Source organism: Stenella coeruleoalba, assembly GCF_951394435.1.
Source record: "Stenella coeruleoalba genome assembly, chromosome: 15".
NCBI lineage: Eukaryota > Metazoa > Chordata > Mammalia > Artiodactyla > Delphinidae > Stenella > Stenella coeruleoalba.
The window spans coordinates 27,591,139-27,661,849 of NC_137161.1; the positions used below are offsets into that span (position 1 = coordinate 27,591,139).

Genomic DNA, 70,711 nt, shown 5'->3' on the forward strand with positions numbered 1-70,711 from the left:
TCCACTTTTTGGCTGTTATGAATAAACCTGCTTCGGATATTCATGTACAACTGTTTGTGTGCACGTATATTTTCATTTCTCTTGGGTAAATACCTGGGAGTGGAATTGCTGGGTCTAGTAGAAAGTGTATGTGTAACTTTATTAAAAGTGAGAATTGTGCTTTTAAATAGGGTGGTGAGGGCAAGCTTCACCAGGTGACATTTCAGCAGAGACCAGAGGAGGTGAGGGGAGCCTTGTGGTGTCTGCAGGGAAGAGTATTCTAGGCAGAGGGAACTGGTGGATGGTGTGTGTGAAGAACAGCGTGGAGGCCAATTTGTTGGGATCAGGGTGAGTGAGGCAGAGAGGCCTAGGAGGTGAGGTCAGTGTGTAACAGGGCTGGATGGTGTCTGGCCCTGTAGGTCATGGTGAGGACATTGGCTTTTACTCTGAGAACCCATGGGAGGGTTCTGAGCAGAGGTGGGACAGGATTGGGCTTGTATTTTAACAACCCCCTTCCCAGATCTCCAAGTGGAGAATGGGCTGTAGGACAGGGAGCAGGGAGGCCAGCAAGAAGGCTACTGCAATAGTCCTGGTGGGATATGCAAGAGCTGACTGGGGTTAAGGTGGCAGAGGGTGAGGACGTCAGATTCTGGGTCTACTCTGAAGGTGGAGCCGCAGTGGAAGCATTGGATATGGGAGGTGAGGGAAATAAGGACATGAAGGATGGCTTGGCCCCGAGGTGGCCTTTAGGAGCTGAGAGTTACTGCCGGCCAACAGCCAGCAAGGAAATTTGTAACTCAGGCCAGCAACCCCAAGGAACTGGACTCTGCAGGTCACCTGAATGAACTTGGAAGAAGACCCTGCGCCTCTGCAACGGAACACGGCCCAGCTGACAGCTTGATTCAGCCTGGTGGGACCCTGAGCAGAGAACCCAGCTGTGCCATGCCCGGACTCTGACCCACAGAAACTGTAAGATGTTGTTTTCAGTCACTAAGTTGGTGATAATGTTTTGCTCAGCAGTAGGTGACTAATACGGGCATCCTAGAATCCTACAGTGTCAGAGCTCAAGAGGTCCTTGGCAACCACTGAGTTCAACCTCCTCTTCTACAGATGGGGAAACCGGGACCCAGAGAGTAGCTGGGCCTCGAACCCTGGTCCCCGCAGGGAGGAAGTGTCAGGAAGAAGCTGCCCAAGCGCTAGAGGCCCTGCCAGGACCAGCCCCTCGTCTCCTAAGAGGCTGCGGTACCAGCTCCTCTGCCAACCCCTCCTAGAGAGCTGGCTTCTGCCCACCCACTGAATACCCTCAGCTCCCGGGCCAGCAAGCTCAGGCAGGTTCCCCGTCAGGCCAGGCCCAGTGACCGGGAGGGAGGAGCACCCTCGCCCGCAGCAGAGCAGGGCCCAAGGGCATAAGAGCCAGGCCTGAATCTGAGAGCCCCGGGGAGAGGGACAAAGCACAGGCAGGTCAGAGGAACCGTGGCTAGAATCCCAGCTCTGCCATTCACTGGCTGTAAGACTCTGGCCAAGGGAAACCCCTTTGTTGAGCTGCAGTGTCCGATCCACGAAATGGGAGCAGGAATGCCTTCCTCCAGATGGCCAGTGAGCTCAGGTACATGAAACTGTTAGTGGGAGCTCCGTAAATGCACAAATGCACGTCCCCAACCTCTTCCTTCCTATGGGCCTCAGTTTCCCCATCTGTTAATTGATCTCATGGCTTAGATGTGTTTTGGGGGCCCTTTTAGCTCTAACAGTTGACCATTTTAAGGTTCAAATTCTGGCTCTGCTTCTTATCAGTTGTGTGACCTTGGATACGTCACTTAAGCTCTCTCAGCCCCAGTTTTTTAACTTGTAAAATGGGCTATTAATAATACCTACCATTACCTGAGAGACGCAGGTCAGATACCTAGGCTAGTGTCTCAGAAAATGTCAGCTAGTTTTATTATTGTCATCATTATCATCGTCCCAAGCATGTAAGTAAGGTGGTGCCCGCTCACAGGGGCAATAGGGCAGAGCCTCCCGGGGTGGGGGAAGTTTGGTTTCCTTGGACACAAATGTTTGTGGGCTGGGCCTACAAACTGCTGGGAAAATAAAACTAGTTCTTTTCCCCCAGCCCTCTGGCCCTGCACCCATCTTGAACCAAGCCTCCAGTATCACAGTGCTTATAAACGGCAACCCCACAGGCAGGTTTTGGGAAACAAAAATATGCATTTATTTCTCTTCCCAGTTCTGAGAACCACCTCTTGCTTTTCTCTAGAGGAATACCAGTATCTTGTGCAAACACCTGGAGGAGGGAATGTGTATCATAGACACAAACTGGGGTGGGCATCGCCACGAGGTCCCCGCTGGCCATGTTTGAATTATGCGCGCTGTCCTCTGACCACAGCTAGTTCTCAGGTGCTTCCAGACACCTGACTGCAGGCTGGGCAGGCCAGAGTCTCTCCCAGAAATTTGAAACTTGAATAGAGGGCACATAGGCATAAATCCTCCCATAAATCCACAGCCAGGCCCTCGGTTAGTCGCTTTCTGGTGTTTGTCACCCAACTTCGCCTTGGCCAACATGGTGACTGGTGGGACAGAGCATTGTGGCGGGTTGAGGGCTGACTGTGGGATGGGGCAGTAACCTTCTGGTCCATGCAGGAAGCTGTCAGTTGTTTCTGCCCAGAAAGAGTTCTGGACTCGAAGTCTGGTTCTCCACAACTTTCTGGCTGTGTGACCTTAGGCAAATCACTCAGCCTCTCTGTGTGGTCCAGTGGGATGGGACCACAGGGGACCTCAATGAGCAGATGGGGAAACTGAGGACCAGGGAGAGGAAGGAGGGGTTTAACTTAAAGCCACACAGCAAGTTTAGGACAGACCCTGGAGAGCTCCTGGGTCCCCCAAGTGCCAGCCCTGGGGATGGGACAGTCCCTGGAGTAGGAAGCTTGTCTCTAATTAGTGGCAGGGCTGTTTCCCCCAGGTGAACCTCAGGCCCCAAGCGCTTCACAGATCACAAATTCCTTTCCCAACCAGTCGTCACATTTGGCCCAGCAATATTATCAATGTCACATTCAGGGGCCGAGCAAACTGAGCCCAGCGAGCCCCAAGACAGACTTGTCCAAAGTCGCACCACAAGTTCATGGCAGTTTGAGCCAGATCTGAAAAGCCTGTGCTTTTTGCTCTAAATCAGTGTTTCCCAAGCTGGTGTTTGGGGATGCACTGGGGGTAGTGGTTAACGAGCTCCCCATAAGACTTTTTAAGTTGCTTGCTTTCATTTTGACAGTAACCCTAAAAAAGTCACTCGAATATATCATGAACCATCTGCATGACCATAGGTGAGTCCTATCTGAGATTGTGTTTGGATTTGGGGTCACACTGGCATCAAAGAATAACATTTATTGAGAACTAACCATGGGCTGGGTACTGTGTTTTGTACTTTTCATGTAGTATTCATTTAACCCTCACAACAACCCTATAAGATAGGTACTATTATTATCCCCATTTCACAGAGGAAGTTGAGGCACAGAGGGGTTAAGTAATTTGCAACAAGGTCAACAGCGAGTATGGGGTGCAGCCAAGATTGGAACCCAGGCTGACTTCGGAGCCTGTGATCTTTCTTTTTAAGGTAATTTTGCTTACCTTTATTTATTTTTAAAAAATTTATTTTTGATTTATTTTATTTTTGGCTGCATTGAGTTTTTGTTGCTGTGCGCGGGCTTTCTCTAGTTGTGGCAATCGGGGGCTACTCTTCGTTGCGGTGTGCGCGGGCTTCTCATTGTGGTGGCTTTTCTTGTTGCAGAGCACGGGCTCTAGGCGCGTGGGCTTCAGTAGTTGTGGCACATGGGCTCAGTAGTCGTCACTCACGGGCTCTAGAGCACAGGCTCAGTAGTTGTGGCGCACGGGCTTAGTTGCTCGCCCCGGAGTCTGTGATCTTGACCACAATGCTTTACCACTGTAACCAGCTCGGAGTGGTGAGAAGAGGCAGGCGTGGCCTTGATATGTAAAATGAATTCCTGCTAAGTGAAGGCCATGTGATGCAGAGGTAGAGGGTGGGAAGGAAGTTTTGCCATGGGTAAATCAGAGACAAGCGGTGGGAGAATAAAGTCAGCAGCACACAGAGTTGGATGGAAATGTGTGACGAACCCAAAAGAAATGGCAGCACAATCGAGTGTCCCACATTCACACTGCTAGTGACAATTCAGGTTTAGCAAAGCAACGTTGTCCATATCACTAAATTAATATTGTTACATTGATGCTGTGACAGCATAACTTAGTGGTTAGGGCTTAAGAGACACGATTCCTGAGTTCAAATCCATCTTCCTCCTTGCCTAGTCCTCAGACTATGGGCAAGTCACTCAACCTCTCTGAGCCTCAGTTTTCTCATCTCTAAAATGGAACTATAATAGCACTCGAAAGACTGCTGGTTCCCTATGCAATTCCCTTCTCTTCCTTTTCTTTGTTGACCAAACCCTGATTTTATTCCTGGTAGCAACGTACCCAGCCAAAACACTACATTCCTAGTCTCTCTTGCAGCTAGCTAATGAGTGGAAGTTGTTAAGTGAGTTTTGTTGGAAATATCCTTAGAAGATGCTGATGCAGCTGAGAAGAAAAGCAATTTGCCCTTTTTTCTCTTCCTACATGGAACTCAGGCATTAAGGCTGGAGCCCCAGCAACTATCTTGGATCAAAAAGGACCTGGAGGATGAAACCATGTATGGTTAAGGATGAAACAACATGAAGCCGGAAGGAACCTGAGACATTGGTGACACCATGGAGGCTGCACCAGCCCTGGCCCAGAATGATCTTTCCAGATTTCTTTTTTAAAATAAACTTTTTTCTTTTTTGAAAGAACAGTTTTAGGTTTACAGGATTATTGCATAATACAGAGACTTCCTATATACCCCACACCCAGTTTCCCTTATTATTAACATCTTATATTAGTATGCTACATTTGTCACCATTAATGAACCAATATTGTTACATTATTATTAACTAAAAAGTCCATTCTTCATTCAGATTTCCTCAGTTTTCCCCAAATGTCCCTCTTCTATTCCAGGATCCCATCTAGGACACCACATTACATTTAGTCATCATGTCCCCTTAGGCTCCTCTTGGCTATCAAAATTTCTCAGACTTTTCTTGTTTTTGATGACCTTGACAGTTTTGAGGAATACTGGTCAGGTATTTTGAAAAATGTCCCTCAATTGGGATTTGTCTGATGATTTTCTTATAGTTGGACTGGGTGATGTGTTTGGGGAGGGAGGTCGCAGACCTGAAGTGGCCGCCTCCTCATGTTCTGTCAACATGACTTAGTGTGGCGGTGAACTTTGATCACTGTCAGGTTCTCTCTGTAAAGTTACTCCTTTTCCCCTCTTTCTATGCTGTGCTTTTCGGATTAAGGTCACTTTGCACAGCCCACACTCAAGAAGTGGGGAGTTAGTTTCCCTCCTTAAGGGTGGAGTATCTACGTAAATTATTCCGAATTCTTAGGAGAGTTATCTCTTCTATTTGTTTGTTTATTTACTTATTTATATCAGTATGGGCTCATAGATATTTATTTTATTCTTTGGGGTGTAATCCAGTAAAACTTTATTTTTTTTACTCAAATTGTTCCACCTTTGGACCTTGGGATCTCGTTCTGTTGGTTCCCCAGACTTCTCGACATGAGAGTAAAACAAACTGAGGTAGATTTTCAACAACAATGGTCTCAAATTCCTCCCATTCCTCCATGCTCATGCCTTTGCAATGTGACTTTATAGCTTCTGGCATCAAGACCTGACCCTCTCTCCATCCCTGGAGTCTGGGCTGGGCCAAGTGACTTGCTTTAGCCAATGGGAAGAGGCCAAAGCATGAAAGTGGCTTGTGCATTGGGACTGCTGCGCCCAGGACCCTAAGACCACCATGTGAGCAAGCAGCGCTAGCCTGTGGAGGAAAAGAGGCCGTGTGGCCTGGTCACCTCCGCTACCCTTGCCTACAGCCAGGCAGCAGGCACGTGCGGGAGACCTTCGACCATAGCTGACTTCAGATGGATGACAGACCCAGAGGCGAGCCATCCCCACTGAGCCCGGGCCACACTGCCCACCCACAGGGTAATGAGCACATCAGTGGTCAGTCTAAGCCACTAGCTTGTGGGGTAGTTTGTTATGAGGCAAAAACTAACTGCTACACAAGCCCCTTTCTTTTGCCAATCTGTTGAGTTTTCTGTTACATGAAGTCAAGCCTAATTCTAAAAGGACTCAGTATTTACTTCATAGGGAGGTTGTGGGACTTGAATGAGTGAGGCAGGGACAGTACATGTAATAGTACCCCAGTAGATTAAGAGTAATAATAATAATTATGTAATTATATTCTATTTCTATAAGATATATAAGATATACAATATAACCATTATGGTTATTATTATTAGTTTTGTAGTGTGTTAGTATTTAATTTGTAACTTTGTTTCAGATTATAGCTGTTTGAAGACTATAAGCTTCAAGACCTGAGACCTCATTTTGTGAGCGACACGAATCAGTAATGTTCTGTCCATGCCTCCAGCCCAGGACCACCAGGAGCACACCAGTGGTGGTTACACACGGGGGCTTTATCCCCCACTGCAGGGAGGGAATGCATGCCATGGGGAACCCAGGTGTCTCAGTAAGAGGGTGTCAGAGAAGGCTTATCATAGGATTTGGGCTCGTGTGAAGTGATTTTGAGGAGAGTTTAGGGAAGTGGGGTTTTTCTCTCGATTGGATGCTGTCAGGAAGTGGGAGTCATTACAGGCTTGGGACCTTGATAATCTTCTCTAAAGAGAAGGTGGGCTAGAGCCAGGCTAACTCTGGTAAGTGGTGAAGAAGCAGCAGTCACTGTGTCAGGTGGGGTAGGGGGACAGTGTCTCAGCAAAATGTTTCGTCATTCTGCCTGAGACGTGATTACAAGCGGTCTTGGTTTTGTCTTGAGTCATCAGCCACAGAGCACCTTGTCTGTTGCTGGTGGTCTGTGAAATTGTTTATGTTCGGTGAGACATCAGCTGTCACCTGTGAGTGTCAGGCCAGTTTGCAGCAACGTGATCACCATCCGTGCCAGCTCCCGGATGGCAGGGCTGCTTTTCTCCTTCTCAACTTAAGTCAACACTGGTGAATCTGGGAGGATTCTTCCCCCTTTTAAAGATCTCAAGTTGAAGCAAAAGTTCACTCCTGCTCAAACTGGACAGCTATTTTTAAGGCACTTTTCTTCTCCCAGAAGTTTTCCTCTCCCACTTACATATTATATTAACACTACCTTAACCATATAGTTATAGTATTAATTGCACATAAATGAATTATATAACTAATAAGATAATAGTAATAATAATATTTGTCATGCACTTGCTATGTGTCAGGTCCTGTTCCAAGCATTTTATATCTATTCGTTTAAGGATTCTTAACTGGGGTCTTACCACAGTCCATGGATGGAATTTATCTTCATTCATGTTTAATTAAATTCAGCACTTTCGGGCTTCCCTGGTGGCGCAGTGGTTGAGGATCTGCCTGCCAATGAAGGGGACATGGGTTCGAGCCCTGGTCTGGGGGGATCCCACATGCCGTGGAGCAACTGGGCCCGTGCGTCACAGCTACTGAGCCTGCGCGTCTGGAGCCTGTGCTCCTCAGCAAGGGAGGCCGCGACAGTGAGAGGCCCGTGCACCGCGATGAAGAGTGGCCCCCGCTCGCTGCAACTAGAGAAAGCCCTCGCACAGAAACGAAGACCCAACACAGCCAAAAATTAAAAAAAAAAAAAAAATTCAGCACTTTCTTCAGTTATGAACATGGAGACAAGCCACAGTGGTATTAGGGCCTGGAACTTTGTCACCATTAGAAACCATGGCTACTTTCATATCCTATCAGTGGTTTCAGATAGCTCAGAATGTTGTTCACAACCACCATTACTTTGAAATTGCAGTATTAATGACATCCACCACTAGATCGTGCAATAAGTGTTTTAATTAAAAAAATTTAAAATTTTGTATTGGAGTATAGTTGATTTACAATGTTGTGTTAACTTCAGGTGTACAGCAAAGTGATTCATTTATACAAATACATACATCCATTCTTTTTTAGATTCTTGTCCTATATAGGTTATTACAGAATACTGAGAAGAGTTCCCTGTGCTATACAGTAGGTCCTTGTTGATAACCTATTTTATATATAGTAGTGTATATATGTTAATCTCAAACTCCTAATTTATCACTCCCCCCATAAGTGTTAATAAAGAATCATATATAATACTATGTCACAATTGTGTTCTTTAAAAATATTTTGATAACCGCAATTTTAATAAATTTGTTTCCTTCAAAATCTGATGCATTTTATTTCAAGCATTTGAAAACATCGTTCTGAGAAGTGCTCCATGGCTAGATCCAAAGGTATCCATGACAAGACAGATGTGAGGAGCCCTGGGCATTGATTAAATCCTCCAGTGACCCCCACGAGCAGGTATTATTACCAGCATGTTACAGAGGGGGATGTGAGGCACAGAGAGGTTGTACAGTTTGCTTAAGGTCACGCAGGTATCAAGTTGTAGTGCCTTATCTAATCTGAGAGCTGTGTTGACAGCCTATGGTCTGCTGTGGGCTTGTTCTCTGTGTTGTGCTTATGCATGTGAATGTCCCTAGGCAGGTGTCATGCGTGTGGTTGTATGGATCTCCGTTTCTGTACGTGGGTGTGTGTAATGCATATAGAAAAGGGAACCACAAACACCTGTCCACTCGGGGGGTTCTGTCTGACTTCTGGGATCACTTGGATTAATTGCATCTCCACATCCCTTGGGCCCTGGAAACCGAAGGGCTGGGTTGGGGAAGGACAGTGCGGCCAGGCCCGGGGGAAGGGGCAGCAGGTGAAGGTGGGGTAGGAGGGCAAGCCTAACCCCAGGGCTCAGCCTCTGGCCTGGGTCTAGACATGTAACCTGGGCACAGCCTGGGGGGAGGGGAATTTGGAGGAAAGCAGAGGCAGTTCCCATAGTGAGCCCTTCTCTTGGGCACCTGTGACTGAAGGCTATCTGGGACCACAGTCCCTGTGCCAGGCTGCCTGTGGGGAGTGGCAGTGCTGTTGGGAACTGTAAAGGAAAACCACACTCTTGGAGGGCTTCTTGGCCCTCAATACCCCACTATAACACTACTTCACTGCTGACGCCAGACTGGGTTTTCCACACATCAAGCAGTTCTGTGACACCAGCTGGGTGTGTTCTACAATTTAACTCAGTTCTGACACTACCTGGAATTAGTGTCAGATCCTACAAGAGTGCCCTCCCTCCACTTCAGACACGAGTCTCAAGTTCAGGTTGTCACCTGTGCTTCTGACAGACCAGCTATCAATCGGAGTTTCCCAAGACCCCCTCCCCAGGTTTCATTAATTTGCCAGAGCAACTCACAGAACTCAGGGAACCAGTTTACCTACTAGATCACAAGTTTATTGTAAAAGGATAAAACTTAGGAACAGCCAGATGGAAGAGATGCGGAGGGCAAGGCATGTGGAAGGGGGGGCGGAGCTTCCATGCCCTGCCTGGGTCCCCACTCTCCCTGCACCTCCATGTGTTCTCCAGCCCAGAAGCTCTATGAACCCCATCCTTTTGGGGTTTTATGGCAGCTTCATTGCACAGGCACAGTTGATTAACTCATTGGTTGTTGGTGAAAACCTCCAGCCTGTGTTCACTCCAAGGATTTAGAAGTGAGTGCCAGAAACAGAATGAAGACCAAATCTATATATTTCTTATTATAAATCACAATATCACAGTAGTCTAGTAAAGCCTGCCCCCTACCCACACAGGGGTCCTGGGGTTCATAGCCTGAGGAGACTGAATCCCCAGAGGGGTCTTTGGATGTGAGCCATCTGAGCCACAGAGCTAAAGGCTCTTCCCACCCCATGGTCCATGGGATAGGAGTCCCCCAGAAGGGGCCCTTTAATATTCTCCCTGAATATCTCTCCCTGCTCCTCAGCTGTACCTCTCAATATATCTTTCCAAAAATGCCAAGTCTGGTTAATTGTTTTCATCCCCAATGTTAAATCATATCAATAACAATAATACATATATCGCATGGCTTATTTGTGGTCATCATTTGCTAATCCTCATCCTTGTGCCGCACCGGGTCAATGATTATAGCTCTGTGATGTGCTTTCTAAGGAGTCGGGGCAGAATGGAAAAAAAAATCACAGCAAGTCACCTCATCTCATTTTCTCATTTAAAGAACAGAGACAGTTACTTGAAGTATTTGTGAGGATTAAAAGAAATATCTGTATTTCCTCAGTTCTGTATGGTAGCCTCTATGTTTACCCAATGCCATGTCTGAGGAAATTTGGGCAGGAAGAGAAAATAACAACTTGTATCTTATCTAATAACAAAAAAAGAACAGCTTTACTGAAGTAAAACTGACATGATGAATTACACGTATTTAAAGCAAAGCATTTGGTAAGTTTTAACATACGTATACACCCGTGAAACCACCGTAGTCAAGATAATGCACCATATCATCACCTATAAACGTTTCCACATGTGTAATTTAGAGCAGGGGCTCTGGGAACTCCCATTTGTCTGTGATTTTCAGAAGGATCATTCTCTTGTTTCAATGCTCTGCTGTAGTCTTAACCTTCTTGACGATGGTATATTTGAACTTGTGTTTTGTAAGTGAAGTTTGATGGGATGGTGGCTCATGTGGCAGGAGATGTGTGCATTCATTCCTTGCTACCTTATTAGTATATGCGTTTGTGATGCCTGCTACGTGGCTTCTGTAACAAGCTTATTTTGTATGTAGGGCCACACGCTCAGAAGGGCTCCTCTCTTGTTTTAATGCTCTGCTGTCACATCTTAAAATTCTTAATAATTGTCATCTTGAAATTTTTCATTTTATCTTTGAACCTGTGTATTGGAAGTGAAGTCCAATGGGCAATGGATCTTGTGTGTGAGCAGAAGAGAAACATGCGATATGGGTGTTCACCATTCACATACAGTGTTCACAGTGCCCCATGAGCATAGAATTCTGGTGAACCCACAACGCATGGACATTCAGCGAGACTCAAAATGAGTACAAGGGAAGCGTGTTATATCTATGGTAAGGAGGGGCACCAAAGAGGCCACGCTTTCTGTTCAAACTAGAAGTTTCTTAGGTCCCAGAAAAAAGGTAATGGCCTTCCAAGAAACAAGGACAATCAAGGAAACTTAACATATCCTTTCTTAGTCATGATACTTCCCTGTTTTAGCCAATCACTTACACTGAAAATGATAACATAGAAGGAAGGGGAAACATAGGACACCTTATACTTCCCTTTCCTTTCAGCCTTCCTCATTCATTAGTAAGTAGGAAGTAGGGAGTGTCGGTAAAATGTGTGAATATCAAGAAGTGAAATAAAAGCAATTCAGTTGGTTTGGTGCAACATTTCCACTGTCCTGGTAAGAATGTATGAGCTATGCAATACCGACGGTGTAGTTTCAGTGATTCCACATATGAGTTAAATGCTCTTAGATTGCATTTAAAACTGTCATTGCACAATATAAACATGAATGGTAAAATTCATGCTAATAATTTAAAATTAATTTTTCTTAGAACAGCATTTAGTAGTAAATAAAAAACACCATGACAAGTTGAGAGAGACTAGAAGAGAGGAAACAGCTTTATACTTCAATACTCCTACTGGCACGTTTCTCCTACTGTTTGAACAAGGGGGCCCGCATTTTCATTTTGCATTGGGCCCTGCAAATTATGTTGTTGGCCCGGTTTGGAAAGCTTGCTGTCAGGACGCTTCCTCTCAGAATGCAGCTGCCGTGCTGGGAGCAAGCCCAAGCCATATGGAAAGGGCACGTGTAGGTGCTCCAGTCAACAGTCCTGCCCAAGCCCAGCCTTTGGGGCATCCCAGCACAGGTGACAGAAATACAGCCTTCAGATGATTCCACTCCTACCTCTCCTAGCCCTCCCCCAGCCCCACCTCAACTTCCAGACACCTCCATCCACCTGGGTCTTCCAGCTGAGACCCAGCCTTCATGGAGTAGAGACAAGCCATCCCTGCAGTACCCTGTCTGAGTTCCTGATCTACAGAATCCATGAACAAAATAAAACACATGGTTGTTATGTTTCACCAGAGATTAGGGTAGTTTGATATGCAGTAATAAATGTATCATAGTTTATTCACTCGCGTTGATTCCAATCTTTTGTTAATACAAATGAAGCTGCAATGAATAACTGTGCATAGTCTATGTACACTTAGGGCAGATTCCTAGAAACGAGGATTACTGTGTCAAAGGGTAAAATGCATACACAATTTTGTTAGCTCTTGCCAAATTCCTCTCTAAACAGCCTTCTTTGTGTTTACAGTATATTTGTACATGTATAATTCCCCTCCCCAACATACCTACAGAGAAACATACATAGAGAAAAATGCATAGAGGTACAGCTTGATGAATTCTTGATGAAACTAAACACATGTGTAACCCTCACCCAGGTCAAGAAACAAACATTCCTAGCAGCCTAAAAGCTGCCCTTGTCCCCCTTCCCAGTGAGTACACCCTTCCATGGTATGAATTTACCACTATTTATCCAATTTCCTTTTGGTATTTCCCGTTAGGGGCTAATACATTCTATGCTCCTTGGCTTTTATTATAGTCATCAGAACCTGTTGCACAGATGTCACGTTTGTTAGATCCTCCTCTATGGTTCTGCCGTTCTGTTGGGTTATTGTTCTCAAAGTAGGTTCCTGTGGAACCCTGGGGTTCTTTCTCAAATGACAGGAAAAAGAACAAATGCATGGATTGGCTCTTCTCAGTGCAAAAATTTTCCTAAAACCTTTGGGGTTCGTTCCCACTTGTCGGCTACCAAGTTTTAGCGATGACAGATGTGCAAGAAACAGGAAATAATAGGAAGACTCAGAAATACCATGGGCTGCTACTGAGATATAATAACAGTGGTCATCATCTACGGAGAAGTCTTTTGCATTGGGATAGGGTCTTTTACGTACAGTAGATAGATCTTCTCTAATCTTCAAAAGCCTTGGCGAAATAGGTATTGGGACCCCTCTTTCACTGGGAGTGAAAACCCAGGCTCTGAGAGGGGAAGTAACTTGCTCAAGGTTCATTGCTCACATTGGAGAATGGCAAAGCCTATAGGCTCTGGGCTCCCCAACGGCCCTGGCTTCCTTCGGTTTAGACCACATCTTTGTGTCCTCTTCTCAGTCTGGCACCCAAGGCTCTGCCTCCTCTGCCTCTTTCAGAGCACTGGCCTCTTCCTTCCCCTTCCTGAATATTCTCAAGCTTCTCCCTGAGCCAGCCCCTGGGCCTTTGCACATGCTGCTCCCTCTGCCTGGAACCCTCTTTTTCCTCTTTACCTAACTCCTCCTCGTCCTTCAAGGACGCATCCCCTAAGTTGATATCCTTGCTCCAATAGCACTGTATAGTTCCCCTGTCACTGTCACTGTGCTTTTCGTTGTTTGGTTATTGAATTTCTGTCTCCTCCCACCCACCCCAGACTGAAGGCACCTTAGAGCAGGTGTCTGTCTGTCTTGTTCATGGCTGTGTCCACAGAGCCTAGCACAGTTGCTGGCACATAGTAGGCACTCAATAACATTTGCTGAGGGAAGGGACCATCTTACTTGAGTCCCATGGCAACCCTGTGAAGCAAGCAGGGCTGGGCTGCTCACTCCCATTTTACAGATGAGGATAGTGAAGCCCAGAGAGGGAAGGGTCCAGTCCCCTGTGACTTGTGGACACAACCAGGCCTGGGTGACTGTGGTCCTGACACCTCTCCCAGACCGAGGGGTGGGGCCTCAGCCAGCCAGGGGGGCTTCCAGGGCTCCCGTAGCCCTCCCTTGTTTCCCAGATTGGAAGTGACAAGTGTGACCCTCTCCTGCCCAGGACCTGGTGGGCGGGGTGGGAGGGGTGCGTGGGTGCAGCCGGAGGTGGGATCAGAGCGGCGAGAAGGCCGAGGAGGTAGACAAGAAAGCTAAGTCCTACTTGCAGAAGAGTTGGGGGGTGGCGGAGCTGTGGTCACGTTCTGAAGCCAGGGCAGGGGAGTCAGGAAGTCAGAAGCAGGAAGGAAGCTCCCGTCCCTGCCCCAGGAGGATCCAGAGGGCTCAATGGCCTTTATCTTCCTGTGTGTTCCAAGCACTGGTCAGCTTGGACTCAGCAATTGCTTATGTATTTATTTTCCTTTAATCTTGGTCACAGGGAACATAAGACTCTGGAGCAGGTGATTTGGGTCCAAAACCACCTCTGAAACCCCTCACTGTGTGACTTTGGCCAAGTATCTTGGCTTCTCTGGACCTCCATTTCCCCATCTGTAAAAGGGGGAGATGATAATAGTACCTATCCCATACGGCCATTATAGGGCTTCCCCAGATATTCTAAGGGAAGTTCTTCGTGGGGTGCCTGGCATAGAGAAATAATTAGAGATAACATCACAGAGAACTTACTATGTACAGGCCCAGTACGAGGGCCCTTACAGTTTACTAAGCCTTCATGTGGAATTTGGAGGCTCCAGCATGATCCTCGAAAGGGGCAGAAGTGGGACTTGGACCTAGCTCTCTACAGAACCAGAGGGCTGAACCAAAGAACCATGTTACTTAGACAGAGCAGCTGCTGCATGCCGGGCCCTGCATTCTGTTCCATAGGGCAATAAAGGTCAAGTGGAAATGGACAGTTCTTCCAGGACAACTGATGGCCATCTGGGACCCTCTCTTCAGAAGGAATACTTCAGGCCCAAAGCTGCACTCCAGTTTAAGAACCCCTGCAGCAGGAGGGGAGCTGGAGAGGGGCTGAGCTAGGCGGTGAAGAGTCCTCCTTGTAGGCTGAGCTCAGGGTACTTGGGAGCCGCTGAAGGCTCTAGGCAGGGGAAGTGACATGACTGTAGGCCAGGAGGGAGCAAACCTGGAGATGGGGCTCTATTGGGAGGCTGCTGGGATCTTCCAGGCAAAACATGAGGCTGGGGTGAGAGGGTAGGCGCTGGAGGGGGAGCGGTGCCGGATGTCCTGTTTCCCTTCCTGCCAGCTGGGAAAAGTCACCTTTGGGTACAGCTTGCCCTGCTCCCAGAGAAGGAAGCTGAGGTGGAGGATGGCAGAGCCACCCACCAGACATAGACGGCTCAACTCCAGACATACACAAAAGAGAAATATTTAACTTACTGAGTTTTGGGGTCTTTCTGCTACAGCAGCTTGGCCTGTACCAGAACTCACTGTGTGACCTCAGGCAAAGGACTTTACTTCTCTGAGCCTCAGTTTCCACATTTGTAAAACAGGGGCAATAACAGAACCCACTAGGATTCCGAAGTGGTGTGTGTAGAGCTAACACGGAGGAGCCATGCAGTGGATGCCCCTTATCCCCACACAAGCCCCTGGCTGGCCCCTAACTCCCGTCTAGCCCAGTGGCAAGACTTTTATTTTCTCTTCCTCCTTCTGGCTCCCGTGGTGGCACAGGCTCAGGGTAGTGGACACAACAGACGTCAGACCCAGGGTCTGGATGACTTTCAGACAGAGGCGATCCCTCTCCTGAATTTTACAGATTAGGAAACTGAGGTCTAGAGAGGGGCAGGAATTTGCCCCAGCTCCACAGCAACTCGGGCAGAGTGGTGCTGGATCCAGTCCCTCGTGGGCACCGGGGTGGGGAGTTGATTTCCGAAATAGGTGTCGGGGGCACCTCTTCCCACCACTCTCCCTTGGCTCACTGGCTCAGTGGCATCACTCTCCCACACTAGCCTCCTTATGGTTCCTCACAACTACCTCAGGGCCTTTGCACGTGCTGTTCCCTCCAGTGGGCCTACTCTTCCCCCAGCTCCTCACCTGGCTGCCTCTTTCTCACCTTTAGTCCTCAATTTAAGTGTCCCTCTTCAGAGTCCTTCCCTGATCACCCTGCCTCTGAAATCTTTTATCTGTAACTCCTGTTTATTTTCTTCACTTACAATATATTAATTAGTTAATTTAGTTAAATAAAAAAAATTTTTTTTAGTTTTATTTTGGCGGGTCTCTCCCTCTAGCCTGTTAAGCTCTATGATTTCGGGACTGTGGCCATCTGTCTCTCTCGTTTGCTGCTCCCTCCCCATCACCGAGGCAGGCCTTGGCCCAGGCAGGTCCTCAGTATGTCCCTGCCATGTGAAAGAATGAATACGTGTATGAATGAATAAATACATGAGTGAACGTGCCAGGCCTGGATGTCCACCACTGCACTGAATTTGCACGACTTCCCCATGACTAGATCACAGTCTCTGCATTGTGCAGATGTGGAAAGTGAGGCTCAGAGAGGTCCCACAGGGGAGGGTGGGAATGTGTTGGATGTTAAAGGCCATTGGACTTCCCTGCCCTCAGGACACAGGCAACAGCAGCTCACAGGCCACATTACACGTTAATCTAACACAAGAAAGTAACACATTTTTGCTGGATGTGGCCTGGACCAGATTCCATTCTCAGAAGGGCTGCTCCATCAAAAGATGCTGATGCTGCTGTTGCCAAGGCAACACTGTTAGCTTTCCGAAGCATCTTCAGTGAGAGAGGTGAAGGCCCAGATGGACACTGGCCGGGGGGAAAGTCTGGAAAAAGGGATCAAATCACCCAGCCAGCAGGACAAACCATCCTGATGCTGACTTATCCCCTGCCCCCTGCAAAGGGCCACCTCCTACCCCACCCATGATTGTTGTCTCTAGGCTGTGCTCAGTGAACTCTCTCCCCCAGTGTGGCAACTGCCTTTGCTGCGAACGTGCAGAGATCGTGGGAAGAATGCATTCTGCCTGCCTGACTCCATCGGGACCTACCAGGTGCCAGTGGGAAAGACAGATTAGTCTTGGAAAACTTTCCAGAAAGTTCCTTCAGCCCTTGATATAGGTGGAGGGGACACCGCTCCAGCATTTTTGTGGTCGGTGCCAATGTGCCTCCAGAGAGCTCTGGACGAGGGAGGCAGCTGATAGGCGCAAGTGCACTGGAGGTGGCGACTGGCTGTGCCTCTCGGATGAAACTTGCCCTCTCTGAGCTCTAATTTCTTCATTACTAAAATGGGGGAACACTGGTCTGATTCAGGGAGAGGGGACAAGGATTCTACATAGGAACCTGCAGATGTAGGTATCTCAGAAGCCGGTTCCTGCAAGCGGTGGCCTCCAGGAGACCCACCCAAGGCCAAGACCTCACCAGCCAGGCCCCCTAGGGCCTTGTGCACCCAGAATCCTTTAGCCGTTCATGTCTGCAGCCACGGTGAGTCAGCGTTGCTCTCTTTTAGATGTTTGTAGGTGCTCCATCCTTATTGCACAGATGAGAACTGGAGGCTTAGAGAGGGCAGGGGCTCTGCTCCAGTGACAGAGCCTGGACTGGGCAGAGCCTTCTGGGCAGAACACAGCAGTGTCCTTGATAGTCTGGGGCAAACCAGGGATTAGCTGGAGCCTGAGGGGCAGGCCTTGGGGGCAGGGAGGCTAGGAGAAGAGGCAGAGATGGAGATAAGAGAGATGGGAGTCTGAGAGATGGAAAGAGAAAAAGTGAACCTCTGTTCTTGCCTGCCCAGCATCCCTGCTTCCTAAAGTGGCTCCTTAGTTTCCCCAAGGCCAGTCCACACGACTTGGAGGGAACTAACTCCACCCCCTGGTTCCAGGCATGATAGTGTGACCCAGGTCTCGTCAACCAGAATCACAGTGATAAGCACAGGGATGGACACAGAACCAGTCCTGGCTGGAAGGAATCCTGCCTTTGCTGGAATCCCTGGGACAGGGGAGCTTTCTGTCTGAAGGATGCTGAGCAGGCAGGCCACAACCCTGGGGCTGCTGGAGCCATCTTTCAGGAGAGAACGTGACTGAGAATGAGGTCAGCATGGTGGAGGGCAAGCCTGAGAGGTGGGGAGGGACATCACTTGAGCACCTGGATCTAACCACATCTGAATCCATCCCTAGACTCCCTGTATGTGAGTCAATCCATTCCTCAGGATAAGGTTTCTATCCCTTGCACTTGAGAGTCCTGGCACAGAGAAGGAAGGAAAGTAAGAAGGAAGGACGAATATTTTAAAGAACAGGTGTGTGAGCGTTACCCAAATCGGCTTCTTGGTCTTCTCAGACAACTGGAGTGCAGACAGGGATTTGGGACTTCACCCCACCCAGAGGAGCTCTGTTCCCGGGGCACACAGCATTGCCTACACACTTGTAGCACAAAAATAAATGCTGTAGATACAAAAATAAAATGCTTACCTTCCCTGGGTCAGAAGAAGGGGTGGCATGCGCTAGGGGGCCGATTTCTCCACCCCATGCACCTCTTTGGGAACTAACATTTATTAGGCACCTGTTTCATGCCAGGCTCTGTTAAGAAGTTGCAATACAAGGTCTCATTTCCTCCTGCCCCATCACAGCAAGGAGGGAATATCACCATCTCCATTTCACAGACCAGAGGATTGAGGCCTTGAGAGGCTGAGCCACTGGCTTCAAGTTCAAGAGCTGCAGCAGGGCTGTCTGACTCCTAAGTCCTGCCGACAGCACCACACTGTACACCGTAGACACTAAATAAAGGCTGGCCGAGCAAATGCTGGGTAGGGCGGTGTCAGCCTCCTGGGCAGCCACCTGCCCCTAAGTACTTTTCCCTCCTGCCTGAAGTCACCATTAGCAACCACGTCCTTTGGATTCCCTGAAGGAGATCAGCATTAATCTGTGCTGGGTTTAATCAGTGGATTGGCCGAGGTGGGACCCAGGGGCGGGGGCAGAGCCCAGTGGGATGAAGGTGCCCCATTTCCACCGTGCAGCCCCATCTAGGAGAAAACCTTCTGAAGACAGAGGTGCAACCTGGCGGTAGGGCAGGTCGGCCGTGGGCTGAGTCCGGGTGTTGGCTGAGGACGACAGGACTTTGGTGGCCTCATCAGGTCTGAGGAGGGTGACACAGTAATGGGACTGGGTGGCAGAGTGGCTGTGGCCCCTCTCTGAAAAAAGTTCATGAGAAGCCCGTGGTCTCCCAGACTCAGCAAAGGCCCAGTCTCCATGGAGCCCTAGCTGCAGCATCGCTGTTGGACAAGGCAAGAGGAGGCTAGGGGCTCTGCCTTGGAGGCGGGAGGGATCTGGACCCAGCTCTTGGTGTCCTGTTCGAGGCAGAGTGGGCCCCAAGAGCCCCTGAACTTGAGCTGGTATGAGCTGGGGTCACACGGAGTGCTGAGGGCAGCCCCCGGACAGAGATCTGGCTTCCTACGGACAGAGAAGCCTTGGAGCACAGACAGGAAACTTAGTTCTAGACCCTTCTTCAGCGACGGTGTATCTGTTTTAACCCAAAGGTTCCTTCCAGTTGTTTTTAGAGGCTGAGAATGTCACTGTGGCCCTCGTAGCTAGAAATGGTGAAAGCAGCTGGGGCTGGGGATAGTGACCTGGGGTTTCAGCTCATGACATATGAGGACCAGCTTTTTCCAAGGGTATCCACAGCCCTGAGAGATGCTCTGGGATAATCAGGGCCCATTTTCAAATAAATAAATTTGGGGAAAGCTGCCTACTCTAGCCCTTTCATGGGCAGTCACTAAGCACATGACCACACTAATGGCCCTGACAAGGCCTGCAGCTAAGAATGCCGGTTCACGTTGATTTAACCTGGTGTTTCCCTCCCTCACTTGACCACAGGTACTTTTAGAGGGGAGTCCTAGTTATTCTCTCTGGAATATATTCTAGGACATTCAAGGGGTAAAGGAATCCCTCTTAGATCTCCTGGAGCCCCTGAGAAACCACATCTGAGCTTTAGATGCTGGGGCCTAGGAGTGGTGGACAAAGTGGGCGGAAATAACTCCCATTATAGGGTGGATGCAGCTCCTTCAGTCCTGAACAGAAAGTTCAAGGACATCTCAAGGCTGAGAAAGCTTGGAACAAGAGATGGCCTTCCCAACAACCCAGGGACAGACTCTGGGCCTCCATCTGGGCAGTTTCCCGCCTGTAAATACCTTTCCGCCTGCCTCACATCCCACCACTAGTCGTGTATTCCTTTGAGGGGCCCAGTTAAATCTGTTCTCAGCTCATCCAGGGTACTGCGACCCTCAAGCTGGCCGGAGGGCCCTGCAGGAGGCAGGAGAGAAGAGGAAATAGGGACAATGAAGAGGCAGGAACCCCCAAACACCCACCATTTCACAACTTGAGGGAAAAAGGGAGGGAGGTGACTCTTCTGGACTCCTGGGGTAAGGAGGGCTGGCTCAGGGGACCCAGGGTGTCCAGGACGAGGTCCTGGCGTTGTGTCCTGTGTTTGGGTCCAGCTTGTTCAGAGGATACCACATCCAGGTCCTCCTGCGGGACCAGCCTCCAGGCGGGCTGCTCCTTAGATGTCTGTGGGACGCACCATCATGCGAGTAGAACGCAGCGAGTAGCTGGGGCCTTGGAAGTAGTGCCAGCGGATGCCGTTGAGCTTGCGCACGTGGTGGCGGGCCGGGTAGTAGATGCCATTGAGGTTTGAGAGGCCGCAGGCATCAAACCACCATCCTGGTGGAGGGGGAGTTAGAGGCTCTGGGGATGTGGGAGCCCAGCCACTGGGGGAGGGCAGCCCCCTACCCCGAAGATGAATCAGGGCTGGTGGCTCCTCTGGGAAGCCAGCTTGCTGGAGACGGGGCTGGGTGGGAACGGGCATTGGCTGGTGGGGGAGGGAGGCTCCCAGACCCGCCGCTCAGTATGGGGCCTCCAGAGGCAGTGCACTCATGTCTGTCTCTCTGTGTCTCTCTCTGATCTCTCTGTCTCTCTTTGCTCTCCCTTACCCTACCTTTCTGGGTCTCTCTGTCTTTCACACACTTTGTCCATCTGTCTTTCTGTGGTCTGCGTTTCTCTCTCCATCTCTCCCTCTGTACTTCCCTCTGTCCCCGTGTAGCTCTGTGCCCAGCACTCTGTCTGTCCATCCTGATGTCTCTCTCGTCTCCATCTGTCCCTGTCTCTGTGTCTCTGGAGGTCTCCTCTGATCTCTGTCCTTCCCATTCTGTCTCTCACTCCTCATCTCCCACTCTCTGATGTCTCTCCCCACAGAAAACACTGCCTAAGCCAGAGTTGGTGGGCAGCTGCCCCTCTGCCCTCCACCCAGGTCTCCCGCCTCCGGATCCTGCTTGGCCCGGGAGGAGGGTTGGGGAGGAAGTCTCAGGCCTGGGGTTGGGGCAGATTAGGCATTGTACCCCCCTAGGGTGCACCCTGGGCCCCGCTCTCAGTGCTTCTCAGAGGTCTCAGAGGAGAACTGGTGATGCCAGCTTTAGGAGGAGGTGAGACCTTGGAGGGGACCTCAAGGAGCCTGTCGGGGGGAAGGTATGGATGAGGGACGGCCAGCTCAGCCCGTGGGTGAGCGAGACCCTGACCTGCACCCACTTCTTGACGGCACCTGGCTGCACAAGGACCCGAGTGGGGAGGGGATGGGCGTATTCAGCCAGGCATGCCTGTGGGGAGGTGGGGCTTCACCCCGCCCTGCACCCACCTCCGGACAGCATCTGGGCGCACTTGCAGAGGCAGTTGTCGTTGTCTGCGTCGCGGGTGCTGAAGTTGGTGCCCTGCAGGACCAGGCTGCTCTGGCGCCCCGCCGAGCCGCTGTACCCACTCAGGGAAAGCCTGGAGGCCACCCGGAGGTGGTGATGGGAGAGGGGCCCAGAGTCAGGTTGGGGGTGGTTGCGGAAGGGGTTCCCCTCCAGTTGTGCTGAGGCATCTTCCCTCCCTGTCTGCTGCCTGCAGGGACAGAGTGCCCACCCCGTGCCAGGCCTCCCTCAGCTGGCTGAACCTGAGTCTTGGCCAGTTGTGAGAATGATCGTGACAATAATAATGAGGACCACGGCTAACATTTTTTTGAACATCTACTATGTGCCAGGCATTGTTTAAAGCACTTTACATGGGTTAATTCATTCTCATTTAATCCTCAAAATACCTTAGTATCCCCATTTTACAGACGAGGAAACAGAGCTCCCAAGAGCCCCAGGAGCCTGCCTGAGATCTCAGAACAAATGAGGGTGAGAGACAGATCCCAGCCCCATTTGGCCTGACTTCCCAGCTGACCATCCGGCAACCCCAGCCCTATCACACCTCACGCCCACCCACGCCCTCCGGGAAGCCTTCCTTGACCACAGCAGCCCACATGGATCAGGGCCCTGAGGCACCCCCAGCCCTGTGACCTCCACCCCTGCAGCCAGCTGGGGAGGGTTTCTATTTCTCGGTCAGGCTATGAGGCCCTGGCGGGCACATCCAGGCCTTTGTGGTGATTACGACCACAAGTTCTGGGGGTAAAACGCCTGGATTCAAATCCCAGCTGTGCCGCTCGTCAGCTGTGTGGCCTTGGGCAGATTGCTTCGCCTCTCGGCTTCAGTTTCTTCATCTGTTAAAACGGTAACGATAGTATATTAACCGTCATGGTGATGGGGTGACCTCGGCGTGTGACAGATGCAGGGCAGCACTGGCACACAGTAAGTGCCTGGCACGTTCGGTGCTTGTGGACTCGTCCCATCCTGTCCCCGTGTTCCCAGCCCGTGTGCATGGCTGGCACAGGCTTCCACTGAGCCTGGCAGGAGAGAGTGTTGGGGGCTTGTAGCAGGGCAGGGGCTGCACTGGCAGCTGAGGCGGGAGCCAGTTTGGGAGCAACAGAAGGTCCTACGGGTGGAGGCAAGTGGACACCAGATGCAGCCGGGGCAGCTCGGGGAAGCCCTGGCTCCCCAGGGCAGGGCCTGCGAGATGCCCCCATTGGGATCCAGAGGAAATGTGGGGCCTGGGCATGAGGCCACCTCAGTCCCTGCATCTACCCCCTGTGTTCTCTGTCTGTGGTGAGGGCAGGGCTGGCTCAGCGTGGCCAGCCGTGAAGCCTTAACTGTGCCCCTAAATATGCCACCCTGGGCTTGCATGAGTGGCATTGCAAATCCCCCGCCAAGAGGCCCACCTGGCCAGGGGCTCCCTGGGGTGGGGACAGGCTGGCCGGCCCACCTGCTCATAGGGTCCCAGCTTCTCCTTGTGGCCATTGAGGGCTCCATTTGAGGGCTCAGTCATGTCAGTTCAAGGCCAGGCTCGGGACTCAGGCTAAAGTTTGAGGTCACCTTTAGTCTGGGGCTGTGTGGAATCAGTGCTGGACAAAGCCGAATGATCTCATGGGGTCACTGCGGCAGCACTGGCCCCAAGTCCTCAGCCTCCCTTCCCCTCCTCTCTGGGAGCCAGAAGGGGGATCTGCGATCTCTAAGGGACCCTCAAGTCATGAGCCGGGAAGCCCCAGTTGACCCATTGCTCAGATGCACTTTGGACATAATCATGGCTCAGGTCTGGGGAACACAAACATACACACGAGTCCTTGGACACCCCCAATTGAGACACACGAGGTGCGTGAGTCTGTGCCTGAGGCCGTGAGCATCCGGATGCAAGTCTCTGTGCCTGCATGTTCATGTGTGCGTTTATGTTTGTGCGGCAATCTCTATGGTGGGTCTGAGTGTGCGCTCTGGAATATGTCTTTGTGCCCGAGATTGTGTGCGTGTTTACCTGAGAGGGCTTCTCTGAGGCACGTTTGCACACGTCCCTGGGTGTGTGTCTGTGCTTGTTTGTGTGGCTATGGCACTTGTGTGAGTCTGTGCCCTGAAGGTTCAAGTGTGTACCCCAGGGGTGTGGTGAGCCCCTCCACATGTGCATGTGCGTCTGTGCGTGTCCCTGTATATCTCTGTGTGTATCTGGTGCTTGTTGCCGGGTCTGGGTGTGTGGGCACCTCTGGAAGGCCTGTGCCTGGTGTCAGTGTGTGCCTGTGTCTTGTCTGTGCCTCCCCCATCCCGCTCCGTGGGCCGCTTCTCTGCAGTCTTATGCATGCACCCCAGCTGGGCTCCAGAGGGTTCCCATTATTGTGTCTGACAAATAAGGGTGCCCCTCCCACCCCGATGCCCACGCTCCAGCTTCTGCCTGCCCAGGTTTCGCCACCTCTAGGCTTCCCTATGGGGATCCACCCCACCTCACCAGGCAGCTGACTCTGTACGGTGGGGACCCAGGGACGGCACCTGTTTCTGTCACTCTCCCCTTAGCCCTTCTCTGGCAGTTTCTATGTGTTTTCCAGGATCTTCCAGGCTTTTTCTGAATGAGCAGGGCCTATTCCTTACGATCCCCGGAGCCCTTGAAAGAGCCTTGCTCAGGTTTGGGGTTTCTGTGGCCAGCTGCATGTCAACTCTTCTTTCTGCCTTCTTTTCAGAATCTCCCTGCTGCTTGGGGAGCCCTTTCTATCCTCTCTCTGTCTGGAGAATGCCTACTCTTCAGAGGCACCACCTCCTCCAGGGAGCCCTCCCCGATAGCGCAAGCATCTCTATGCCCTTGTGCTTTCCCCTTAGGCAGCTCCTGTCTTCTTGGGGGTGTGGGTTTGCTTGTGGACACACTCACCCTCAGACACACACGACACACTGGACTGTGAACAACTTTGAGGGGTAGGGCGCAGGTCTGATTCTTCCACAAATGATCAGAACCAGCCCATGCCTGGCACAGAGCAAGTGTTCAATATATCATTATTATTATTTAGGGCTCTGCAAAGGGTCACATAGATGTGGGCCCTTTGAAACCTGAGCATAACAGTCTGGAACCATGGGCAGGGAGCTCTCCATGACTCAGATAAAAAGCCAGAGGGAGCTCATCAAATTCACAGAGGGGAGCACAGCAAGGGGTTCCAAATGTAACATACATGTATATGCTTGTATAAATGGACATAAATAATTGAGATATACATAGATGCAGAAATATTATATTTCTGTCTTTGAATATATCGTTTGTATATCTCTAACGTTTATGTAACACTTACCACATGCTGTGCGTTTTCTGCAGATTATCTCAATTATGACACAGATACTATATTTTACAGATGAGGAGACTGAGGCACAGAGAGGTAAGTAACTTGTCTAAGGCCATGAATCCAACAAGTGATAGAGTCAGGGTTCACACCCAGGCAAGCCGGCTCCAGGGCCACGTTCTTTAGCACAATGAGATACTTTTCCCGATGTTTCTTGCGCAAGAAAAATGGCAGATCCTGGACTTAGGGCCACAGAAGCTGCTGCCCAAGAATTGGGTCATGGAGTTGAGGTTTAACTGTTACTTGTGTAGGAAAGGGAGGCTCCCCCAGCTTCCTGTTATGCACTTACCATGTCCCAGGCACTGGAGATGGGAACAGCAGTGAGCTTGCCCAGAGCAGTCCAGCCAAGTGTGTGAAGGGCTGGCTTGGGGACAGTAATTATAACGTTATAATATAATTTGCTGAACATATACTAAGTGCCAGCACTAATGCTGTACGTGTGGTATCTCATTCAAGCTTCACAACACTTCAGATGAGGTAGGCACACCTATGGCTCCCATTTTGCAGATGAGAAGGTGAAGGGACTTGCTCAGGGTCGCTCAGGGAGAGAGGGATAAAGTCAGGATTTAAGCCTTGGCTTTGGTGGTCAGCGGCTTAAAGAGGAGTCAGCAGGACGTTGTGGCTACTCACTGTTCCGCTTAAGGAGTCAGAGGCATCCAGCTGGGCCCCGCCTAGCCCAGAGCTGGGGATGTTTCATTCAGCTCTAGACATTGCACTTGAAGGAGGAACATTATCAGACTGGGTTGGGTCCCACAGAGGGGATGTCAGAACCAGCTAGCTGGAGGAACCAGGGGCATTTAATAGAGGGGTTGGGGACCCATCACCGGGAAGCCCTCAGAGGTGGAATTAGGCATACAATGCAGGCGGACAGAGAGTCATCAGAGATTCTTTGGGAGGAAGTGACCTCCCATCAGTGAAGGCATTCCAGCATGGCTGGATGATGAATGTGGCTGTGGAGGAGATTCTAGCATCATGTGAAGAACCAGATGACATGTGAGGTCCTTTGTGGCCCTAGAGCATGAGTCTATGAATTCAATTCTGTCCTGGTTCCAAGCTAGCTTATCTTTAAGATCCTTGAGTTTCTGAGAGACGTAACATCATGTAGGAGAAACACCATGAGTTTTGGCAGCAAAACTGAATTCAAAACCAGGCCCTACCTGTTTTGTAACTTTGGGCAGGGGACTTAAGCTCTGTGTCTCAGTTCCCACATCGCTAAAGCAGGTACAGCAATGCTTACCTCAGAAGGTTGTGGGGAGGATTAAATGGAGTCATTTGCCTGGAACATAATAGGTGCTCAAGAAATGTGCATTCCTTTTCCTGAACAGAGCCAAGAACCAGGCTGAGGGAGGGGTGAGAGACCTTGATGATTTTCTAATGGGCTCATATTTAAGCCCATCCTGTGGTTAAGAAGCAGAGGTACAGAGAAGCCCACTTGACTTGCCTGAGTTCACACACTGAGCTGGAGCAGAGCCAGAATGAGCCCAGTTCCCCTGATTCCCAGCCTGAAATTTCCACCTCACCCCACAGCATAGGACAGGCTGGGAAAGTCACCTCCCCACTTCTGGGCCTCTGTAAAATGATTGCCTCGGGGTGACTGACCTTGGAAGGCCCCTTCCTGTTCCTGGCATGGCAGTGTCAGCGACATTCTCTCCACCCCACCCAGTGGCCAGGATGTGCTGAGTGCTAACCAGCCGTCTCCAGATCCCATGACGTGCGCCCAAACGGGGGACAGATGGCAGGAACTGGAGACGCCCAGGGACTGACCGCTGGTGCATACTCTGTGGCCACTAGCCCAGGGCTCCCAGCCCACCCATGAGCCTGGGCCCCAAGCCCACCTGTACAGCTGCCCCTCGCTGCCCAGCTGGAAATGCTCATACTGGGCGTAGGCCTCGTTGCCTTCCCAATCTTGCAGCTCCACGCGCAGAGAGTACGCTGCCCTGCTGGTGAGCTGGTGCACCACCTCGTTACCTAACCAGTGCTCCCCGGCTGGGTTGCCAAAGCCCTGGGGAAGAGGAGAATGGGGGTAGGCTGCATGCCGAGGAGGAAGGCTACACCTCTGGTTAAGGAGCTGGGCTGGGCCGGGCTCTGGGGACACTTACCCAAAACCACTTTGCTAGGAGCTCCCCAACTCCTAGAGCAAAAAGACTAAGACTTTTGTGAATGTAAAAGCCTGTTAAAAATAATTGAAATCACATGAATCATAATTGAAATCTATGAAGTTCAAGAACAGGCAAAAAAACAGAAGTCTGTGGTGGTAGGAGTCAGAATAGCTACTACCTTTAGGGGAGTCTTGACTTGGAGGGGACACAAGGAGGGTTTCTGGGGTGCTGGAAGTGTTGTATATCTAGCTTTGAATGGTGGTCATATGGGTGAATACATATGTGAAAATTCACTGAGTCTTACACTTCAGATTTGTGCACTTAGCTACATGAATATTACATCTCAATTAAAAAATTAAATCAGCTGCATAAGTGGTAGAGCAAACATTGTTCAGTGACATGGCAGCCACTGAAAAATTTCAGTGACATAGGAATGTAAAGCTAAGAGCATTGGGAGTCACCAGTGTCCCAGAGTGACACGTGACCAATGCCCTTGGGCAGAACAATAATTCAGCACCGAGGACAGGGCACGCCAAAGCCCCACTCCCCATTTTAGTCATGCTGTACCCCTCATTAGCCTAATGGTTAATGTTCAGCAGTCTTTTGCGTATTTCTGCTTCTGAGCACCCTATTTCTCTTTGCCATTTGAGTGATACTTTAAAACCCAATTGGTTCAAGAACAGTCATAGATTAATTTGGTACTTTTAAAAAAGTATTTATCAAATGAACAGCAAGCAGACACACAAAAAATAGTATTGTATTTCTGAGTATCTTTTTCTATTTCTTTTGCTCTTAAAAACTTTAAGAGCTTTTAAGTTAGCTTGCCAAAAATCCTTTATCCAAAATTTAATTAAAAAATTGAAAGACGATCAGGCACTATTCCTCGTCTTGTAAAATGCATGGGGTCTTTAAGCCAGCAATTCTGAATTTAAAACATCTCTCCTGCAGATGTAGTCATGTATGTGTGCTAAGACAAAGACATTCATTTAAGCGATGCAGCCAGGGGTGAGGAAGCCAGCAATTCTGAATTAAAAAAATCTCTCCTGCAGATGTAGTCATGTATGTGTGCTAAGGCAAAGACATTCATTTAAGCGATGCAGCCAGGGGTGAGCAGCGGAGATCACTTTTTTCTCTTCCCTTTTTTGTATTCTTTAAAAATTTTAGCAAGGTATATGTATTATCTTTTCCAAAAATTAAAACAAAATAAAACTTACACTTTCATTCTTAGGATATATGTCAGGACTTGCAAAAAGAGGGTTCAATTTCGGGTGATGGAGTCCCCGATAGCATACTTGCACTGGCCAAATCTCTTTGAAGGCAGTTGGTTTAGGTGGGCTGAGTTATTTTCTGAGAAGGGTTGGGGGCAAACCAGACCCCTGCCCACAACCCACTTCCTGCCCCAGGTTTCAGGGCTGACAAGCTCCTCCCCAGGGCAGAAATGTTACCTGTTTGTAATCCTTCCAGTTCCGTTGGAAATTCATGCTGCCATTCTCACGGCGCTGGATGAGGGTCCACCCACCTCCACTGGCCTCCATGTCACAGAATACCTGGAGGAAATTGGGGAGGTGGGAAGTTGGAAGCCCCAGGAGGCAGCCAGAAGGCAGGTCTGGGCCAGCCCGAGGGTGATTTGGCTGACAGAACCTCACAGAGCAACAGGTGAGCTTGGTGGTCCAGGGCCTCCCAAGGATCCAGGTCCGAATCCCCCACCCGTTGTCTTCATTTGTCTGAAACGGTGGGCAAGTGATGTCCTCCCGGAGCCTTCTTTTCCTCAGTTGTAAAATGGGGATGTTAATACCTTAACCTTTTTGTGCCTCAGTGTCTCATCTGCACACTGGGATTGTTGTGAAAATTAAATGAGATGAGTCATCCACCAAAAGAACAGAGCCTTTCACTCGCTATTATTGCAGGGTTGCTGTAAGAATTAAATGCCAAGAGATGTAAAGTGCTTGGCACATGGTGTAGACTCAGGAAATGTTATTACAGGGGTTCCCTGGTGGCCTAATGGTTAGGATTCTGTGCTTTCATTGTGGAAGCCCAGGTTTGATCCCTGGTTGGGAAACCATCCTGCATGCCGGGCGGCATAGCCAAAATACAAAAAAAAAAAAAAGGAAATGTTATCACATTCAGCAGATAAATGTTTTCTGAGCATTTATTAGGTGCCAGGTTCCATTCAAGGCATGGGGAATGCCCATATGGATAAGACAGAATGATTCTTTCTTTCAAACAGCTTACCATCCACCACAATCACATCTTTCAGTTTAACTTTTGTTCACATATTATTTTTTCCAGCCAGCTCAGTACATTTCAATGTTTGATGAGGAAACACTTGGTGCCTGCCCCTGTACTAGGTGAATCAGAGACAAATCAGAGATAAATTAACCCCCAGGGCTGGCTTGGTCTGGAGGAGGCTAGCAGACTGATAGGGCTAGGTCTGATAGGGCTAGCAGACTATTGAATAGGAACATTTGGGCAGCTACAAAGAGAGTTCCCAAGAAGGAGTCATGGGGCAATCCTGGAAAGCTTCCCAGGGGAGGTGGCATTGGAACAAGGCTTTGGATGATGATATGCCTGCCAGACAGAGATTAGTGGGAATAGTGTTTCCAGTGGAGGGAGCAGGAGTAAAGGCTCTGAGATGGTGAAGGTCTGCTCAGGGAGAGAAGACAGTGGCATCTGTTGTGAGGGTAGCAGAAGTTGCAGGAAGGGAAACTGAGGCCCAGAGAAGGGAAGGGACTTGCTCAAGGCAAATGAGTCAAAAGTAAAGCTGAGGTTTGAGCCCAGATCTCTTGCCTCCCAGGCCAGCTCTTCCCTCTCTATCAGTGTTCCCAAATTTTAGTTATTCACGCCTTCCCAAATTCCACCATAGCTGAACTAATTTCATATAAAATATTTACTTTAAAACTGGTATCTTTCGGGCTTCTCTGGTGGCGCAGTGGTTGAGAGTCTGCCTGCTGATGCAGGGGACATGGGTTCGTGCCCCGATCCGGGAAGATCCCACATGCCGCGGAGCGGCTGGGCCCGTGAACCATGGCCGCTGAGCCTGCACGTCCGGAGCCTGTGCTCCACAATGGGAGAGGCCACAACAGTGAGAGGCCCGCGTACCGCAAAACAAAAACAAAAACAAAAACAAAAACAAAAAACAACAAAAAAAACCTGGTATCTTTCATAGAGAATGGACTTGAGGATACGGGGAGTGGGAAGGGTAAGCTGGGACGAAGTGAGAGAGTGGCATGGACATATATACACTACCAAATGTAAAATAGATAGCTAGTGGGAAGCAGCTGCATAGCACAGGGAGATCAGCTCGGTGCTTTGTGACCACCTAGAGGGGTGAGATAGGGAGGGTGGGAGGGAGACGCAAGAGGGAGGAGATATGGGGATGTATGTATATGTATAGCTGATTCACTGTGTTATACAGCAGAAACTAACACACCATTGTAAAGCAATTATACTCCAATAAAGATGTTAAAAAAAATGGTGTCTTTTTTTTTTTTACTTAAATAAATACTCAGACTAAATGCATCTTAAAAGGAAATCTTATTAGTACCATAGAGGGAAAATTAGTAACACTTGCTTTTATTCAGATAATTGTAAAAATATATATAATGAAAACAAAATAGTGCTAGAAAATTCTAGCTAGAGATTGAGGGCCTGATCTCTCTTTGTTAAAAGGGGGATTTAGCAGGTGTGTGAGAACTGTTGAAGATAATCTGAGCCATCCTCCTTGATATATTCAGCTGGGTTGAAAGAAAACTGAAAAGGGAATATGAAGTGGGAAGACTGGCTAGTTGTTCTCCAAACTCTTCCACTTCTGGGCCTGGCCCCCAAACCCTCCCTCCTGACATCCACATTTTCCCTTGACTGCCCTCCCCCCACACATCTGATAACTGGGCCTCAAAGTTCTGGGTAAGCTTGGGAGCCACTCAGTGAAGACGGTGGAGCTTCCATCGGCCCCAGTCTCTAATTTCCCACATAAAGCAAGCTCCCACACCTACCTTCAGCTGGACTGTAGGTAGATTAGAAATAAACTTCTTTGTGTTAAGCCCCTGGAACTGAAATGCTTGCAGGTTTGTTTGCTGTACCAGCCAGCATTATCTGAACCAACACAGAACCATTTATTGCTATTCCAACTTAAAAGCATCCCAGGAAAACACGCTGGAGAAGGATGCATTGCCAGCTTTGGGAACTTCTGCTTTAACCGCATGATCTGACCCCTGAACGAGTGGGGGCTCCAGAGGGTAGGGTCACCCCCACCTTCTCTGGAATCTCAGCTGTTGGACAAGGCCTGGAGGTGACGTTGGTGGGGGCAGGGCGGGGTGGGGTGGAGGGTTGTCTGCGAGTCTTCTGGCTCAGCACCCTCTGATAGCCTCAGCCCTCCGGGAGCCCCCTAACCTTTCTGGGCTCTGTCACATTGGCCACATGGATGGTGTAGATGCCACTGGCATTGGCTCCGGAGCGCTGGATCTCTGCACAGTCCTGGAACACCTGCTCGGCTGCCCTCATGGAGGCTGCAATGCGACAAGGCAAAAACAATTGGAAGTGAGCTCAGGAGAGAGGGAAGGGGTCAGGTGGGCACTCCCGTCTGCTCTGTGCCAGGTTCTGGGCTGGGAGGCGTTGGGGATAGGGAGAGGTAGTGGACCCTGGAAGGTCTCGTAGAGGAGCTGACAGTGAGCTGGGGCCTGGAGGAGGAGCAGAGGCCACCCAGGTGGAGAAGGGGCGAGTGTCTCAGGCAGAGGGAACAGCATATGCACGGGCTCCAAGGCGGGAAGAGTCCTGTGTGTGCAGGGATCGGGGTGAGGTGAGGGGAATCTGGCTGAGGCCACAAAGAGGAGATGACTCCCACCCAAATCCAGAGCTAAGGCCAGAGGGAGCTCTGGCTGTTTGATGGACCAGAGAGCAACATTAAGGAAGGAGAGACGAGGCTGAGATTTCAGCCTTGAATGCCAGGCTGAGGAGCCCAGACTGTGCAGAAGAAGAGCCCTCTGGCCAGAGGATAGAACAGAGATTGGAGGGGATGAGACTCAAAGCAGGAAGGGCAGAGATGAGGCTGCTAGAGTCTTCCAGGACAGGTAATTGGGGCTTGAACTCCACTGAGGTACTTCCGCATTTCACAGACTAGGAAACTGAGGCCCAAAAGTGAGGTAACTGGCTCAAGGCCACACAGCTGGGTCGGGTGGGAGGGGTTGGGCAGGGCTTTCCCTCTCTCCAGGTCTTAGGGGGGATTTGTCCTTGGAGCTGTCTCGGGTAGGAGACCCAGGGTCCCCTCCACAGCCCACTCTACCAGCTGGATATCCCTGCAGCTCTTAGGTGGGTCCCCCTCACCTAAGGGGGACGTGCTGCCCCCCGGTTGCAGCACGGGCTTAGTTGCCGCACGGCATGTGGGATCTTCCTGGAGGACCAGGGATCGAACCCATGTCCCCTGCATTGGCAGGCAGATTCTTAACCACTGGAAACTTCAGGAACACTGCTAGCAGGGCATCGCACATAGTAGGCACTTAACAAATATGTATTTCCTCCTCCTTCCCTCAGAGACCCACAGACGGGGGTTGGGCATCTTTTGCAAGAGACAGTTGTGGAGCTCTGCTGTTCACAGCTGTATCCGCAGCACCAGCACCGGGTCTGGCGCAGGAAGTGCTGTTGACTGAGTGATTGACTGAAGTCGGTCCCATTAGAAGTGAGGGCTGGGGAGCGGGGCCGGCCATTGTCCTCCTTTCTCAGAAGCCTGGGCCACAGGTGCCTCCCCACTTCTGTTTGGCCCTCTAGGGCTTAGGGGCAGGGCCAGCTGGGACCCAAGTGGGCTTGAGACCAAGGGTGAGCACCAGAGCCAGCCAGGGTTGGGCTCGGGCCGGGGCCGAGGTCGGAAGTTGGACCTCGGGGTCCAACTTCTCTCACCCTAATGCCTAGGGGCATTAGGGTGAGAGAAGTCCTTGGGAGGCATTGAGTCCAACCTCTCCATTCTGCAGATAGGGAAACTGAGGCCTGGGGAGGGTGGCAAGCCCAAGCAAGTGAGGAGGGAGGGTGGATCCTGGACCCCGGACTCCTCAGTCTGGGCTGGTGGTATCCTTCTTATTATCATCACCTCCGTTAAACGCATGGGGAAACGAACGCCGGTCAAGGTCACACGTGGAGTCGGGACAAGAGTCTGGATTGGTTCCTCTTAGGACTGTTGTCACCATTATTACTGCTGTTTGGTGTTATTCCTGTTTCATAGGTGGGGGCGGGGGGTGGTCTTTCCCGAAGTAGCTTCCAGGACCGGCGTGAACCGGGAGGGTAAGCGGGGTCTCCCACCCCTCTCCTCCCCTCCTCCCGCACCTGGCGGGCCCCCTTTGCTCACCCGGGCCCTGGGCCACGACGCGCACCAGGCGCTGCACCGACTCCAGCAGCTGGCTCTGCTGGCGCTGCAGGAGGCTGGAGTTGCTGCTGGCGGCGCGCAGGCTGCGCTCAAGGCCGGCGAGGGCGCCGCTCTGGCGGCCCAGCAGGCGCCGCAGCCGCTCCTTCTCGCCGCGGAGGCTGGCCAGCTCCGCCTGCTGCTGCGTCTCCAGGGCCTGCACCCGCGTTTCCAGCGCGCTGCGGGGCGGGGGCGCACAGGCGTGAACCCGCCGTCCCCACCTTGCAGTCACACTCGCGGGCTTTCCCCTGGGCCCGGGGGTGAGACTCAGACCCGCACTGAGGCTCAGAGCGGTAGCGTCCCGCCCAGGGTTACACAGCCCGGAGGTCCGTGCCCACAGATAGCACAGAGTGAGGAGGGGAGGAAAGAGAGACCTGGCATTGGAGTAAAATGGATTGGAGTCCAGTAGAGGAAAGAGGTGGGGTGGGAGGGACACAGCAGCAACCTGCTAGCCATTATCAAATCCCAAATATGCGTGCCCTTTGACCTAGCAGTCCACTTACCAGAGATAACCTCCAGGGAGCATGGGCATGAATGCCCTTTGGAGGATGGGTTGTAATAGGGAAAAACAAAACAGCCAAAATGCCAACGGCCAGGACTGGCTGAGTCTGTTCTGTTCTGGTGTCCCTGGAAATGTTCTGGAGTGGTGAAGGGGAAGGAGGCTGAGAGCATTTGCGCAGAATTGGAAAGATGCCGGGGACTTGGAGTGGGCGCCCTGGCGCATCAGTACCTCTAGTCTAACCCCACGTGTGGGAAATTAAAAGAGAAAGAAAAAGGTATTAATGTAAATGTAGAGGGATACTGGGGAGCTTATAGGAAAAGGCGTGGATGGACACGTGGAAGGACATAGTGGCGCCTGTGTTTCTAGCGAATGTGAAAGAAAATCCACTAAGTGCTGTTACTTCTGCAGAGCAGGTTTGAGCAGATGGGGGTGGAGAGGAGGGGGGGGTGGAGGGGACTGACCTTCCCTTTCATTCTGCACAGGTCTCTATTGTCTGATAAGTAAGACTGTCTAATGAGCATGAGGCATTTTTGTAATGAGTTTAAAAAAAAAAGAGTCTTAAAAAAGAAAGAAGCTTTTGACTCAGCTCTTGCACTTTTGGCATTTTATCCTACAGTTTTGCTCACATGTGTGTGCAATAAGATATGGGAATGTTATTCATAGCATCACTGGTTGGAATCGTAAAAGACTGGAACAACCTCAATACCCATTCATTGGGGACTGGGAAATAAATGCGGGGACAGCCATACAGCGAAGCATTATGCAGCTGGAGGAAAGAACGGGCAAGTGTGTCATGCAGTTACAGAACCATCTCTAGGATAACTGAAAAAACGAGACAAAAAACCAATGTGCCGAGGAGTAGTCTGCTTCACTTGGGTTTAAAAAGGGACTGTGCATACATATTTGCCTCTGCTGTGGGTGGGTGGGTGGCTGAGGGATAGGGGTAGGAGGGAGATGTTTTCCTATACGTGAGTCTATGCCAACCCATTCTCCAGACTAAGAAAATGAGTCCAGCCAGGGCAGGAGGAATTTTCCCTGGACCCCAAATTATGCCGCAGGAAAAGAGAGAATTTGGGCACACTGGATTCTAGAATTTTAGCTGTCTCCATGGGCCAAGAGCTTATGGATCATATCCTCCATCTTCACTGGTCTCTAGGCACTTGGTAATTCAATTCAGAGTGATTGATAGTGTCCCAGTCCTTCCCCCCTCAGGGTGGAGAGTAAGAATAAGAAATTACACAAACTATCATTAACGGTCCTCAGGTCACAGGGAGCTGGAAGACCTTTATGCCTTTTCTTTTCTTTTTTTTTTTTTTTTGCGGTACGAGGGCCTCTCACTGTTGTGGTCTCTCCCGTTGTGGAGCACGGGCTCCGGACGCGCAGGCTCAGCGGCCATGGCTCACGGGCCCAGCCGCTCTGCGGCATGTGGGATCTTCCCGGACCGGGGAACGAACCCGTGTCCCCTGCATCGGCAGGCGGACCCTCAACCACTGCGCCACCAGGGAAGCCCCTTATGCCTTATCTTGACCCAGCATGTGAGCAACAGTAACATCTCGCCCTGTACACAGGCTTGTGGCTGCTTCAGTGCCTCTTCCAGCAGCCAGACCTTGGCAGTGTTTTCTCTACTCAGCTCGAAACCAAGACGAAATCAGCTTCAGAGGTCCATGTCTCTCTGCCTTATCTGTACCCCAGGACTCTTTCTTTCTTTGTAATTTAAAGGGTGTTCCCCTTGTGTGTCTTTGCTTATAAATGCAGAGACTGTCTGCTAATGCAGAAAAGAAACTGGTCACTGTGGTTGCTTCTGGGAAGGAGAGTTGGTAGATGAGATCAGATTTATTTGTTTGCAAATAAGTAAATCAAATTAAAATGTACAGGGTGAATTGTATGGTATGTAAATGGTAGTTCAATAAAGCTGTTAAAAATTTATGAAATAAATAAAGGAAGAAAGAAAAGAAGGGAAGAAAGAGAGAGGGAGAGAGAGAGGGAAAGATAGAAAGAACAGAGAAAGAATCAGCGTGTCCTGAGCCCCAGGAAAATACCTGTCCCCTGTCCCACCCAGGACGGGATAGCCAGGCCCCATGCCTGCCTGGCCGCCAGCCCCAGGGTCCACATTCACTCTCGGCTTCAGTCTGATCCCCAGCCCTGGTTTCAGTCTTTCCCCCAGCCCTGGTCACTAGGGCTCCAGGCCTAGTCCCCCAAGTGTCCCCTCACTCCAGTCTTAATCCGGGCCCCTAGCTCTGGCCCCACCCCCCAGCCCAGGCACTAGCCCAAGTCCAACTTCCGACCTCGGCCCCGGCCCGAGCCCAACCCTGGCTGGCTCTGGTGCTCACCCTTGGTCTCAAGCCCACTTGGGTCCCAGCTGGCCCTGGCCCTCAGCCCTGCTCCCAGCCCTTGTCCCTGTCCAGAGCCAGGGTGCCAGTGCCCACCTGTTGTGGCCCTGCAGCCGGTGGAGCTCGTGGCCCTGCAGCAGCAGCTGCCTCTCCAGCTTGTTGGTGGACAGCGACGTCTCCAGAAGCTGGATCTCCATTCTCGACGTCTGGTTCAGGACCTGCCCCGGTGAGTGGGGGGTGGGGGGAGGGGGGGGCCCATGTGAGGCCTGCAGGAGCCCTGCCAGCAGCCAAACACCTGACCTTGGGCCCTGCCATTCCAGAAACTTGCTGACCCATTTCCACCTTCGCAGTATTTTCTCATCGCTCACAGACCCTAACTGAGCTTATGATCTGGTTCTTAAATTTACTCTTTCCCGTCACTGCATGGCAGTTCCATTCCTCCTGCTGCTCGGACCCCAGCAGGGGTCAGCTTTGACCCACCCCCCCATATCTAATCCATCAGCAGGTCCCATCAGCTCCGCCTTCCAAATGGGTACCTGACCACTTCCCTGCGCTTCCCCGCCCCAACTCAGGCCCCGGCCTCCATCTCCCGCCCGTACCCGGGCCAGCCTACTCACAGGGCTCTCCGCTCCTGCCCTTGCTTCCTGCAGCCCTTGGCTGCTTGGTAGTCTGAGGTAGACTTAAAAAGCAGCCCCTATGCTCTCCCTGCGGCTCCCACCTCACACGGCAGTGGCCTGCGATGCCATCTGCCCCCATCACCTGTCTGAGCCCACTAGTCTCCCTGGGTCACTCCAGCCATACCGGCCTCCCTGATGCTCCTGGAGCTTGCCAGCACCGTTCCACCCCTGGGCCTTTGCAGATACCATTCTCCCGGTCGGGAAGGTTCTCCCAGTAAGCCTGGCTCCAATCCTACCCTCCCAGTGGTGCCTTCCTGGCCGTACTGTCTAAACTTGCAACTCACCCCTCCCGCCACTCCTGGCACACACTCCCCACTGATCTCGTCCATGCTACTTTCTCCCTAGTGCTACCACCGTCTCACACACGTATGTTATTTATCCTGTTTGTTTTCTTGGTGCTCATTAGAAAGGAAGCTTCATGGGGGTAAGGATCCACGCCTGTTTTGTTTACTGCTGTAAACTAGAACCAGGCCCATCCAACAGTGCCTGGTACATAGTAGGGTTTAACAAACATGTGCCCATTTGTCAGTGTCTTTTCAGCCATTCACTTACCCTCTCATTTATACTCCTGTCCTCTCCTTCCCTCTCCGCTGCTCCCTGTGGCCTCCTCTTTCAGAGTCACTGGCCCCCTGAGTTCTAATGAACTGTTTATTATCCACCTTCCCCTGGAGCACTGTGAGTCCTCTGGGGGGTGTGTGCTGCGGCATCCCCTCATCCCAGTGCCCAGCACGGACCCGGACACTGGAGTCACAGAGGCAGAAGAGCCCAACCCAGTGTCTACCCTCCCCACTCTCCCTACCCTGGGCTCATGGCCTGGTGGGAGAACATTTTGTAACGGGGTCATCAGGGAGGAGCCCAGGAGGCTACAGGGTCAGAGGAGGCCCTGACCTCACCCAGGGACAGGGGTCAGGGCAATATGACTGGGGCTGTGAGCCAGCCTGGCCTGCCACAGGCCCCCCAGTGCTGCCCCCTCACCCTCCGGTACCTGAGCCTCCACGTCGGTCAGCTTGCGGGTCTGGGCGGTGGTCTGGTTCAGGAGGCTGGTGCCCAGCTCCAGCATGGTGGCTGTCTGGTTCTGGACCATGTGCTGCTGGGCCTGCGCCAGCTCCAGCCTCAGGTTCATCTGGATGTACCTTTCTAGCTGTGGGGAGACAGACGGTGGGCTGGGGTCATGGGTAGGGCCTGGGGGAAGGCTCCTGTCCCTTCCATATATCCCCATGGAAGGACATAGAGCAACCAGGGGCATCCTCCACTCAGCAGCCAGAGGGAGCCTGTTAAACCTGAGTCAAATCACGTTTCTCCTCCGCTCAAAACCCTCCCAGGCTTCCTGTCTCACTCAGAGGGAAAGCCAAAATCCTCTCTGACTGCAGGTTCTTTCATGACCTGGCCTCCTGCTACCACTCTGATTTCCTCTCCTTGCCTTCTCTCCCTCACTCAGCTCCAGACACACTGGCCTCTGTAACACCCTTCCAACAGAGCAAGCACACAACCACCTCAGGGCCTTTGCACATGCTGTTCCCTCTGTGTGGATCCTCCCCACTCACACACCATCTACAAGGCTCACTCCCTCATGTCATTTCAGGTCTCTTCCTACCACTTATCACTCCCTGACTTCGTATTACATATTTATCTGTTTATTGCCTTTTAAAATTTACCCTTGGAATGTCAGTGCCATGAAGCAAGGGGCTTTGACTTGCTTTATCTCCATATCTAGCACAATGCTTAGCTTACAGTGGATGCTCAAAAAAAATGTGTTCAATGAGTCGATGAAAAGGGGAAGCAGCAAGGGTCAGAGCATAGCGCCCAGTGTCATGCCCGTTACCCAGCTTCCTAGGGCTGAGTCAGTAGCAGGAAGTGGGGATGCATCTTTCCCCGTACAAGAGTTTGCAGGTCCATCAACCAAGCCGGACTTTCTATTTTCTGGCCCCCTCCATCTGTGAAATGGAGCTGAACTGGCCAGTCTCCAAGGGTTCTCCCAGCTCAGATGTTTTGGGATCTGACAAGCTAATGTTCATTTCTTTGACAGGGCAGCTCTCTTTCCCAAGAGCAGGAGAAAACTGGTGTGGTGTGAGACCAGGATCAAATTGCAAAGGTGAACAGCATGTTCTCAGGGCTCAGTGCCTGAAGGCAGAGTGCCCCTCCTCCACTCCCTCTCCATTTGGCACACTGGCTGGCCTCTTGCCACAGTCTCTATCCCTCAGCCCTGGCTCCTTCCCTTCTCCTGTCAGTCTTCCAGGAGGTCCAAAAGGGCAGCTCCCAGGGTCCCTGGGAAGACTGGTGCTTCCAAGAGAGAGGCAGTGACCTTGGCTGGGGGTCAGGTTCCAGCTGCTTCTTCCTTAGTCTCTTCCATCTCAAGTGTCTGCTCCCACACCTTCCTCCCTTGAGTGCTTTAGAAGGGGCATGGTCCATTGTAGTGCAATGTTAAATCCTGAAGGGGGCGCAAGTGGTGTTGATTAGAGCAGTGGTTCTAAACTTGTAGTCCTTGTGGCAGCGTCGCCAGTGAGCTTGTGAGAAATGCAAGTTTCTAGGCCCCTAGACCTAGACCTACTGAACCAGACCTACTGAATCAGAAACTCTGTGGAGAGGTCCAGCCAGCTGATGCTCGCTTAAGTGTGAGAACCCGTGGTGCAGAGGTCACCGAGGGGACTTGAGGACCAGGGAGACAAGTACATCCGAGCTTCTCAAGCCTTTGTCCCTTTGGCCCCTTCTTTCCTCCTCTGCACCATGAGCGCCCCACCTCCCCCAGCACACACATGTGCTCCAAGGGCTCCCAGCTAAAAATTAAAGAAAAAAAAATCCTTGCCTCCACAGCCCCCTCTATCTGTGTCTCCAGTTTCTCTGCTCCCCCAAACAACAACACTTCTTGAACAACTTGTCTCCATTTTCACCTCCATTCCCACGCTCACCTTTTCATTTTTTTATTTTTAATAAATAAATAACTAAATTAATTTGGGGGCTGTGGCATGCGGGATCTTTGTTCCCCAACCAGGGATCACCCTTGCCCCCTGCAGTGGAAGCATGGAGTCTTAACCACTGGACCACCAGGAAGTCCCCACCTTTAAAAAAAATTAATAATATTATTATGGTGTACTTCACGCACACACACAAAAGCGTAAAGAATAGTACATTAAAATGTGTGTATTTACCACACTCAAGAAAAAAATACAATCCGTATTGTTGAATCCTGCGCACCCGCCGACCTATCCCCAGCCCCAGGAGCCCCTTCACTCTTTAACGCACCTTGTTATAACCCTCCTTGACAAGCGAGGGTCAGGGGACACTTCTGTGCCCTCAGCTTACTCTCCACCTCAGCAGCAGTCAACCCATATGGCCGCTCCCTTTTTCTGGAAGTATTTCCCAGATGTACGCTCCTTGAGTTTTCCTTCTCCCCTCCTCCGTCCTTTGCCCTCCCCTCCCATCACCCCCTCTCTGAGTCCTCCTTTTTCAGGCTTCTTAGGGAGCTCTCATGAGCCCCATCCTGGGCCCTCGTCAAGGGTGTTTACGTTCTCTCCCTACGTCAAGGGTGCTTAATGGGGGACCACAGGGCCTGTGAAGAGAATTTAGGGGGTCCATGAACTTGGATGAGAGAAAAATTACATTTCTGTTCACTAACCTGTAATTAAAATTTGGTATTTCCTTCAATTATGAGCATAGGCCCCAAATCATAGCACTGTTAGTTGATTGTACAACTTCATTACCGATAGAAATCACAAATATTTTCACATCACGGCACCGATGTTACATTATCTTAAAATATGATATTGATCATCACTTCAGAAGGACAGACATTCTCAAACCCACCACTGGATAATGTGACAACTATGGCACAGATTTAATTTTTAATGTTTTGATTATAATCGCATTATCACTGGGTGTTCTTAGGCTTTTATTTTATGCGTTTAAAAGTAATATTCTGGGGCTTCCCTGGTGGCGCAGTGGTTGAGAGTCCGCCTGCCGATGCAGGGGACGTGGGTTCGTGCCCCGGTCCGGGAAGATCCCACATGCTGCGGAGCGGCTGGGCCCGTGAGCCATGGCCGCTGAGCCTGCGCGTCCGGAGCCTGTGCTCCACGGTGAGAGAGGCCCCAGCGGTGAGAGGCCCGCGTAATGCAAAAAAAACAAAAAAACAAAAAAGTAGTAGTCTGAAAAAGAATCCATAAACTCCCCGCAGGACCAGATGGCAAAGTGCCCAAGGCCCCAGAGGCATCAGGGTCCCGCCACTCCAGTGGGTCCTAGGATTTCCACATCCCCCTACGTGCTGACTGCGCGGTCTCCATCCCACCCGGATTTCTCCCCTGAATGTCCCACCAGCTTGCCATCACCACCCGGGCTTCCAAAGGCATCTCAGGCAGAAGCATCCAACATATAGCCCTTGATTCCCCAGCTCCCACAGCACCCCGTCCCTGCCTGTCCACCCCATTCTCCTCCCTCTTTCCCATCACAGTAAATGGCCTCACTCAGTACTTAAGCCCCAAACCCAGACTCCATCCTTGACTCTTTCTGTCACCCACCGCACTCAATCCACTAGCAAGTTCTGGTCACTATGATCCTAATGTGAGTTGCCAATCTGTTCGCTTCCCTGCACCTTGGGCCAGGCTGCCAGCATACCCACAGGTCAGCCTCTCCGCCGTGCCTCTATCAATACTCTGGGGATTCTAACCTGTGGCCCAGCGTGCATTCATGTGCACAAGGGTAAGCAGAGCTATACTGAGGCTGCTCTCAGACTATCCCATGTGTCACAAGCCTGGTTTAAAATATAGACTCCCAGGCCCTGAGCTCCTGCTCCACACAAACAGCAAGTTTATTCCTTCCATGAGACCTTCTCAAGCCTCTCCCCCAAGAGTCTCATTTGCAGATGGTCAAACTGAGACCCAGAAGAATTGCCGAAGGTCACCAGCTGGTGGGCTGTGTTCCAAGACTCCTCAGGTCTGCAGAGCAGGGTAGCTTGGGATCCTCTCAAGCGATGGGATCTCCTTAAGCACTCTTATTAGTCCCCCACTTGTCCTGTGGCTGCCAATGGCTGGGTGGGGCGAAGGCCACCCACAGCTGGGGCCCATCACCCAATTTGCCACGCATGCTCATGGGCCCTAGGATGGGTGATCTGGGCACCGTTCAGCCAGCCCGCAGCTCTGGTGACTGATGTCAGCTTGTGTGGTGGGCGCTGGGCCCAGCCTGGGCTCAGGCACCAGCTGGAAGGGTGGAGGAAGGACCCCCATGGAGAAACAGGCCCTGGTGGGATCTGCCACGCCGCCGCCCCCCCCCCACGCAGGACTGGACCTCCCCATTCTCTGCCACCCTCATGCTGGTAAACTCTCAGGGCTGAGATGGGGGAATGGGGCTCTGAACTCCCACCACCCCTCTGGCCTGCAGAGAGGCTGATCTTTGGCCCTTGAGCTACTCCCTCTCCCCTTGGCCCTGGGTTTGACTTCTGGCTCTGCTACGCTCTAGCTGTGGGCCTCTAGCAGGTGAGGGCTACCTTTCTCTGAGCCTCACTTTACCAACCTCTGACACGGGGACAGTAAACCCTGCTCCTCGTTGGGGAGGGGGCATTTGAAAAGGGCCTTGAAGGAAAGGAGAGGAGTTTTGACAGGCAGGGGCTGGGGGAGGAAGGAGGCTACCTCGGACACACTAGGGACGAGCATGTAGGCACGAGCAGCCTCAGTGGCCAAGGGGATCTGCTCAAGCCAGCTTTGCTCCTGCATTATCTAAATGAACAAGACTTCAGCTGGTCAATGCGTAAACAGCTGTGCTCCATTCATGCAATGAACTCTGCTCAGCAATAAAAAGGAATGAATTACTGACGCATGCGACAGCACGGAGGCATCTCCAATTATGCTGCACGAGAAAAGCCAGACTCAAAAGGCTACATGCTGTAGGATTCTAGTTATATGACTTTCTGGAAAAGTCAGAATTAGTTGTTGTCAGGGGCTGGGGCCCGGGGGTAGGGATTCACAGCAAAGGGACACAGGGGAAATTTTTGGGGTGCTGGCAATATTCTATAGCATGTGATGGTGGTTACACGACTGTATACATGTGTCAAAATTCATAGAACTGTACATTGAAAGAGTGAATTTCACCGTATCCACATATGAGACTATATCTCAATATAAAACACACCTAGCCACACAAGGTTCTATAAAATGTCCCACATAAAAATGTGTTATAATAATAAATGTTTCCTCAGGCTGATCCCTCGCCCTCTGAGTTTCATTCATGTATTCACTCGGAAATTATTTCTTGAGCATCCCATCTTGGGATGGGAATTAGGGTGAAGCAGGACAGGCTGAACCTTGGCCCCAGGGGAGGAAGGGCAGAGATTAGAACCTAAGGAAGGAGAAAGGGCTTCAGCAGGGGTCCCTCAGGCACTGGGCCCCAGGCAGGGAGGGATACAGGAGCAGAGACCTGGCGAGCCTGGAGGACATGCAGGGCCCAGTCAGCCCAGCCCCATTTCACATACAGGGAAACTGAGGCCCCAATCAGGAAAGTAACTTGCAGGAAGTTACACACAGGAGCTACTGCCCTGTCTAGCCAGACATATGGACATCTGGAAGGTCAGAGCTTTGACGGTTTTGTGTATGTGTTTCAATTTAAACGCAAATTTTTGTAATTTTAATTTAAAATTTTCTAATGGGTAATATAAGCCCTGCCCTGTTTCCCCTACTCACAGGCCACTGAAGGGGCTTCCAGGTTTCCTCTCAGAGAAACTCTAAGCATGTACCAGCAGTAAGTATGCTTATATCCCCCTGCTTTTAGTCTATAAAAATGTCAGCTCACCATGCTGCACCCTGCGTCTTTTTTCTTAATATAATTTGGAGATTGTTCTAGATTCATCCAGGGAGACTCGCCTTGCTGTTTTAACAGCCTCCCACTGTTTGCTCACAGCTGGGCTGTAGGTTATTTCCAGGCTTTTGCCATCACACCAGGGCTGCTGGGAACATCCTGTCCACTTGTCATTAACTCTCTTGCAAGGCTGCTTGGGGATAAATCCCTTAAACCAGAACTGCCGAGTTTAAGGGTGTGTACACTAGTGATGTGGACAAACTGCCCTGGGCAGAGGCTGTGTCTGTGGTTCCCACACTGCGTCTGGAGGAGGGGCCCTGAGCCAGGGTGTTACCTACTCCAATCCTCCAACACACATCCACACGCCCCTATCTCAGGAGCTCCCAGAGCTTCTCCTGTCAGCTCCCTTCTGACTTTCAGGTCTGCCCATAAGTGTCACCTCCTCTGAGCAGCGTTCCCTGGCCACCCCATCAAAGGTAACTGCACCCCAGCCCTACTCCACCTGCCATGACTGTGGTTTCTTCACAGCATGTCACGCATCTGAAATCACTGCAGTCATCTCCTATTTGTCTCTTCCCCCCACAGGAATATCGGCCCCAGGAGCGCAGGGTTGCCCTGTTCATGGCCACGCCCTCTGTGCCTCTAACAGTGCCAGGCACATAAGAGGTGCTCAGAAACTATTTGCTAAAAAGAACAAATAGGTCCATTCTATGTAAGGAGCACCGGATTTCCACTGAATCATCGTTTGGCTGCTAGAAATAAGTTTGGACGTCCTAACCCAGCCCCAGCTGCCCATGGAGCCCCGTGAGAGGTATGGCCAGAGGGCCAGAGTGTGGGGAGACCACTGGTTCAAGGACAGGAAGAAAAGGGGAAGAAATGCCGCACAGAGACTGGAGGGCAGGGGGGCAGGAGCTGAGGGAGGCCCATGGCAAGGGAGGGAGCCAGCTTGTGGTATCTGCAGGGGAAATGTTCCAGAATCCTGACACAGTCTCGGGGCCCATTCGTCTGTTCAACACACTCATTCAGAAGTGCCAGGACTCTTGCGGGGCACTGGGGAGAGAGCGGTAACCAGGGCAGGCTGGTTCCTGCTTGAGGAGGGGTTCCAGGTGTGGCCCCAAGGGCTTTACTTAGCCCGTTTAGTCCTTGGTCTCATCGCTCCCATTTCACAGATGAGGAAAAGAAGCACAGAGAAGATGAGCCCGTCCCCCAAGTCTCACAGCTTGGGAGTGGCAGAGGCTGGCTTGGGACCCAGGCCTTCGGGCTCCTGAGACCACAGCCTTCACCACTCCAGTGGGCTGCTTGTAGCAGCCAGACTTCATGGCAGCCCCAATCACCCTCCCAGTACTCATGCCCCAGTGTAGTCAGACTGGCCAGTGTGACCAACAGGACCCTGGAGAGATGTTGATGGTGAGCCCGTGGTGACATCGTCACATTGTGGCTTCTGCTTTGCCCCCTCTTGAATCTCTTGCTCGGGGGGAAGCTGGCCCCCATGTCCTGAGGACCCTCAAGCGGCCCTGAGGAGGGACCCATCTGGAGAGGAACAGAGGGCTCCCACCAGCAGCTAGTACCACCCTCCCGGCCCTGTGCTGGGGCCACCTTAGGGGCTGATCCTCCAGCCTTAGTCAAGCCTTTAGATGACCACAGCCCCGGCTGACATCCGAGTGTAACTACATGGAAAAAAACCCGCGTCGGAACTACCTTGGTAAGGGGCTCCCGATTCCTGACTCTCAGAAACTGTGAGAGATAATAAGTGTTTGTGGTTACTCTAACTTGCTGAACATCTTAGGGTGATGCATTATGCCACAATAGATGACCGGAACTACTGCACTGCTTTCGCAGAGGTCACAGATGTTAGCCCCTCTTTCTCGCCGGCCCTGCCCCCTTTGCCTGGCCCATCACATCCTGCCCTGCCATCCCCAGGCTTCAGTTTCCTCATTTTCCCAATGGAAGTAACTTTGTGGCTGTGAGCCTGACGGCCAAGGTTGGCCACTCCTCCTCTGCCTGGCTCCAGCCCCTCCCGTCCCCTCGGGGCCCACACAGGCCCTGACCCCTTGGCTCAAGGCAGAGGGGGTTGTCTTGTTTTTCCTGAGTCGCCAGGCCCAGACTTCCTAGGCTCTTTTCCTCCCTGCAGGAGATTCTGTTGCTTTTCTTCTGGGTCAGGGCTCAGAGTAAGCAGAGTGAGTGGGCAGGGAGCCAGGAGTGGAGAGTGTCAGGGACCAGCGGGCTGTTGAGGAGGAATGCGCTTTTCAACTCTCAGCTCAAGCTGCGATTCCCGGCACAGGCCCGGCTCCGTCAACCTTCCAGCTGGAGCGCTGAGTCCAGTGTGGGCCTGGTGCATGGCGCTGAGAGTCAGGCGCTGGTCCAGTCACAGCTTTGGTGTTCGCTTTCTGAGCCAGTGAGGGAGCTTCTCTGAGCCTCAGTGGCCTCATCAGAAAATGGGGCTCATTGATTCCTCCTTGCAGAGGGGCTGGTGTGGGTGCCTCTGCCACCTGGATGTGGGTGCCTCTCATAAGCTGGGAAGGAGCTGCCAGGGCTCTGGCCTCAGGTTCAGCTATCCCTTTGTGGTTGTCTGTATCTAAACCTTGATCTTGGAAGGATTGTCTACAATGAGGCCCAGTGGATGAGGCTTCCTTATTCTCCCAAGTGTAGGAATTGGGAGTTTGATCAAGAGGAAGTGAAGAGGCACATTTCTTGCAGTCACTCACCTCCCTGCCACCTGTGCAGCAGCCCTTACACAGAGTGGGGTGGTGTGTCCATTTTGCTTGGCAAGTGTCTACTTAGTGCTTGTTATGTGCTGGACACTGTTCTAACCTCTATGTATATTAAATCCCATCCTCTGTGGTAGGAGATACTATCAACCCATTTTACAGATGAGGCACATAGAAGTTAAGCAACTTGTCCAAGGACAGACAGCTCATCAAGGGCAAATCCAGGCTGTCTGGGAGTAACTCTCCCAGGCTGCGCTTCAAAGCTGGCTTGACTGAAGTGATCATGTGACAGTAACCCCAGCTCCCCTCCCAGCCCCAGCTCCACCTGGGGGAATGGAGTCAGGTGTGTTCTAGATGGAAGGAGGCCTTGCTGGGGTCTCTCCCCATGCGGCAACAGGGTTTCCTGCCTGCGCAACTCTGGTGTATAACTCTGATCCCCAGCAGCCTGGAGGAAAGGAGAGATTGCTCCACCCTTGACAAATGAGTAAACTGAGGCCCAGAGAGGCCAAGCATTACCCACAGCTGGTAAGTGAGGATTTGAATCCAATGGCTAAGCTCTTTCCCTCACCCATCCCCCCATCCCCCATCTCTGGTGGGCAAGGCTGATATTGAAGACAGGGTGACAGGGATAGGACCAGGGTCAGGCAAAGAGGGGAGGAGCAGGTCCAGATGTCCATTGCCACTGCCCATCACTGGGGGCAGGACAGAAAGTGGCCACATCAGTTCCCAGCACCCGAAAGCCTCGAGAGCAGGGTCAGGCCCAGGGAGGTTGGGTCTGGGCCCTGATGAACACGCTGGTCTCATCTTGGCCACACTCTGCTGACTCTCTGGGTTACAGCCACACCAAACATTTTTCACTCCTTCAAAATCCTTTTGCTCCATTCCACCGCAGGGGCTTTGCACTTGCCATTCCCTGTGCTTGGAATGTTTTTCCCTTCTCTTCCTTGCCTAGGAACTGCTCATCCACTCTTTAGATCTCAGCTCTGTCCTTCCTCCTGGAGCCATCCCTCCATCAAGGTTGGGCCCCCTATTATCCACTCCTAGAACAGGTGAGCCCCTCCCTCACAGCATGTATCATGGTTTATCATTACACATGAGAAATTACTAGGTTAGTGTCTCTTCCTCTGCTCCCAGAGGGGAAAGACCAAGTCTTCCTTGCTTACTGCTGAATCCTCATCACCTGCACAGTGCCTAGCGTGTAAGCTTGCAGTAAGCATCAATGGAGGGGATGATGAAGTGCATGGAGGAATGAACACTCTACCTGGCAAATTGAGTTCAGAACGGTGCATGTGTGCACGTGTGCAGGCCTGTATTTCTGCACATAATCTCAGAGCTTCATAACTGTAAGGACGCATGGATTTTTCATAAGGTTTCTGACATGCTGTGTGTCCTGTCACCACAAGATTGTCCCTGCCAATGACCCTGGGGTGAATGTAGTCGAGTCATTCCTCCACCCAGGGTCAGTGTACTCATCTGTAAACTGGGTGGCATGGAGAGGCAGTCAGTGTAGTGATTAAGAGTGTGAGGTCTGGAGCCAGCTTGCCTGGGTTCAAGCCTACCTCCCTCACTTCCTAGATGTGTGAACTCTCTGGGCCTCAGTTTCCCCACAATAAATGGGGATCATAACAGTCCTCACCTTTTAGGGTATCATGAGGTTCAATGAGTCAATGTTTGTAAAACACGTATGATAGCACCTGGCACAGAGACAGTCCTGTTTGTGGAGTCGCCACAGCAACACATTCACCCCGGAAGAGAGAAGAAGCAATAACAGCATCTCCCTCTTCCCTGAAGAAGATGCAGCGCCAGGCATGCTCCCAGACCTCTGCATGCACTAGTTATTTGGGCCTCACAGCAAACTCAGGCATGTGCTCACCATTGTCCCCAGTTTACAGATGGAAAAACTGTGACTCAGGCTTTTCCCACACTTGCAGAGCTATAAATCTCACAGATACAAGGTCGAGTGAACAAAAGCAAATTGTAGAAAGAGATAGACAGTGTGACCACTTATACGGGAAACAAATATACATCGGTTAGGGAGGGACCTGGAGTAGGAGGTCATCAACACAGAATTCACAGTAGCCATCTCTGGTGGGGGGAGGAGGCAGGAGAGGGCGAGGGGCTTAGCTAGGTTGGTAAGGTTTTGTTTCTTAAGCTGGGTTGTGGGGACAAGAAATTTCATCTGATTTTTCTCTCTACCTTTTCATACATCTAAAGCATTTCAGTAAAAATTTCAAATGCATAGAATGAACAGCAAGGAAACTAACCAGGAGGTGGTCAGGGGATTGGGGGATTTTTTTCCCTCTGCGTCTTCGCACACTTCCATATTTCCCAATTTTTGCACACTGAAAATTCGTCAAAAGCTGAGAAAAACAACTAGGCTGCTGGCAAGAGGTAGAGCTGGAGCTGGAGCCTAGGTCAGCGTGACCCCGGCCGCTTATTTACAGCCTCTCCCTAGCTCATCTCTGCGCCTGGGGGACCCATTTACAGTCTCTGCAGAACTTTCATATGGGGGTTCCCCTCAGCTGCTTGGGACTCACCTTCCACCCTTCAGCCCTACTTGGTAGACCAACGAGTGTTGGACCGGAGTCGGGAGTAAAGGGCCACAAGCCTCCGCCAGCATGAGCTTCTGAGGCTCTGTTCCTCTGTCCAAAGGAAGCCGTTTTGCTTTCAGTCATCTCCTCACCTGCAGACCCCACCAGATCTCTGCATGCTTTACTTCATTTTGTCCTCACCTGAGGTACTTGTTTTCATGCTCCCCACTTGGCAGACGAGGAAACTGAGGCCCAGGGAGGAGAAAAAGGGACTTTCCCAAGGTCACACGAGGCGGGACACAGGGAAGTTGGTTGGGCTCCTGTGCTGACGCCAAGAAGGATTGCCCTCCTGTGCCGAGCATCCCAAGCTTGTTTTCCACAGCTGGCTTCCCTGGGCTCTGACTCTATGCCGGGCGCTGTCTTCAGCCCTGCACGTATATTAATTCATTTAATCTCCACGACAACCCGCAAAGTGGCTTCTACTAGTGTCCTTGTTTCACAGACAAGAAAGCTGAGGCACAGACTGGCAAAGTGATTGAGAACACACGCCCAGCAAACAGTAGAGATGTGATTCAAATGGAGTCAGTGGAGCCCCAGGGCCCACGCTCAGTCTCTGTGGGATTTACCCCGGGCCCTGGGCCAAGGATGGAGGTTGTGACAGTGACGAGGCCTAGACGGAAGTTCAGGGTTCCCTCAGCTTTCAAGGGCTGCCCCTGATGACTGAGGTGCTCGCTGAATTTACTCTGGCAAAAGAGCCCTAGAGAAGTTCTCTTTGGCTGAGGGCCTCCCGGGAGAAGGGGAAAATCTAGCACCTGTGAGTTTTCCCTCTGATGGCCAAGGGCCTCTCTGTTCCCCAGGCCCCAGTTGGGTACCCAGGGACCAGGTCACAATGGACATGTCTTGTTTATTGTGTTGAGAGCGTGGTTTCTGGCATCAGACAGCCTGAGTGTGAACCTGACCTCACCCTTCCTGGTCTTGTGACCTTGGGCAAGTCACCTCACCTCCTGGTGCCTCAGTTTCCTCATCTGTTAATGGGCAAACAATCTTAGGCTCATTGTGAGAATTCAGTGCAATAATTCCCACAAGGCACATAGGACAGTGTCTGGCGCACAGGAAGTGTTCCGTAAATGCTGGCCATAACTCCTGTTCTATTTCCTTATCTTACCCTCTCGCTGGGAGGCAGGATTTTAAATTCCACTTTGCAGAGGAACTACTTGATGCAGGTGGCTTCCCCAGGGCCCACAGCTGGTCGGTGGCCCCCCTGGGACATGACCCCTGACTCAGGCTCCATTCCAGACATTTCAGAGCTGACTCTGGGGTTAAGCAAATGCTCAGAGGCCAGAGTGTGGGCAGAGCTTCAGGCTGAGGGGCAGACCTGGGGCCTGTTTTCTCACATTTCCTGCCCAAGGAGTGAAGGCGAAGGGGTCTGTGTGTATCCCAGCCAGGCCAAGCTCTGGGGCCCGGGAGGAGAGAGCCAGGAGCTGCCCGTATGGGATGGCCTGCTCCTCTGGGGAATCCTGCGTGACGGGCTACACTGCCTCTGCTCCCTGCTCATCCCTACGCCCAGGGCATCTGTGCAATCCATTTCTAGGTTCCCTCCTTGGAACAATAACCCCATTCTTCCAAGAAGTAGATGCTGTTCTCCCCACCCCCTTCCCAGCCCCAAACACTTTAGAGGAGCCAGCGGTGAGGTTAGGAAATCAAACCTCAAGACATTTTGTTCGGCAACCAAGATTCATTTCTTGTTTGGATAACCGAAGGCTGAAAATGCCAAGAATTTACGGGCAGCCTGGGGAGGCCAGGGCAGCCGGGAGCCCCGGCCAGTTTGGGAGGATCTTGGGCTGGGCCAGGACCCCACGCTGAGCTCCCGCTGGATGCACTTTCGATCCTCGTTCAGCCAGGCAAGGCCTCGCGACCGCTGGGCCGAGGGACCGAGTTATTCTGAGGTTTGACGTCAGGGACCTGGAGCGAACAGCAGAGGCTGGGGGGCTCCTGCCCAGCCTCTGACCCTTCCCTGCTTGGCTTTGGGTGCAGAAGGAGAAGAGAAAGAGGCCCCAGCTGAGCCTGGCTGAGGGGTGGGGTGCTAGCCATCGGGCCGGTGTGTCCTGGGTCCTCCAGTGTGGACAGAGCATGTGGACACCGGGGAGGTAGAGGCAGGAGGGATGGATGGCCTAGGGGTGAGGGGAGACCAGAGCAAGAGACTGGGAGAGACTCAGGTAGATGCCAGCCAGACAGGAGAGAGAATAAGAGTGACAGAGGCACCCACGGAGTTAGAGAAAGCGAGTCAGGCCACCGTGAGAGCCCTAGGACAAGAGGCAGACAGACACAGAGACAGAGAGAGGCAGAGACACACAGAGAGATCGGCAGAGAGACACAGAGAGATCGGCAGAGAGGGCCAGCGGTTCTCGGTACAGGTAAGAAAGTGGAGGGCTCCACGGTTTCCGGGTTCAGAGTCTGCCCCGCTCTCAGCAGAAGCTTTGCTACCCTCAGGTGCTGGGGGTAGGACGGGAGCCTGGGGACTTGCGTTTCCTCACGCTCCTCATGTGAAGGAAAGGGTCTCCTTGGGGGGCACGGGAGAGGGACTTCCTGGCTGGGAGGCCTGGGGCGCTGAGGCCATGACAGGACAAGAGTGGGGCTTTATCGAGCACCTGCTATGGGTAGATGCTTTCTGGACGCTGCCTCTCTCGACCCTACATCAAATGTCAGGAGTAGGACCTTTCACTCTCCATCTTGCGGCTGAGGCTCCCAGAGCTAATCTGAGGTGGGCCCAGGAGCCAGGCGCTAACCACTGGTATGCACGGCCCAGCGAGGGAAGCCTGCTCTCCAGCTGGCTCTGTCCCACCCACCCCGTCCCCCCAGCATTCCTGCTGCAGCTCTTCACCCAGATGAAGTGGTGGAGCAGAGCCAACGTGCATCCCGCTGAGCTGATAGCCGGCTCCAGACGTGAGTCATTGGGCAGCGGTTCCAGGAGGAGGGAAGAGGAAGAGGAGACTAAGAGAAGGAAGGGGAGGGGAGGGGTGCCTGGAGGGGAGTGAGGATGGGGGAGAGGGAGCGGGTGTGGGGCACCCCCATGCACCTTGAGCATAGGCAGGAGGACACCACAGCAGAGTGCTGAAAGAAGAGAGTAGGTATTGGGGATTGGGGAATTCTGAGGCAGAAGGGAGCACCCCATTATCTCAGGTCGGGCTTCCCCCACCTCGTTGACACCCTGCAGAGCTGGAGAAGGAAGCTGGACTTTGGGTCTCGCTGCTGTGCCATTCTGGCAAGTTCCTTCCCCTCTCTGGCCTCAGTTTGCTCGCCTGTATACTGGGAACAGGGAGAGGGGTTGGGGGCATGGGCTGAGCAGGTATTGGCTATGTCGAGCTTGCAACAGGGAGGCTCTTCCCTGTGCCGTCCCAGCTGAACGAATCTTGCTGAGAGCTCAGTCTGGGAGGCCAGTCCTCCCCAGTCATCCCTGGTCATCCCTGATGGCAACGGTGATGAGAATATTTTGAAACTCATTTTTTTTCTCTTCTGGGAGATTACAGCAGGAGCCAAAAAGAGGCCCTCAAATTTCAAATACTGTGAGATAAGCCCAGACCAAGAGAATACACAAGAGAAGAGCCAGAGGCAGGTCATGGTCACAGAAGGTAGCAAGCACTCGTGACCAGAGGGAGAGAGATGACTGTTCAGGGGCCTTGTGTCTCTGAGTCGGGGGCCACATGTCTCATCTGGGAGACGAAGAACTCGAGAATTGCAGGATTTGTGTTTCTCTCCAGGGAGAACTCCTAATAGAAACAGCCAACACTGATTGAGAATTTACTGTGCGCCTGGAGCCGGGCAAAGGACTTCATACGCATCATCTCATCAAATATTCATAAAGGTAGATAGTGTTGTCACCACATTTTATAGGTGAAGAAACAGGCTCAGAGAGGTGAAGCAACTTGCCTCAAGTCACACAGTCAGAAAGGGGCAGAATGGGTCTCGAATCCCAGAAGCTGGGCTCCGGATCTGGGGCTCTCACATTCCAGGCTATGCTGCTGCCCAGGAGGTGGCAGGATCCAGAGGAAAGCGACTGCCAATGGGTCTGACCTTGTGGCAGGCTCCACCGGCACAGGGTGACCTGGCAGTAACCCAAAGACCAAAGGGCATGAAGGGGGCACTCAACCCAAGGGTACCCAGGAGATGGCACAACAAACCTCTGCTTGGACCCCAACAGAGACCAGGCAGGACTGGGGACCCCCGAGAATACCAGCATGGACAAGTGACACTCCCTGCCCCAAGGTTACCTGCCACCCTTGGACTGACTTGACGAGGATTGAGCTTCCCCCACCCAGTGGTGCAGAGCTCCAAACAGAGATGATGTTGAGTGGAGTAAAAGCCTACTGCGCTGCTGTATCCCTGCCCAGGTGAGCTACCCCACGTCTTCATATGTTGTAGCCGGGCAGCAGGCTGTGAGTGGTCTCACTGGTCCTCCCAGCCACCCCTTAACATACTGCTCTTCTCTCCACTTTGCAGAAGGGAAAACTGAGCCTTGCTTATCAACCGCCACGTGGCAAGTAAGTGCTGGGGCCGGGATGGGAACTCAGGTCCACCTGATTCCCACGTCTGTACTCTTTAGCCCCATGGTGCTCCATGGGGACCCCTGCCTGGGATTATCAGGCTACGTGGACAGATACCTGGAGAGGACACTCCACTGCCAGATAAAGAGGCGAGGGACCTCCTAACCTGAAAACCATTGGTTTAAATCCATCATTTGGCTCAACCAATGTTATCCAAGCACTAGACACCAAGGGGAGTCAAAGATGGATGAGAAGGTGAGACCTGGGGGAGAAAAAGCAGGTGGGAGGTGAGAGAAGTGTTCACAGGAGAGGTGACAAGGCCTGAGCCGGGGCAGTGGCCAGGAAGACAGGAGGATGGCCTGAGAAACTGAGGCAACAGGATGGTTGGGACCTGCTGCCTGGGGGTGAGTTGGGGGTGAAGGACTCCCCAGGGCCATAGATGACCTACTGGCTGGGTGGTAATGTCTTCAACAGGACAGGTGGGCAGGGGAGGGAAGAGCTGAGTTTCAGGCAGCTTTGGAGTTGAGATACTGTGAGCCCTCGGAGAGGAGATCAGGAGCCCATCAGATGTTGGTTTGGTGTCACTGGGGGGCAGGTTGGAGACGGTGCTGCTGGAAGTGACAGGGGCAGCCCTGTGGGTTGTGCCACGAAGTGTGAGAGGAAGCAAAGAATGGAGACTGTGTCCTAGGAAACACCAACATTTCAGGGTGGGGAAAGGAGCAGGAGTGGCCGGAGAGATTGGAGGATGCTTGTGCGTCCACGCATTCATCCATTCAACAGACATGAATTGAGCACCTACTATGTGCCAGGCACTGTTCTAGGCCCTGGGAACCCAGTAGTGAACAAAACAGACATGGCTCCTCCCTTCTTGGGGCTCACAGACCAAAAGGAATGCTTTTAAGAACAGGTGGTGGTAGGTGTTAAGGGAGAAAACCAAAGCTGAGTAAAGGGATAGAGAGTGGCAGAAGGATTGTGGCTATTTTAAATGGGGTGGACAGGCAGGGCCTTTCTGAGGAGGTGACATTTAAGCACTAGACCTGAGGTGGGTCAGGAGTGAGCCACAGAAGTGTCTGGGTGAGGGGTGTTCCAGGCTGTAAGGATTTTTGTTCAATAAGAGAATAACTAAAGAGAATGGGAGTCCCAGGAGGGTTTTGAGGAGAGGATCTAGCTTAGGTTTTAACGGGACCCCTCTGTCTGCTGAGTGCAGAATGAACTATGGGGGTCAGGGTGGAAATGGAGCCCAGGGCAGCGGCCATGACGACCATACAGGTAGGAGGTGGAGGTGGCTGGTCCTGGGTGCAGGTAGGGAAAGTAGTCGGAGTAGCAGCTGAGGACTGGTTGATGGAGACTGTTTCTAGAAGGATGATATTGGTCAGCAATATTAAATTTGCCAAGAAGTCAAGTAAGATGAAGACTGAGCTGTGGCCATTGGAAGTGGGAAGTGGGAAGTGGGAAGTGGGAGGCTGCTTAGGGAAAGGAGAGAGTGGAGGAGGAAGTGGAGGCAGAGCTTGTGGATTTCTGAGAGACAGGCCAGACGTCAGAGGGTGTGGGGGTTGGAGAAGGGGCTTGTTCTCCTTCCTCCTCATTCTCTGCTTTCTCTTTCTTTTTTAACATAGGAGATACTTGGATGCAATTAAAGACTGAGGGGAAGGAACAGCAGAGAGGGAGGTGTTGTTAGAGACACAGGAGGGCATGGTTGGTTTGAGGAGGTTGAGGGGCTGCAAGGGATGGAACCCGCAGGTAGGGAAGAGTGGCCTTGGCTCATGGAGGAACACTTCCCTCTGAGCCAGAGAAAGGCCCTGGGGACTGGTGGGTGCATGGGTGAATCTGCAAGTGTGGGGCAGGCCCCATTTCTCTTTGAAGTAGGAGGTCCATGGTCTGGTGAGATGATGGACAGAGGGTGAAGATGGAGGCCTGAGGAGGAGGTGAGGTTTGGCACGACCCTTATGGGACTGGAAACAGCTGCCTGAAGAGACACACACAGATTTCAAGGCAGCATGGAGCCCCCTGGGTTGGGCTCTGGTGTATGAGGCCAAGAGCTCCCTTGAAGGGGAGTCCAGGGGTGGGATGGTGGCAGCTGGAAGCGCTGCAGGGCAGGAGGGGTGGAGGGCAAAAAGGCAGGGACTATGGGAAGATGGTGAGTGGGGGGCGAGGGAGATAGATGGCCAGGGCAGGAATGAAACAGGAGGTTAAGTGTGTATTCGAGTGTGTGCACAAATCAGCTTGACTAGATACATATAGAGCAACCTCTCCACCTGGGGGATGGACCAACCCAGGGTATGCAGAAGGCAATCCTTTGGAAGACAGGAGGAAACCACCAGAACTTCAGTTTACATGATGTCATATCTTATCTTCTTCTCTCTTTTTTTTTTTTTTTTTGCGGTACACGGGCCTCTCACTGTTGTGGCCTCTCCCGTTGCGGAGCACAGGCTCCGGACGCGCAGGCTCAGCGGCCATGGCCCACGGGCCCAGCCGCTCTGCGGCATGTGGGATCCTCCCGGACCGGGGCACGAACCCGCGTCCCCTGCATCGGCAGGTGGACTCTCAACCACTGCGCCACCAGGGAAGCCCCATATCTTATCTTCTTAAAGTTCCATTTTCATTTGTCTCATACCCTGTACATATTATATTAATATGGGTGCACGTGCATAAATTCTAAATAAATATGCGTGTACTGGGGGAGCGAAGCGTTGTTTGCTGATCGGGCAAATGATCTGAAAAATTTGGAAACCATGGGTAAGGAGGGACTGCTCCCCATCTTGGACACCACAGGATGCCTTTTCTGCCCCCACCCCACCCAGGGCCAAACCTGCCTCGTTCACCTCTGTACTTCAGTGTCTTGCCTAGGGCCTGGCACATGGCGGGTGCTCAGAGTGTCTGCTGAAAGTATGAGGACAGGAGACCCTAGAGTGGCCCTGGCCTTGGGCCAAAATGGCAGTGGAGTCCTCAACTCCTTGATCTCTGCCACGCCATATTCAATTCATCAGCAGAGCCCATTCGCACCCTCTTCAGAATATACTAGAACCTGACGGCCACACCCCCTCCCCCAGCTCTGTTCTGCTCCACACCTCCATCACTTCTTGCCTGGTGGCTGCAGTGGTCTCTTCTTTGGGCTCCCAGCATTGAATCTTCTCCTACAGTCTATTCTGTTAAAACTAAATCAGGTGTTTCTCACCTGCTCAAAACCCTGCAATGGCTCCCGTGATGCTCAGAGAAAGAGTCAAAATCCTTCCCAGTGGACTCCAAGGCCCAACATGGTCTGCCCTCCCCTCAGCTCTCAGATTTTGTCCCTCACCCCTCTGTCCTCCTCCTTTCTGCTCCAGCCACACTGGCCACCCTGCTGTTCCCCAGGTAACCCAGCTACATTCCCACCACACAGCCTTTGTATTTACTGATCCCTTTGCCAGGAATGCCCTCCCACCAGATACCTTCCTGCGTTGCCTCATCACTTTGCTTGTTCTCTGGGCTCAAACGTCACCTCCTCCGAGAAGTCCTCTCAGATTATCTGACCTCAAATAGTCACCTCTGGTCATTCCTCGCCTTTTTCCCTTTTTCATTTTGCTTCACCATCTGACAGAATAGATATTTATCGTTCATCTCTTTATTGCCTCTTTCTTCCACTAGTCCAGACAGGGATGTACGGTTCTGTTTACTGTTGTATCCCCAGCGCCTAGGATGGACCTGGCCCTTAATCGGATGAATGAATGAATGGCAGTTAGGGAGTCAGGTTTCCCAGCTCTGACTCCGCCCAGTCTTGCTGTGTGGCCTCAGGCTCCTCTCTTTCTGGGCCTCATCATCCCAACCCGTACAATTCGGAGACAAAGGACCTATCAGCCTGGCCATCTGTGTCCAGGGCAGGCCTCTGGGGTAGATGTTTCACCTGCTGCTCGCTGCGCACCACCCTCCTGCAGGCCCAACCCTTACCTTCTGCAGCCACTGTGTGTTGTTCTCTAGCATTTTTTCCAGCTGTCGTACCCGCTGGGTCGGCCAGTCCCCTAGGTTCAGTGCGGCTGCCGGGGAGTCCCTCTGGAGGCTGTTGGAGCCCCCGAAGGCCTCGGGCTCCGGCGGGCAGGGCTCAGGCTCGGGCAGCACGAAGGTGTAGCTGCACTGGCCATGCTGGACTCGGTGTGCCCGGCGGCGCCCGCCGGCCTCCTGCCCCCTCCGCTGGGCCACAGTCGTGGTGGCCGCAATGAGGAGGAGGCCACTCAGCAGCATGGCTGGCCGAGAAGGCATCCAGAGACGTGATGGCGAGGGGTGTCAGGCCAGAGCCCAGGGGCCGTGCCTGTCCACCGCCTGTCTCCCTGCCCAGTTTGCACCCACCGTGGCCAACAGTGGCCAGTCCCGCCTGCACAGCCGCTGCAGCTGCAAAGCCCTGTTTGGCCAAGCTCCGTCCAGGCGGCTATTTATACTTGCTCCAAATACCACAGCTGCTCTGCTTCCTCCCACCGCCTCAGGCTCCCGCCCCAGACACCCCCTCACCTCTCTTCTTCCCCCTTTCCCTTCCTGCCTCCTCACTCTTGTCCGCACACTGCCGTGTCCCTGCACTGGCTTGCCTGCCTCGCCCCTGAGTCCTTGGATTATCCAGGGGAGGCCTGGCCTCCCTGCCTGAGCGGAGGAAAGAAAACAACGCACACACAAACCCCCAAGCTGCCCGCTTTGGAAAACCAAAGGCAACTGAATTCTCTCTTCCTGTCTCTGTCTCTCTGTGTCTCTCTCTCCAACCTCCCCCCACAGGGAGGCTGGGATCTCAAATTTCAGCCCCCAACGCCTTCCCCTTCTCTCCCTGCTCCACCTTCCCCCCTTTGATTCCCAGTTAGCCTCCGAACACAGTGAAGTGACCTTACAGGGAGCAAAGGGGAGGGGGGCAGATGGGTGAGGCTGGGGAGGAGGCAGCCAGTTCAATCTGTTTCTAGAGACAGAGAACATCCTTGCAAAGCCAGGGAAGTGGGTGCCCCAGCCGGAGCGGCTCCCATCCTCCTTTCTCCCTCAGGGCCTGGAGGGACATTGGGCCTTCAGGTGGCCCTGGCTCCGTTGCTGTGACAGTAATGAGAGATTGTCCTGTCTTGGGGCAGTAGATTTTGGGGAGAAGAGCTTGGGGTGCAGCAGTGCCCGAGTTAGCGGCAGCTGGCTCTAAATCCTCTTGCCCCAACTACTGGCCCTGAGACCTTGGGTGGGCAACTTCACCTCTCTCGGCTTCCATACCCTGGTGTGTAAGCTGGGTAAACCCCATCTCTTGCATGAGGAATGTATATGAGGTCTGCCCGTGGGGACTGAGGAATTTTTGATTTACTTGTTAACTTGTTTACTGATTCAAATCCTGGCTCCACCACCTATCTGCTGTGTGACTTCAGGCAAGTCGCTTGACCTCTCTGTGCTTCCATTTCCTCTTGGTGAACAGAGAGAAATAATACCATGCACTTCACAGGGTGTGAAAATTGAGTTACAGCAATGCTGGCACAAGGTGAGCGCTAAATAAATGTTTTTGGTTGTTGTTGTCATCAGTGTCACAGTTATTATGTACCTCCCCTCCCCCACCCTGCTGGAATGTAAACACCACAGGAGCAAGGATTTGTCCTTGGGGGACCTGGTTGCTGGACAGAAGGTGCCCAGGAGTTGGTTGGGCCCTTCCTGTGTGGGCTGCCTTCTGGCTTTCTCTGCTTGTTTTCCCAGAGTGGGGGCTTATCCGGCTGTTTGGTATTGTTTTTTTCCCTTTGTCTTCCCAAATCCTGACGGCGTTTTGAAGTGGGCAGGCTGCTTGGGACAGCAGCAAAGTAGGGGCTCATCCGGGGGACTGAGAACATGAAACCAGGTGTGTGAGGCTTTGGCAGGAAAAGGAAAGGCAGCTGGTCATCAGCCACCAGCATTCACGGAGCCCTGCTTGCCCACCTCTGCCTCCATTGTCTCCACTGTAAAGGGAGTCACACCACCTCTGCCCTTGCAAGAAAGAAGAATGTTAATGTTAAGTCACGAGTTTATCACAGTGCTGGGCGCAGATGAGCCCAGAGTAAGGGCAGCTAGCGTTAAGACTGTGTAGGTTGAGCCTCGAGATAATCTCAGTAAGGCCAGCATTATTATCGTCCCCATTTTACAGAGGAGAAAACTGAAACCCAGAGAAGGAAAGTGAATTGTCCAAAGTCACACAGCCTGGAGGGGCTTGACCCGGAAGTGGCAAAGGTGGGCAGGCTCAACAGCCATGCTGGCCCCAGAGCCCATCCCACTTCCTCCCACGTACCTGTCAAGGCAGTGTGTGAGGACGCCTGCCCCTCGGCCTCAGCCTCTTCATCTGTGCACTGGAGGGAGCATTAACACCTCCTCGTGGGCACCAATATGACAAGGGAAGCTCCTGGCACAGGCAATGCATTTAATCCTATTGATTGAAAGAAAGAATGAATGTTAATTTCTACCACCCCCTAGGGCTTAATTAAATAGACATGGGCCCCATAATTGCACTAACACAGAACGCCTCTCTGCACAGAAGAGCAAATAGGATTGTCTGTTCACAGCAGAAATGCAGGTAGAATCAAAAGAACAGCTCTGGAAAGCCTGGGAGATGGCCCTGCCAACCTCTGCACCTTCATTGTAGCACCTCCTTCTCACCTCAGGACCTTTGCATATGCTGCTTTCTCTGTCCAGAACACTGCTGTCCACATGCCCTCACCCCCACCTTTCATCAGTGTTCCAGTTACTGTGGCTGCCAGAAAATGACCCCAACACTTAGTGGTTTAAAACAAAAATAACCATGTAGTATCTCTCAGGGTTTCTGTGAGTCAGGAATTCAGGAGCAGCTCAGCTGGACAGTCTGTTCCATTCTCTCATGAAGTTGAAATCAGATGGTGGCTACAAAGGCACATGTCCTCAGAGAGCCAGGTGGAAGTTACATCGCCTTTTATGACCTAGCCGCGCAAGGCATTCAGAGGAAGCTCTGCCTTCTGCTATTGGATGGGGTCTGCCCAGGTTCAAGGCAGGAATGTAGACACCATCCCTTGATGGAGGAGTGTCATCGTCACAAGAGGAGCTTGCAGGATGGGAAGTGCGTTAGTGTAGCCGCCTTTGGGAAATGCTACAGGCCGGAGAACTGACACATGATTACACGGCCCCCTCAGCCCTGTTCAAACCAGACCCGCCCCTCTTGGAGCCCTACCCCTTTATCTTAACCCTCCTCAAGGTGCTCAGAGGTTAATTACTTGTGTAATTAGTTATCTCCCTCTGTTCCCAGCATTTGATATACAGTATGTTCTCAGTAAATAAATATCTGTCAGATGAATGAATGAATGAGTGAGTGAATGAATGCTTGAGCCAGGCTCTCTCTGTCGGACTGATGAGGGGCAGGAGGTGGGATGCCGTGGAGCTGCCATGGGGCTGTGGCACCAGGGCAAGTCCCAGCTGGCACAACGCTGGGAGGCCTCGGGCAGATCACCATTTGGGGCCGAAGCTACCTCCTCCTCAGTCGGAGGGCGGAGGGCGTAAACAGGCTCCACCAGGTCTCCTGAGATCTCGCAGAGGAGAGCTCTAGGGAAAGTTTACAAACTGTCAGGCCGCTGAGAATCTTTGAACACAGGGCCTCAGGACCAGTGTCGGAGGTAGTCTGGGCATAGGTCTAGCCAGGAGACGGAGGTTTTACAAAGTGGCCTCTTGGCATTCTGGGAAATGGGAACCAGCCAGTCCCACGAGAAGCAGCAAGTGCCCAGGGGGCAGCAGGCAGGGGGAGCTGGTGCCTAGACCCAGAGAGGAAACGGGAAAGATGCCATCTGGGGTCGGTTAGCGAGCTCAGGGAGCCTAGAGGCAACACTGAACTTTGGACCTGAAGGGTCTTTGGTAACCAGCGTGCTCTGCTGTGGACTCCTGGCCCCGAATTCCCTTCTGAGCACCAGACCCATACTGTATATCCCATTCGCCTTCTGGACGTGACCTCGTAGGTCTCAAACGGAACTCCTCATTTTCTCCTCCCCTACTCCACTCCAAATGAACTTCTTCTGGATTATTCCATCCCTGGGAATTGCCCCACCTTGACCAGGCACCTGGACCAGAAACCTGGAAGCAGGGCCGGCCAGCTTCATGGGTGTGTGACCTCTGTAGTCATACAGGGCCCCACGCTTAGAAGGGTCCCACACTTGGTTTAATGCCCTGCTGTCACCATCTTTAGATTCTTAGTAAGTTCTGAACAGAGGGTCCAGCCCTTTCATTCTGCACTGGGCCCCTCAAATTATGTAGCCGGTCCTGCCAGGGAGACACAAGGCCCCACCACCCCCCTAACCCCACCTGCCATCCAATCAGACCTGTTCTGCCAACATGATCCTTTAAATATTTCTCCCTTCTGCCCCTCTTCACTGTTCTGGGCATACTGGGGCCAGCCTGTCTGGGTTGGAATTCTGGCTTTCCCATCTCCCAAATGTATGGTCTAGGCCAATTTGCTTAACCTGTTTGTACCTCAGTTTTCTCTTCTGTCAAATGGGGTTGATACTGGCAATTACCTGGTAGGGCTGTTAAAAGGATTAAAAAGCTTATCCCTGTAAAGGCTTAACACAGAGTCTGGCACATACAGTCTGGCTCAATAAATGGCAGTGCGATGATGTCATCATTCCCCCCACTGTCACTCTCTTAGCCCAGTGTCTTCATCCCTTGCCAAACAGCCTCAGAACTGAACTCCTGTTAATCCACCTTTGATGCTGCAGTCAGCGATTTTTCTAAGACACAAATCCAGCTCTTGACTCCTTTGTTTAAGACCCTTCAGTTTTAAACTCCAAATTCTTTACATGGTTTATAAATCTCTGCAGGATCTGGCCTCCAGCCTCACCGCTCTTATCCTAGGACTTGCTACCTTGTGATGAAGAATTGGTTTTAATTTCCAACACTCTGTCTGCCATCTTCAGCCTCAGTTCCTTGGTTTTTGTAGTCACTCTGCTTGGACAATTCTCCTCGCATTTATTCACTGGCTTCCTTCTACCTGTCTTCTGGGTCTTATCTCAGGCATCACCTTCTCTGGGAAGCCTTCCCCGTCAGCCTCCCTCCTTTGGTGGAAATAGGCCCTCTTCCTCTGGGACCCCGGGGCCCCCTGCCTGTGCTTCCCCATCAAAGCTCTCACCCTGTATTATAAAGCCTTGTTTGTATGCCTTTATCCCCCTCTGGTTTGAAAACTCTTTCAGGGCATCAGTCACACTTTCCATTTCTCTGTCTGCTGCCTCTCCTAAGGTCAACTTCATAGTAAGTTCTCAAGAGTGTTGAATGAATAGTCTCCACTTTGGTGTGGGGACTGGAGCTGCAGCCCCAAGGTGGAGACTAAGGAAATCACCCTTTCCAGGGCAAGGGAAGCAGGAAGTTTCTGTTTGGGGTATTTCAAGTATCTTGCCTCCAAATACTTAAAACAACCCCTCTACCCCTAGTTTATTTTCCCTTTGCTGGCCTGCTGTTGCCGTGGAGCCAGAACATGGAGAAGATATTCATATCCTTCTAGAGACTTTAGCTTTTGCTCAAATGTCTTGTGCAAAAAGAGAACTTATTGGCCGATGTAACTGAAAAGTGTAGGGGTACCTGGCGTCAGGCATAGCCTGGATCCAGGTGCTCAGTTGATATTAGGAATTCTTTTTTTCCCCTTTTTCTCTAGCTCTAAGCTCTTGTTTTCCTCTGTTAGTTTATCGCCAGACAGTTCTCACCACCATCACCTCTACCATTGATGAGGGTAGCTCTAATCTATCAACTTAGACACCCCCCGAGAAATGGAGTACCCCTTTCCTGACAACTCTTGGGAAAGTTCTGGCTTGGGCCACATGGGCCTTCCTGAACCAAGTACTGTAGCCAGAGGGTTGAGGTACTCTGGTAGGTCAGGCTGGGCCATGTGTCTCATGGGTCAACCTCATGGGACCCAAAGAGATTGAGGGAAGGGTAGGGTGGCTCTCAAGGAAACCCCGGGTAGAGAGACCAGAAGGGAGATGGATGTTGATGGGCACAGACCACCAGCCCACTGCTTCCCCATCTTAGTCACTCACCACGTGAGCTGGCTTCCTGCCCCCCGCCCCCAGCCAGGGGAGCCTTGGCATAACCAGGGATACCACGGGTTCTCACCTCGTATTTAGCTCATGAGGCGACTTGCCCCAAGTCACACACTGGGGTCGATTCTCCTGGAAGTATGGCTCTTTCTGCTCCGGGGAACAAAGGTGGGGAAAACAGGATCATTCTTGGAGAGTCACTTACTGATTTTGGATCCAAAGAAGAGGATTTAGTCACAAGTCTGAGTCTGCTACTCCTGGCTTCATCTCCACAATCCAGCACTTCCCCGCCCGCCTCCCTTTTCAGCTTCCTACATTTCAACACCCAGGGTGATAATTGAGGGTTGCAAGTGGGCAGCCTGACGTGACCCAAGCCTCTTGTTCTCTACTCTCCACATCCCTGAGAACTTGGCCTGGCATCTGCTAGGGCTGCTGATTGCAACGGGGCGAGTCTTGGCAGGAAGCTCTGGGGTTGCTGACCACCAGGGGGATGGTCTGTCAGTGTCCCCAGGAAGCCAAGGGGGAGAGCTTTGGAGCAGGAATCATGGTGCCCCCCGTGAGACCTTCCACTCAAGACAAGTCTGTCAACTGTTCCCTGCCTCTGCTTTCCGCCACCCCAAACCTAGAGCCACAGCACAGCTGATGGATCGGGAGGGCCCAGGCTAGGTATTGAGGTCACTCCTGTGACCCACACCTATCAATTAAGAGCTCCCCACTCATGGTACTGAATCTTGATTCCATTTTAGTAGGTGAGACTTGGTTTCTTCATCTATATAATGAGCGAGCCGTCCCTCATTAGCAAGGTGATTTGGGGGGGGCGTGGCTTCCGGTTCCCAGGGTTGTGTAATAAAACACCCAACACTTAGTGGTTAAAAGCAATGGCAACACCTATTTTACTCATACACGTGCAGTTTGGGCCAGATTTAGCAGGGACAGCTTGACATGACTCCATTCGACATCAGCTGGGTCAGCTTGAAGGCTAGAGCCTGGAATCACCTGACAGCTCATCCATTCGTGTAGCTGAGACCTCAGCTGGGGCTGTCAGCCCTAAAGACTACGTACGGCCTCCACATGTCGGGGGGCGGGGTGGTCCTCACGACGTGGTGGCTGGCTGTCCAGGGGGAGCATCTCAAGAGAATCAGGCAGAAGGCATATGACCTTTACGACCTAGCCTCATGAATCATGCAAGGCCAGCTCTCAAAGTCCCATCCAAGTTCAAGAAGCAAGGGAATAGACTACCTCTTAATGGAGAGTGGCAAAGCTTTGGAAGAGCACGTGGGGCGGGAGATGTGGCCATTTTTGGAAAATATAATCTGCCACAGAAGGGCAGGATGAGAAAACGCCATTTAAGTGTTAAGCGCAAAAGTGCTTAATAGTTGGTAGCTGTTATTATTATCCCTGCCATTATGGGAAAGATCCAGCATCTCTTTGCGTGAAAATGTCCTTCAGCCCTTCTAATGGCTAAAGGTGCAGCAGGAAGTGGGATTATTTCCATCGGGGCCGCCAGAAAAATTGGACAAATCTGGGATTTGTCCAAAGCCACCCAGCGTATCAGCACCCAGTCCAGTCCCAGCCAGACGGGCCTTGGACAGAGCTCTCTCTGCTCTTAGCGACACTTGCCTCTCCCTGGGGTATCCCCTCTGGCCTCAGCTTCCCCTTTGAACAATGGCAGGCCTGACTCTGCTACCCCAGAGTTTGAGGGGACCAGGGTGGAGGACACGCACCTCTTAGCTGTGCCACTCAGCCTGGGCCACTATCCGTATCCATCCTTTCTCAGGCCTGGGGAGCCCCACTGCCTCTGAGCCCACGCCTGGCACTCGCTGCAGGACGTGAAGAGTGAGGCTGCCAGGTCGAAGGGCAGATCTATTTTGGAATCTGGCACCCCCCGGAGGCCCAGGGGAGCCTGTGACCCAGAGAACCAACAGGCCCCTCTGTATTTTGTTTGTTTTTATTAAACGAGCACAGTATGTCCCTCATAGAAAAGTCAGAAAATACATACTTAGCAAGAAGGAAAAAAAATACATGTTGCCTCTGCTCTCACCAGCCAAAGGCAAAACCACAGCTAACATTTTGGAGTATTTTTCCCCCAATCATTTCTCGCTACATACAGACACGTATATTTTGGGGTGGTTTTCTAGCAATCCCCCAAAACAAAATATCTTCCAGAACCTCAAAGGAACATTTCTAAGCCATTTAAAAATTTGTTTTACTTACATTGGTGTTACTTTTTGAAAAACAAAGTATAAAAAATGCACAGGGTAATATAATACAACCCCATATACCCATCACTCGTAATGGGCACCTGTCCACATTTTGCAAATTTTCCCAGATTTTTTTAAAGAAATGAAATATTGTTACAGGTTAAGTTGGCATCCCTTACATCCTCCTCCCCAGTCTCATTTTCTCTTCTCCCTGCCCACAGGTCCATATGTATGTAACCATAAATAATGATACTATTTCTGTTTTTCCAAAACTCAAACATATGCTATTAAGCTGTAAGCAATGTCCTGCGCACACACCATGTTTTCCAGATCTCTACAAATTTCACAGATAGATCCCGTGACTGGGGTCATCTTCTTTTCACTGCTGTGCAGCATTGCATCAATAATCACACTACTCTTTATTTATTCAGCCTCTGTGGATGGACATTTGGGCTGACTCAATTCTTCTGTAGTTCCTAACGAGTTCTGTGGCTTTCTTATACACTAGCCCTGTACCATGAGTATGCGTTTCTCTAGGGTATTAATGGAGGGGTGCTCCTCCTGGGATGTGGGGTATGTGCATTGCCAGCCTGAGTAGATTTCCAGTCTGTGCTTCCAAGAGGCTGCACTGAGGTACCACCCACCAGCAGGCAGGAGAGTCTCTGCTGCTCAGCACTCCTGCCATCCCTTGGTATTGTCAGGCTTTACTTTTGTGGCAATCTGATGCCTGTGAAATCAACGTGAAATTATGTACACGTAATTTTATAGCCTGTGTTTCCTACTTAACACTCTATGTATTATGAAGTACTCTCTACAGCAGAAGGTTCTTCTATAAGCACATGTTTAATGGTGGCGTGAGCCTCCACTGGTGTAGCCAAGGTTTTCTTAATTCATTCTCCGTTGTTGGACACTGGGCTTTGTTTTGGGGTAGATTGCAAAACTGGCCACAGATTCCAGTCCCTGTAAGCACGCTTCTTTGCAATGTGACTTCCCAGCTCCTCCCTTTAAAAGGTGGAGTCTATGTTACCACTCCTCGAAGCTGGCTTTGGTCATGGGACTTGCTTTGGCCAATGGGACCCCTTCAAGTGTGAGGCTCCAAAGCTTGAAAGAGACTATGCCCTGGGGCTTGCTCTCTCACTCACCTGGAATCCTGGGACCACAGTGTGAGTGAGCCCCAGCTAGCCTGCTGGATGATGATGGACATGTGGTCAAGTTATCCTATCACCTCAGCTGACATTGAAGCAACCCCCAGATGAGTGAGGCCATCCTTGACCACCAGGCCAGCTGAAGACATCCTAGACCACACATCTCAGACCAGAAGAATTGTCCAGTTGACTCACAGAAAGGTGGGGATAGTAAATATTTGTTGTGTTAAGCCACTGAATTTGGGAAAGATTTGTGAGATACTAAAAGCTGATGCAGATCCAGTCAGGTTTCCCCTTTGCTCAGCTCATTAAGGCTGTGTATGTTAGGCAGGTTGCTGAGTCTCAATTCCTCTTCAGTAAAATGGGGGTTAATATCTATCCCTCAAAGTCGCTGTGAGGATTGAATGAGATGGTTCATGTCAGGATCACCCAGTGAGGACTTGGTACCTGACAGGTCCTCTTTCATGTCCTGGTGGTCTTAGACTTGTGACTTTTCTTAGGTCCCCTTTGTTCTCCCTGCTGCCCCTCTTTACCCAAAACTTCCTCATCCTTGCAGGTTTTCTGGAGGATATGGCTATCTAAACGTAAAGGCAAACGTGATAATTTAAGTATTTGATGATCACTTAAGTAAACATCCCTAGTGCTAGATTTCCAGGTCTCTTCTCCTTCCAGGACACTCCTTCTTGAAGTTACGCATGGCCACGTGACTTGCTTTGACCACAGAATGTGACTGGACACTTTTAAGAACCACTGTGGGATTCTCTGCTTCCTTTCCTTATTGCAGAGAAACTGAAGCCTTGTGTTAAGACAGCAGCAACATCAAATGGTCAAAATTCGTGGTCCCAGTGAGGTTTCCATGAGCTTACCTGATGATCCCCATTGGGGACAAGAAGGAGAAGAAAGACAGGAAAAACCTTTGTTGTATTGTGCTGTTTGTTATGACAGCATAACAACTATTTTAGGCTGACCTGTGTCCCTCAAAATATATGTTGAAGTCCTAACCCCAGTACCTCAAAATGTGACCTTATTTGGAAAAAGGGGCATTGCAGAGGTAATTAGTTAAGATGAGGTCATACTGGAGTAGGGTGGGCCCTTAATCCAATATGCCTGGTGTCCTCATAAGAAGATGATGTGAAGATACTGTTACCAAATGGAATTCAGGTCCGCTAGCCCCTGGGCAGCAAAGTCAATCTATTGACACTGGGTTGTGGTGAAGGAAAGTACAGTGTTTACTGCAGGGCGCAAAGCAAGGAGAATGGGCAGTGCATGCTCAAAAGATCCGAACTCCCCACTGGCTTTTAGGGAAGGGTTTTTAAAGGCAACATTTGGGGTGAGGGTTGCAGGAATCTGAATCATCAACCTTCTGTTTCCAACCAGTCTGGGGTCAGCATGTAGTCACCATCTTCCACCTGGGTGGGGGTCTTCAGATTGTTATGTACATCCCTTGAGGAGGAACTAGGACTCTGTTTTATCACTGAACCATTGTTTGAGCTATCATCACTTTTCTTGCTTGCCTTGTTTGTTTCTGCACTCCCTCTCTTCCCTAATTATTAACCGAATGTGTCTGCTCTTTGGAACTCAGGGAAGGCCTAGGAGACTAAAGCCTTTTTTCCACAAATAAGAAACGGGGAACACAGAGGGGCTTTTGTACTTGCAAAGGCCCCACACAGGGTCCTTCTCAGCTTCAATACCAGGGCAGAACACCACGTGGAGGTGGAGACAGAGATTGTAGTGAGGCAGCTGCCAGCCAAGGAATGCCAAGGATTGATGGCCATCACTGGAAACCAGAGGCTAGGAAGGATCTACCCAGAGTCTCTGAGGAAACATGGCCCTGCTGATACCTTGATTTCTAGCTTCCAGAGCTGTGAGAAAATCCATTTCTGTTGTTTGAAGCCACCAGGTTTGCTGTCCTTTGTTATGGCAGCCCCAGGAAATGAATTCACCAACTTACACTATCTAATACAACAGTCAATGAAGGTTCCCTCTTGCAGTCATCACAGTGTCTGTTTAGTGAGATTTTCTGTACACCAGGCACATTGCTCAGTGCTCCACATATTATTTATTTTCCTGTTTATTTTATTTACCACATGCTTACTGTATGCCCAGCACTTCTCTCTAGGCAACGAGGAAGGACTGTGAACAAAACAGCCCCTCCTCACAGAGCTGGCTGACTAGGGGGATGTGTGTGTGGCTTTTCCAAGGAGATGGCATTTGTAGAGTCGGGAAGGAGGCTCCACAGGTCCAGCTTTGGGGTTTAGAGGCCCTCTGCCTGGACTCCTCTTCCAGAAGGGGAATAAGAAACTGTAGCAAGTTCGTGGGCTGAAAAACCAAGGAGCTATTAAAAGTGAGGTTGTTGGAAAGATCCATGATATATTAAGTTACAAAAACAACTTCAGCCAAGATTTCTAAGGACGCCAAAAGCATGAATCATAAGAGAATAGATTGATAAATTGACAAAACAGTGTGGTATTGGCACAAAAACAGACATATAGATAAGAGACTGATAAATTGAACATCATTAAAGTTAATTGCTTTTATTCCTCTAAGACACGATTAAAATAATGAAAAGGCAAGTCACAGATGAGGAGAAAATATTTGCAAAACAAATGTCTGATAAAGGATTTATATCCAGGGTATATAAAGAAATCTCAAAACTCAAGAATAAAAAAACAAACAACCCCCCAAATATATGGGCTAAAGTTTTGAACAAAAACCCTCAATGAAGAAAGAGATACAAATGGCAAATAAGCACATGAAAAGTCATTAGGGAAACGCAAATTAAAGCCACAGTGAGATGCCACTACACAGTCACCAAACGACTACAATCAAAACGACTGACAACAGGTGCTGGTGAAGGTGCAGAGCAATTGGAACTCCCATTCATTGCTGGTGGGAATGCAAACTGGTACAGCCACTTTGGAAGACAAGCCGGCAGTTTCTCATAAAGTTAAACATATACTTACCGTGCAACTCAGCAATTCTCTGCTTAGGTGTTTATCCAAAGGAAATAAAAACATATGCCTACACATATGTATTCAAATATTCCTATGAATAACATTATTTGTAATTAAAAATTACCCCCAAATGAAAACAACTGAATGTCACAATTTGTGAATGGATAAACAAATTGTAGTACATGCAAACAGTGGAGTACTACTTAGCAACGAAAAGGAATGAATTATGTAGAACAACACAGATGAATCTCAGAAGCATTATTCCAAGTGAAAGAAGTCAAAACCACAAAAGAATTCATAGTGAGTCCATTCATATGGAGCTCTAGCAAAGACAAATCTAACCTATAGCTACAGAAGGCAGATGAGTGGTTGCCTGGGCTGGGGCCTGAAAGGTAGAGATTGACTGGGAAGGAACGTCACAAAGGAACATTTTAGGGTGATGGAGGTGCTCTATTCTGGATCGGAGTGGTAGCTACCCAGGTGTACAAATTTGTTAAAACACAACAAACTATAAACATAGATGCATGAATTTTATTGTATGCAAATTATACCTTAATGAAGCTGATTAAAATGATAACAGGTCGTGTCAGTAGGAAGACGCTTGACTCTTGGTGATCACCAAGGTGCTGGAACACTGCCTGCCTCTGAAACAAAGTGCAAGGCACTGTACCTCATCAGTAAATGGGAATCACCACCTGCCTCATTGTGTGATCCCTTGTGAGGATTGGAAATGATGCAGGAAAAGAGCCCCAAAGACCATAGTAAGTGATGGTGAAGATTGTTACCTCTAATAAACATAAGGATGGGTGAGTTTCCTTAAGGAGCTTAAGCATCCTCCCCCCATCTACTAAGAATTCAGCCATCCATGCCTCCACCCATGCCTCCATCTGTCCATTCATCCATCCATGCCTCCACCCTTGCCTCCACCTGTCCATTCATCCATCCATGCCTCCACCCATGCCTCCATCTGTCCATTCATCCATCCATCCACTCGTCCATCTAATACATATCTATTGAGCACTTGCTACTTGCCTAGAACTACGCTTGGCCCTGTGGATTCAGGAACAAACAAGGAGAAATGCTATCGTTGTTGGTTTATATTTTAGTGCAAGAAAGTGATGCCAAGCCAAAAATAGACAGAAAATGAATCCTTTTGTGACGAATGCTGGGAAGGAGGCTCCAGGGAACCCCGGGCCAGTGTAACAGGGTCT

The 70,711-nt window shown here is 51.2% G+C and overlaps 1 protein-coding gene across 2 annotated transcripts; it reads right to left on the reverse strand.

The window, feature by feature from the left end:
- Positions 1–17,606: 17,606 nt before the first annotated feature.
- ANGPT4 (angiopoietin 4) lies at positions 17,607–58,295 on the reverse strand. Of its 2 annotated transcripts, XM_079943649.1 has the most exons (9): positions 57,142–58,295; positions 37,646–37,801; positions 36,080–36,201; positions 33,098–33,330; positions 31,156–31,271; positions 28,212–28,313; positions 26,503–26,669; positions 21,305–21,435; positions 17,607–20,337 (listed from the first exon to the last, which is right to left on the reverse strand). In XM_079943649.1, the coding sequence occupies exons 1-9, from the start codon at positions 57,448–57,450 to the stop codon at positions 20,177–20,179; spliced, it is 1,497 nt and encodes a 498-aa protein (XP_079799775.1). In that variant the 5' UTR covers positions 57,451–58,295; the 3' UTR covers positions 17,607–20,176. The 2 variants fall into 2 exon arrangements, with proteins under 2 accessions (XP_079799775.1, XP_079799774.1); XM_079943648.1 differs by lacking the exons at positions 17,607–20,337; positions 21,305–21,435 and having other exon boundaries at positions 25,515–26,669.
- Positions 58,296–70,711: the final 12,416 nt, after the last annotated feature.

Bases quoted from the DNA above. Each gene is read 5' to 3' on its own strand.
- ANGPT4 (XM_079943648.1), bottom strand. From the start codon at position 57,450: ATGCCTTCTCGGCCAGCCATGCTGCTGAGTGGCCTCCTCCTCATTGCG. The intron at 33,331-36,079 runs GTGGGCACTGGC...CCCGCCCCGCAG, and splicing joins CGGCTGCAGGGCCACAACAG to CGCGCTGGAAACGCGGGTGC. The intron at 31,272-33,097 runs GTGAGCAAAGGG...GTCGCATTGCAG, and splicing joins CGTCGTGGCCCAGGGCCCGG to CCTCCATGAGGGCAGCCGAG.